This window comes from Aricia agestis, chromosome 4 (assembly GCF_905147365.1).
Source record: "Aricia agestis chromosome 4, ilAriAges1.1, whole genome shotgun sequence".
In the NCBI taxonomy this organism is placed as follows: Eukaryota; Metazoa; Arthropoda; class Insecta; order Lepidoptera; family Lycaenidae; genus Aricia; species Aricia agestis.
Genome location: NC_056409.1, coordinates 6,302,687 through 6,374,775, shown reverse-complemented (window position 1 = coordinate 6,374,775; position 72,089 = coordinate 6,302,687). Strand labels below are relative to the sequence as shown.

The following is a 72,089-nucleotide window of genomic DNA, read 5'->3' as shown; positions in this document are numbered from 1 at the left end:
GGCGCTTGTCAAGATTCGTTGTACTTTTTGAGTAAAGCCATGTTAAAAGTGACATCAGCGCTCATACATTTCATCTATATATTAATAAGTGAGAGAAAAACTTTGTAACCCTTTTTATGAAAAATGGGGAAACGTAGGTGCATGAAATTTCGCACAGTTATAGTTTATATGGTGAAGGAGTGCATCGAGCTAATATTATTTTAAAATTATGCTTTTATCATATATATTTTTAACAAATAAAACGTTACACACACTACGACACTACTACTAGGAAAAATTACAGATTTTTGAGTGACAAGCCTATACATACGAATTATACTCTTTTATTTATGGTTGAAGTCTGTTGACAACAAGTTGACAATTTGAAAATGGATTATTGTATTTTTTTATTTAATTTTAGATACTATTAGACAATGCTTAAACGGCCAGTCTGAGATCAGCTGAGTCCCAGAGACAATAATTGAAAAAAACTATGATGAAGTCAATATTTTTTACAAAATATTGGTCGTAATGTCGTTGCAAGTAAGGTCGAATTTCGACCATTGGGCGATCTCTAGTACTGTTAACATCACATCACGTTACATTATAGCATGATTATACGTCCGTCCGGCTGTCCGTCCATCCGTCCGTCTGTCTGTTCGCGGTTTTTCTCAGAGACTAAGGTAGGACTAAGGTACCTCCCCTACACATCAAACGGGGATTTTTTTTTTTAAATAATGCTCTTGTCCCTGATTATTAAGTTAAGGGATTTAAGTTCTTAATACAATTTATACACTTATACAGTCTTATGTCTAACCATTTATCTTCTATTTATATTTTCTGTTCTGTCATCGTTACCTGCTCCGCCGTCCAAGGGTGAGCAGTATGAAGAAGGGTTTAAACTACTACTGTGAGCGTAAGTCTAAGGTGTACTGTCTAGACAAGACATTCGTAACCTTTCTAAGCGCAAATAAATGTTTCCACATAGACGAAAAAAACTACGTCGGTAACGCCGGCCTTGTACGTTGACTACATTATTTCAAAAAGTACAGTTGCTAGGGGCTGGGCGCCATATAACTTTTTTACCTACCCACTAAGAGCTATCTAATGGTAAGTATATATTTTATCTCTGTTGAGACTTATACCAAAATGCTCATGATCCATTTAGGGGAGATTTCACCAAAGAAATGGAACGCATTCAAAGCACTCTGAACCGGTTCAAAACGTATAAACGCGATTATAACATTGTAATGCATTTCACCAGCATAAACTGAACGCGTTCACAGCAAATCCGAGTTTTATCTTTTGAACGCCCAAAGTCCGAAGTTTAACGTTATAAAACCCGTTCAAGCTCTGTCATGGCGGAACGAAAAACATAGACAAAAGAAATGTCAAGATGACAGTTTTGACACATGCGTTTGTTAGTTTATGTATTGTTTCTTGCTATTTCGTAGTTAAATTAACGTGAAAAGGCTTTAAAATGACGAAAACATGTAAAATAATCGCGTGACGTTACGTAAACTTAGATTTAATAATCGCGATCAAAAGAAGTTTGTGAAATCCAATCGAAACAAAACGAGATTTACGTCGCAGCATGAACGCGTTCAATGGGAACTAAGTTTTATAAAACTAAGTTTTATGTGTGTTTGGTGAAATCCCGCCTTAGATGCATATTCAGTAGGTCTGAGAATCGGCTACTGGTTACTTTTTATATTGATAAGTGCATTTGTTGAATAAATAATAGTAAATTATTACAAATCGATATTGACGGCGACCGTTGTTTGTGCGACGGGATAGCGATGGACGTTGCCATAGTGCCATACTTATTTAGTCACTTCAATAAAATAATATGGGTGAAATACTTTATATGGCAAAACAACGTTTGCCGGGACAGCTATATTATAGCAATTATACAATTTTCTCTATTGTGAAACTCCATTGTAGTAAAACGTATAAGTAATATTGAAATTGAGTCTGAAAAGTAGATTTTACTTAAATTGTTTATCTATCGCCTATCAAGATAAAACATCAATTTGTAAATAAAGCACATAAAATTTAAAAACATTTCGGCAGGTTAGAATTAAACGGAGTAATTTGGGATGAAAACTATTATGTTACGTTGAAATTTCACTCTATTTGAATTTAAATATAAAAAACTATCGGACGAGCAAATGGACATAAATTGCCTTTTTCTGTTCGTTTACATTCGCAACAGTAGCGTAAAATATTTCACAAAATATTTCAGTAAAATGTTACAAACGGTCTTACCACAAAAGATATTTAATTTACGTCTATTGCACAGTTGTTTTGAGACCTTTATGTACTGAATTTTTTCTAATAAACTGTTCAACAGGTGTTTAAATCCTTTGTAGTAAGACCTTTTATACACATCAAGACTCAAGTATATTAGAGCTCATAATAATAATATCATACTTACATGAATTTATGTATTTATCGCACGGAATCCTTAATTTTTTTCTTAATATAAACCATACCTTTTCCTTTCCCGAGACTCAAAATACATCCATACATAATTTCATTAAAATCGCGTTAAACGAGAAAAACGAGGACAAAAGAAGAACAAACAAACACATTTCCGCCTTTAAATACTAAAGTCTGCATATAAATATTGACTCCCAAATTCAATTCAAGCAAGTCCGATATTACAAACATAACTTTGAGGAAACCTCTCAAAATACGCAGATAGAGCCTTTGGAAGTTCTGGGAAAACTGTATCTGCATGAACGTGACTTGTATGGACTTGGAAAGTTTCGTGTGCTGTTGGGCACGACCCGTCTCCAGCACTGCTCCGGCTTCACGAACTTACAAGACCTTAGCTATATAAGCTGTTGGCTTACAGACTTCGGAAACTACTCGGAATTTTCCAAGACATTCTAAAAGTTTTTCGTCTCTTACCACCTGCGCGCAAGTTTAAGAATTGCTTTTGAACGTTTACAAGTTGATGAGAAATTGTTTAAACTAGTTATAGTGGTCACGTCTTACAAAGATAAACTAGGTAAGAAATTCAAAACCTTTGTTAATTTAACATGTTCTTTTTCTTTCATAATATTCTTACAGACTTATTAATCTACGTAAGTTATGGACTTGTGAAAACCATACAAAATGAAATTAATATCAGCAATTATTTCCATAATTACCTCATTCAATTTGTGACCCTAATCTAATGGCTAATGCCCAGTCCGTGTGACCCGAGAATGGTGGTCGCATGATTGTTTTCTGTGAAAATCACGCAAAAACTACTAAATTCATTTGGACCTTTCCCTCGCTAACGACCGAAACGACCTGAAACGAGGGTATTGGATACAGTTACAGTCTGCAGATTAGAATAGCTGTGCGCTGGGTTTGTTTTTATCGGAAAATGTAGATAACGTAAGAGAAATGTACCTAGTACGTCAATGTTATCCGCTAGTAATGGAAATATTTACACAACGAAAAACTAACATTCTGGCTTTTAGATGGAGATATAAGTTATATACTATAACATACATTATATACATTATTCCTAGGCAGATGTCAGACCTAAGTAATTTGGTAGCGTTAAGTCTGTTCTGAGGTTAAGTCAAACCCAAAGACTGATCACAGCTATCATTGAATTGACATAAGCCGACCACATGACGTAGGAACTGCCTAGGAATCAATTTCCTCGATGGTACATAATTCTTAAATGTAGATAACATATGACTAGATTCTCACTTAAATAAATATAGAACCACAACCATCATTCACAATTAATATTACAAACTATTTTAATAATCGGCCAAGTGCGAGTCGGACTCGTGCACGAAGGGTTCCGTACCGTTATAGAGAAAAATAGGCCAAAATTGTGTTTTTGTATGGGAGCCTTCCTTAATTTTTTATTTTATTTTAATAATAATAATTATTATTAATCATTAAAGTACACATATAATTAAGGACTTTGTAAAAATTTCAAGTGTGTACCTGTTGCCATTATTGATTACGAGCAAAAAAGACCAAAAAAATCACATTTGTTCTAAGGGAGCCCCCTTTAAATACTTATTTTATTTTGTTTTAGTATTTGTTGTTATAGCGGCAGAAATACACAATCTGTGAAAATTTCAGATGGCTAACTATAGCCGTTCTTGAGATACAGCCTGGAGACAGTCAGACAGACGGACAGAGAGACGGACAGACATCGAAGTCTCAGTAATAGGGTCCTGTAACCTGTTTAATGTTTTTACCCTTTGGGTACGGAACCCTAAAAACGATATAGAACACGTCATAACCTAAATTGCAACCTTAGAAAAGAAATTAGAAAACTAAACTGTACTTACACAATCTACTGTAAAATAGAAAAGAAGAGCGGAAATTTCTTACCAGTAAAGAGTCCAAGTAGAAGGTATTTTCAAGACTCTTTAGTGGCAAATTCTATTAGCTGCAGTCTCGCTATTGGAAGAATGTTCACCTTAACGACCGGTCATTAAAGTAACTGCGACCTAAATTTTACTTTCAAAATGCGATCACTTACCAACTTTGTTCCTTGTAAATTATTCTTGGCAACTATTAAGGCAATCTGTATAGCGAGGCATCACAAGCTTATAACTTGCTCTTCAGAGAGTCACTGAGTGCATATTACAAGAGTACTCTTTGTGCAGACATGTGCGAGTAGTTTTAGATTAGTTTTCTTGTAAATATAGTAATTTATTAATTTCGTCGTCTTTAGTTATTGTGTAAGTTTTATAATATAAGTTTTATAATAATCTTGATACTATCATCGCACACATGCTTTTTAGCTGTAATTTAACTACGTTTTCAGCCATTGCAGTCGTAGTTAAATTACAGCGGGCGTCAAAAGTGGCTGCAAATGGTTCGTGTAATATGATAATATCACACACGGTGCTGCTCGCCAGTTCTGTTTTACTTGAACTTGGCTTGACACGCTACTGCGTGTCTAGATAGCCATCAAACATTTTTATTTATTTCATAATCTGAGCACACAGCTGAAATAAAAGTGTCGAATTTTCCCAATGAAAAAATATTCAATGAGTTTCTAAAATACTAGAGTAGCAATGTCTTACAAAAGATTCTCAGAAATGCGTAACCACTTTTTTGTTCAAAAGACAATGTCAATTCATATATTCGTTATGTCATTATGTATGTGAGATATGCCTGCAGGCATCTTCGAAGTGGCAACGCGTTGCTACCGTAAACTTCCAATCTAGTTACGTTAGTAACATAGAATATCATTGAAAATATTTGATTCGGAGTGGCATGACGTGACGTGAATACGATTTTATGCGTAATTCTCTGACAGCGGACGCAGAGCATTCAATAACGTGAAATCTGAACAATTTTGTATCGGAATTTCACAGTTGCATGCATAATTGTCTCATTCTAGGTTCCAGAATATTCTGTTCGTGGTTTATTATGTGGAGAGCTGTGTAGGGTTGTATTTTACATCGTTTACAAATAATGCGTGGATTTGTTATTCAAGTTTCGTAACTGAGCTCAATTGATATCGACGCGATATAAGCAGTATGTTAAAAACACTTTATAATGTTAGAAACACTTTATAATCTGTATCTATGGTAGAAGTTAGAACTTTGAACAGTATCTGTAGTAGATATAAATTATTGTTATTTATTATTTACGAGTAACTCCTATTCAGATTCCTAACGTATGATTAGGTAGGTACTGACTTTTAAATAGAAGTACTTACTTAACGTGTTGCAAAAAAAATGCCAATTATGCAACCAAAGATGCCCATGTCTTTTTACTGTTGTTTGCAAAACCTTAACGAAGTAAAGCTCCAAGGTCTTTATAATTTCTAATTTTTAGGGTTCCTTACCCAAAGGATAAAAACGGGACCCTAATACAAGACTTCGATGTCTGTCCGTCTGTCCGTATTATATCTGTCTGTCTGTCTGTGTGTCTCCAGGCTGTAACTTAAGAACCGCTATAGCTAGACTTCTGAAATTTTCACAGATTGTGTATATAGGGCAATTGCTTCCCATTTCCAGACATCGCTAAATTTTGGATTTTGTTTGACTTTGAGGTGGTCTGGCAGGTTCTTAAAATAATAATTTAGCTTTCTGCTTCTCTCTCTCTGCTTTGTTTTTGAACAAACAAAACGCTACTTTTGGGCGTGATTGGCTCTACAATGTGACTGACACTACAAAAATATTTTGTAGAGTTTAGGTGTTATAAAAAAAGATGTCAAATTTTGAATGCCGGCATCATTTGAGTAACGCCGTCACGTAGGAAAGTTTCTAATTTTATTGATGTAAAAGTAATTTTACTGTAGTCAAAGACAAAAGTAATGTTTTTTATGTGACCGACACTACAACTCGACACTGTTATCTTACAAGCCTATTATATCTTTATAAAAATGAATTTTCTCGAATCTCAAAAACTATATCGGTATTTAAGTGTTTGAACAATCAGTGGGTAACAAAATATGACAAGAATTTAAAATACATAACGTGAAAACTAAGTCAGAACTTAAGCACACAAAACCACACTCAGCCGAGCTCACGACATCATCTCATAAATGGCAGCTTTGCTAAAAAAGTAATTCTTAGAAATTGTTGCTTCTATAAAATCTTAATAGTACCATAATATTGTGACTATAATTAAGTATTTTTAATACCAAAATCAGGTATTTATTTTCTTAGTTTATGGTAGACTTTTACATGGAACTGCCCTATATGTTGCCGCTATAACAACAAATACTAAAACAAAATAAATATACAACAAACGTGATTTCTTTTGCTCGATATCAATGACTGTAACACATAGGAACTTCAAGTATTCACGAAATACTCAGTTGTATTTTTACTATTATTAAAGTACAAATACTTACAACTGAGTATTTCGTGAATATATTATATACTTGTAATAAAATTTAAAAAAATAAATAATTAAGGGAGGCTCCGATACAAAAAACACAATTTTCAGCCTATTTTTGTTTTGCTATATTGTGGTACGGAACCCTTGGCCGATTTTTACATAAAAATGTTGCAATGAAAGTCGCTAATTACTAAGGCCTCGACGTAATTATTCAGTATCACCTTCGCACTTTTCACGGCAGGTTAAACCCGGATTAATGAACGCCTATTAGCTCAAGTCGCGGGCCACGTGAAACGGATTCATTTCATAAATCATTCCAGAATCCTCATTTTTCATTCGCTCCCTATATCATTTAACTTTGAGGTCAATTCTGTTACCGGTAAGGTAAATTGTCTATATTTTGGCGAATTTTTTATGGTGGCTGCTACAAAGAAAAGCGTTTCGTAAAATTCATCAAATATCGTTAACTATGGTACTAAGTTTGCAAGTTCTTCAGCCTGCAGGCATTCGTTTATGATAATGCCTGAACGTGTCCATCTTTACTTGAACTACTTAAGAGGATTCCACACCGCCATTTTTCTCATACAAACGCTGTCCCCTGTTTCCTCCCTGGATAATGCTAGTAGAGTTATAATTTTTTTCCTGAATATCTACGGCCACTGATACAATGTCCCTATGTTTTCCTTTTTTTCATAATTTAATTATTAAATAAGATATGAACGTTCAAAAACCCAAAAAAATGGCCAGATTTTCCACTGTGTTCAAACTTCCAGAAAACAGATTTGGATAGATTATACAAAAAAAGCAAAACATAGGAACACAGCTCAAGCCTTTTTTTAATCTTTAATGAAAAAAGTACTTAAATCGGTTAAGTTTTGGAGGAGGAATCAGGGGACAACGAATCGTTGATTTTCTGGATTTTCTGCAGTTGTCTCTATCGCGTTCTGCGGTATAGGCTTGAGGTAAGGGAGACAGCTATAGATATTACACGTACTTTTTTTTCATTTCTCTAGCTGCTGTGGTATCCTCTTAAGAGGGCGACTAACCCCAAAAATCAAACATCGTCCTTCTCTCTTCACACTCACGCCCGTCTTCCATATGCCAGGTGAAAAAGGACGACGCGGATTCATCGCCAAATTAGTTTTTTCTCAATAACTCGATAAATATACATTTTAAAAATCCGCTAGGTCGATCTCTCAATGATAGAATTTTATACAATGTGTTAAAATATTAACTTATTTCAATGCACGGTTATGGCAATAAATTAAAAATTCGTGAGAATTAGATGCATGTTTGTGATTTTTTCTATCGAGAAAATTTTAAGATATGGTGTTTTTGCTCAGATCGAATTCTCGGAAATATAATGTAGTATCTAATTTCAGAAAATGAAACAATTCGGGGCTTATTTTCAAGTATAAAAATGAATTATAAAATCGACACTTAAGGGTTAGTCGCCCCCTTAAGTAACTAAGTATGTCCTTTTTCCAGACTTGCAAAAAATCAACTGGTTAGGATTCCGTTTTAGGGTAGGTAATCAACAAGTCCTCGTTGACTACGGAATCCTAAAACGGAACCCTATAACCAGCAGATTTTTTGTTAAGACTTTATATAATTTAACAATAACATTTCCTACAAATAGAACAATTGATAACATATAGTTCGTGGTGTCAAAAAGTAGTGAGATCTCATGTAGAGCCAAGTCTTTAAGCTTACATACCTACTTAACCCTAAATCTAATAACCTTAATTTTAGTAAAAGCGCGGCAAAATACTTGCCGCCGGTTTGTATCGTCGGGTTTGCCGCCGAAGCTGGCACCATATTGTGTGGATACGGCATAACACTTTTCTCCTGACTTCCTAACCTTTTCTAGCCCATCTCTTCAAGACCTACGTTTAATCATATCCGAATAATGAACACTATAGCACGGAGCACGGAGCACGTAGCTGGTGTGACACAGAAAAGCTTTCCGCCATGATTGATGGAGCCCACCATCAGTCTTCATTGTCCCCGGCTGGGATTATGAGGGAAAACGGAATTAATCGCCCCGTATTAAGTTTCGTATAAATGAGCCGATGTCAAATTGTCTTATCCATTGTGCGTGATTTAGCGCCTTCTAGATTTTTACGTACTTGGTAATGAAATATTATAATTTTATCTAAAAAAAAACCGGCCAAGTGCGAGTTGGACTCGCCCATGAAGGGTTCCGCAGCAGCAATAACGTTTATTTCTATGAAAATAAAAGGTTTTTGATTTATTTTTATTAAATTTCAGTTGATTTAATGAAAGTTAAATTAAGGTTTACCATTTATGACGTTTAAAAAAAACTACTTACTAGATCTCGTTCAAACCAATTTTCGTTGGTAGTTTTTATAGTCATGTACATCATATATTTTTTTTTAGAATTATCATGTCCCCACTTTAGAAGTTAGATTAGAGGGGACACCCATTTTACTACTTTGGAAGAGTCTCTCTCGCAAACTATTCAGGTTAGAAAAAAAATGATATGAGAAACCTCAATATGATTTTTAAAGACCTATCCATAGATACCCCACACGCATAGGTTAGATGAAAAAAAATTTTTTTGTTTCAGTTGTACCTATGGGGACCCCTAAAATTTTTATTATTTTTTTCATTTTTGTATCAAAATCTTAATGCGGTTCACAGACTACATCTACTTACCAAGTTTCAATTTCAGAAAAAAGTGGCTGTGACATACGGACGGACAGACAGACAGACATGAGGAATCTATAAGGGTTCCGTTTTTGCCATTTGGCTACGGAACCCTAAAAAAGAAATATTTTTTTATACCCTTAGTAGGTACTTAATCAAAATGCGGTCAAAATACATTAATTCCCCACTCCATCTGTATGAATTTTATGGGTCTTGTTAACAGGAAGTCTTAGATTTACAAAAGTTTTTGCGGAGTCGAGATAAGGGGGAGTCCGGGAAATCGTTACCACAACTGCCGTCTGTTTTTGCGGGAAACATTTTTTTGCAATCGCGGAAACGTGACGAAACTACCAAAGATTTGAGTCACTGTCTCAGAAGTTTTATTCTGAGTTATTCTAAACTAGCCTTGCTTTGTTAGTGTAAGGAGAATCCGTGATTCCCTTTAAGTCAAGAGAATCAAAGTGCTTTATACTGATGTACTATATAATCTCTGCTTCTAGTTCACGTGGCCTGAGTACCGCTGAGTTTTAGTGGGTTGGCTGCGTCTACTGTCAACCTTTTCAGCCGCAGTAGCTAATCAGACTAACTTACATAATAATATCAGCGAGAAGAATCCCCAATCCTCTGCAGCACGCGGAACGGCATTTCTCGGCAAAAAAAGGCATTCAACAGTAGAGTAACCTATACCACAATTTCGTAATATCGTTCTACTACTATTTCACAGTAAAACGTGCAATAGAGTAAAAAAGGTGTTGAACAAGATCTAGATAAGCAGTTGCGACTGTAAGTATTGACAGTAAGGCTCAATTCACACCGGAATGGCAGAGGCGAGGCGAGCAGTTTCAGTGTTATATTATGATGATAAAAATGAAGATAAAGTTAAAATCATATGATACTGAAACTGTTCGCCTCGCCTCTGCCATTTTGGTGTGAATTGAGCCTTATAGTTTTTTCTAATTCCTCAGACCTCACGCGAATTATACACTATGTAACATAATATTACTATGATCTCTAATTATTATTATTAACTATTTCCATGAACAAGCAATATTCATAAAACTATATTATAGTGATAAAAAGTCGTGGAGCAACAATTCTCATTATTTCCGCCATAACTCGCTAACTCCGACTACGGCCAACGTTTAGCGCGAGCTTATCGCACGGATTTAATAACGCCGCTGGCTTTGTGCAGTTATAGCGCAGTGTAATAAACAGTAGGGCAACGCAGCTGTGACTTACAAGTTCAACCCGCTAAAATGAGACATAAGTTTTACATCTATACTAATTATTACAAACTAGATGACATCCGCAACTCCATTGCGCCAAAAAATATTTATCGCGCGAGAACCGTACATTTTCCCGGGACTCAAAGTATCTCCATGCCAAATTTCAGCAAAATCGATTCAGCGGTTTGAGCGTGAAGAGGTAAGAGACAGACAGACTTTCGTATTTATATTATTATAAAGTATGGATGCACAAGTGTGTCTGTCTCCGTCTCTTACCTCTTCACGCCTAAGCGGGACCCGGGAAAGGACACAGGATACTTTTCATCCCGAAAAATGTACGGTTCCCGCGCGATATACGAATTTTGGCGCAACGCGTCATCTAGTAAGATAAAACGCTGCCAAGTTATCTAAAATTACATCGTGGGCGTTCGAAACTGCCTAATATGAAGTGGGTCTACTGTTTATTATTTATATTGCGTATTTTGTACTTATAATTATTTTAAAAATTACAATTAACAAGGAAACGTAAACGTATACGTTTTTGTAAAAAAAATATTTACTTAATACTTAATAACTTTTCATTGATAAAGCAAAATGGATTTAGTGAATCCAAGTGCATTAGTTAAAGTGACCCCCTCAAAACCCGCAAAAGGTATGCGACAAAATAGATGATGAAATAATAGAAATACTCTTTCTATTACAATTTATTTCTCATTTACACGTCTTAATTTAATCTTAAATGATACTTTTGCCTCCTTTACCTTAATATTATGATTTTAGTTTTGCACATTTTCAGATACATAGATAGCTATTCAGTTACATAGATACAGAATATAAAAATCATAACCCTCCTTTTTGCTTCGCCGTAGTCGGGTAATTACATGTAACAAGTTCGGCTGGATTTATATGCGTCCGCGCGAACGAGCGGTTTAGCCGCTATTCCGCGAGACTACAAGCAATAGTATATTTTAAGGGGGCGGCTAACCCAAAATTGATGATTTTATAATTCATTTTTATGCTTGATAATAAGGCCCGAATTGTTTCATTTTCTAAACATAGATAGGTACTACATTATATTTCCAAGAATTTGATCTGAGCGAAAACACGATACCATAAAATTTTCTCGATAAAAAAAAATCACAAAGATGCATCTAATTTTCACGAATTTTTCATATAATATTGCCGTAACCGTGCATTAAACTAAGTAAATATTACATGTTATATAAAATTCTATCATTGAGACACTGACCTGGCAGATTTTTAAAATGTTGTATATTTATCGAGTTATTGAGAAAAAACTAACTTGGCGATGAATCCGCGTCGTCCTTCTGGCATATGAAAGACGGGCGTGAGTGTAAAGAGAGAAGGACTATATTTGATTTTTTGGGTTAGTCGCCCTCCTATTTGTATGCGCGGTCGCGCTGTCTTTTACGTACTATTGCTAGTGAACTCGCGGTGTAGCCGCCGACCGCTCATTCGAGCGGACGCGTATATATCCAGCCTCACATTCATTCATTAAAAATATAATACAAACAGATCATTGGATATACCACAACCATGAAAAAAGTTAAGAGTGTTTTAACAAATCTCTATTTACTACGATATAAACCAAAATGCAATTCTATTTTTGTTGCTTAACATAAATAATACTTGTCATTGGCAAAATTTATTTGCCTTTAACCTTTCCTTTTCATTTTAAATGATTAATAAAAAGTACAAAACAGATTATACAAACTATCTCTCTCTTTTCAAGTTTTAGTCATGATAATATTGATAATGATAACTATTATAAAACCATACAGAGCAATTCTTATATAGGAATAATAATACTAACTTATCCATGTCGCTGTCCTTATCTGTCAAAAAGCTTATCCATCGCATAAGAAAAAGACAGCGACATCGACGGGTTAGTTATTCTTATTCATCGTTTATTAATAAGGCCGACTAAGTACAGTACCTATATTCCTTCTCCGAATATAATATTATGTCTACAAAAATACATTCACTATTCACTTACACAAGACCTACTCACTAATAGTACAGTCAGATAACACTTTTACTTGTTATGTATCAGATATTTAATAAATAACTACTTATATGCCTAATGATTTTTGTAAAAACTGATGTAACTCATACAGTAAGAAAAGAACTAACAAAACTTCATCCCAAACTGTGCCCGATCCTACTATTTCAATCCAAAATAACTACAGTTTCGATACGATTTATATGCAGTCTTTGTTAATAAACGTCAAATATGTCAATGTCAAACTGACGTAAGGCGCGTTTTGATTGGTCAAAACTTCACAAATCAGTGGTTGACGTTTGATTGACATTCTCAAAATATTATTTTTGATATTGGATTTGATTATTTTGATTTGAAGGGAAAAGAAGTTCGATAGCATCCGAACTAAATCGAAGCTGCTGTTGGACTGAAATAGTACAATCAGATACAGTAGTAAACGTTTCACTATCGTACACAGTCTATCTCGCTCACGTCATCTATCTCTCTCAGGCACGGTCGGCGCGACCGTTGTGCAGTTCTCAGATGTTGTGCATGTCGTACAATATCTGTGCGACCGTTCTCGAAGCTTCGACAGTGCTGAGCGCTATCGAGGAGAGGTGCGCTTCGTACGGCCGTAGAATTCTGCGAAGATAAATAATATGTTATATTATTACTAGCTGTCCCGGCAAACGTTTTTTTGCCATATAAAGTAGATATTTCACCCGTATTATTTTATTGGAGTGACTAAATAAGTATGTCACCATGGCAACGTCGATCGCTATCCTGTCGCACAAACAATGGTCGCCGTCAGTCTCGAGTTGTAATAATTTACTATTATTTATTCAACAAATGCACTATATAAAAAGTACCCAGTAGCCGATTCTCAGACCCACTGAATATGCATATAAAATTAGTTTAAAATCAGTAAAGCCGTTTCGGAGGAGTACGGTGACCAACATTGTGACACGAGAATTTTTTTATAAGATTTTATTGTGAAACCGTAAAGGTGAGACCGACCACTAAGCGACACTGTGCTGCAGTAGAGCGACACGACATTTTCCAGCAAAATATTCTTCATATGAAATATCAATTTGAAATGTCATTACTAAACGACACTACGCTGCAGCGCCTGCAGCGGGCGACGCCACACTTTCTTCGTATGAAATCGTATGACTTAAACCACATACTAAGCGACAGTTCAGTTACGCGACACTTTACGTCAGCAGCAACAGGAACGTGAAGTATCGCTACGCTGCAGTATTGTGTCGCCTAGTGTGATCTTGCCTTTACTATAAGAAAAACCAGCCTAAAATAAATTATTTAAAAGCTTTAGACGCGATTGTATAAAATTCAGTGCAATTCATTTAAGCAATCAATACTTGGGGGTGAGCCAAAATCTTTTCGTTTTCGCTTTGTTATAGAATCGCCGATGAAAATGTATGGAATTGACATAAGAGTTCGTTAATATGACGTTGACGTTCGCCTCGTTAATGTCAATTCCATACATATTGAGTGGCGAAAAAGTTTCGGCTAAATGGCCAGGTCTCTTAATCTCGCGAAAACGTGTAGTTATGTCGTTTTCACAAGCAGGCTATAGGCCCTGCACGATATATTATGCGCTGGAAATATTTAGTTTTGTTTCGTGTTTGAGTGAAAAAGACACACAGGCAAGTCGATCAAACGCGATTTCTTTGTCATCCTGACATTACACATATTGCTATCAAATATATGAAAGAATATAAAAATAAACATACCTTCTTCCAGTATTTGAGTAGATAACAATATTCCTCAATATAAGGGCGGCTGTAAGTCGTATGCTCTTCGTGACTGGACCCTCGTTTTCATCCTGTGAACATAATCAGAATATAGACACATATTTTAATAAGGTCATTCATACATTCACACACACGCACACGCACACAGAAACAAACACACAGGCAGATCCTATTTAAAAGCTAGATAATATAATGAATAATACGAACAGTTCTTTAAAGTTGATCGCAAAAAAAACAAGAAAAAGCACTCCGAGCGCCGACATCACTTGTTCAAACGCGCAATTGCAAACAAAAAATCGCAAAGCAAATACGTCACTAAAAATGGCGACATGCATACCGGGCCTTCGTTGCAAAAAAATATACTTAGTTTGCAAAAAAAAATAACATGACCAAAATGAACGAAAAAAAATGCAAAATATAAAACTGAAAAAAATGAGCAAGGCCCGATATAAGCGATCATGTGAGTCTCACCATCTGCTCCGGCGTGCGACTGAATTCGGCCCTGTGCTGCGCGCACACAAACACACATTAGTGACGTCACTGTGCGGTGACGCGATGACGTATTAGTCACGATTACGCGCACACAAGAATCTTTTGATGCTTGGATGACATTGACCGAAGAATAAAGCACGATTTATGAGATCAGAAGCAATTTATGAAAATAGCGGCGCGACCGCCAAATTAAATAAATCGTTGCATACAATTGCTTGTGATCTCGTTGTAAAGCGGCCGGGCCTACGATGAATAATGAGTCTAAAGCGGGTATAAATAGTCAGTACTTAAGATGCGACCCGGTCTTAAGACGCGGTTCGGCTCTGTGATTGGTCCAAATTTTGACAGCCAACCAATCACAGAGCCTGAGCCGTGTCTTGAGACCGAGATGCATCTTGAGTACTATTTATACCGGCCTAAGAGCCCAAAAGATCCTTGTATGCATATATAGATGCGTGAAGCAGAAAAATAAATAATATATTAGTTTAACCACAAAGACATAATAAAATAATTTTAATGTTATTATTATGAGTAATTTATCGATATAAAAAGCCAATTTAGCTAACGTTTGTTAGATATAATATTTAAAATAATGGAGAAAATAAATTTAATGCACACGATAGTATTCCAAAATATTTTCTTTTGGTTAAAACAATTAAAAACTGTCGGTCTTACAGCAAAAGATTTAAACACCCGTTGAACAGTTGATTAGAGAAAAATTCAGTACAAAATGGTCTCAAAACAACTGTTCAACAGATGTTTAATCTTTTGTGGTAAAACCGTATTTTTTTAAGACTGAAAACTAAAAGAAAGAGGGTATAATTTTTGCCAATTTTCAGCAAAACCAGTGTGATCTTTTTATACTTCGTTGAAGACTTATTATTATCTATCTGCAACAGGTAGTGTTAAGAGCGAAGACATAAATTTTCCCGTTGCGTTGCGACGTTTTACATAAATTGAGCAGCAACGCAACTACGAGGCATATGATGCATTATTCCAACGCAACAAAGTGGCTTAGCTCTATCCTTTATTTCAGTAATTCCTTAGATAAACACTATAGATGAAATTGATACATAGCCAGATGGCGGACTTAGTACGTTATTTCCACATTCAACTACGTTATTTATCCAATGTTATTGTCAACAAACATAATTCGGCTGAAATTGACATATACCCGACCAAATGACGTTGCTCCACTGTCACAATTTCTCTGATGTTGTCATGCTTGTTTCAATGAACGCGCTATACACTTACCATCAGTTCTCTAGGGTTAAAGGTCTCTGTGGCGTGTTTATTGAGGGCAGCTAGGGCGGCGTTGGGCGGATATCCCACGGATACCGGCTTGTTGCCGTCCGCCTCCAGCGCCGCGTGTTTGCGCAGGTTGTACAGCGACTTGAGAGCCTGAAACGTACACAATTATTTTTAGTTAATGTGATCACGCACCTATTTTAAAAAGGCGAAAGTTTGTGAAGTCGATCTAGTACGGGATGCTTTCTGAGGGTTTCGTCGAATACCTTCTCCGTATATGGCAGATATGAGATGACTGCTGAGAGGATGCAACACTTGATCGGGCGTTTTCTGCTATATTGTATCGATGTAGTTTAGGAAAGCATCGCCTTTTTCGTTTATCGGATGGAACATATTTTTTAGCTTCCCGGTAGTGAATAGACTCAGGACTCACCCTATAGTAGAAAACTGTAGTTCTACAAACTCATCGTCATTATTAAGATACTCATCATTTATAAACACTATCAGGTACCTAGCAACAATAAAAAGTATACTAATTAATTTCATTGAATACGGTACTTTATAAATCACGATAATAATATAAATTCGGAAATTTTCATGTCACTTTCATTATTATAACCCTATTCCCTCTTAAAAGGGGAGGAAGGGGAGGGTAGGGAAGGGAATAAGCGAAACACAGCGCGAGCGCTGTTTCACGCCGGTTTTCTGTGAGAACGTGGTATTTCTCCGGTCGAGCCGGCCCATTCGTGCCGAAGGATGGCTCTCCCACGTCATGGATAAAATCCCAAATAAAATATATCACTGAAAAAATTGCTATTAAAATTAAAGATGGAATTCGTAATAAGTGTCCCAATTTCAGGAAATTGGATCCCTCGAGCGATCCCTGTACAATTTTTATTTTATGGAACTCGAGAAATATTTTACTTATTACTGGGTAGGTCACCCAGGAGCATGTTAGGAATAAGTCGAGGAAGGTTCCGTAGCTATTTTAAGATATAAGTGAATCCAAATTTGTTGTTAATGACTTGGCAACTAGGCGGAGCTCTATAGGCAGAGTAGACAGAATGATAGAGTATGCCGACGTAGAACTGATGTTGAAATTTTTAAATTTGACGTATTATGACGAAAATCGTCGCTAGGGTTGTTAACTTGTTACCTACGAATTTAAAACTATGACATATTCGATGGACGTGTTCCTCTTTGGTCGCATTGTTGTTTGTGTTTTGGCACATGCGATTAAAATTGTCAGAATCCAATTTTGAAATCTTTATTTTAAATATTTAAAAATAAATTATATCAGCCAGCGCGAGGCACACTCCGTTCATAATCCTAGTGAAACCCGACGAATTTGATAGATATTGAAACCTGTCCGTCTCTTTGAAGTCGAACTACAGCATAGCTAGCACAAGCACGTAGACAAACGAAAGAAACTAAATTTTGACAGTTTTACCGGAAAAACATCGGAGTAAAAGTTTCTTTCGTATCTCGATATCTTTCGCTTTTGAAAATCTATATGTCAAGCATGACGATCCGCTTTTGACATTTAGTTTCTTGATTCTGCTTTTATTTTTATTATGGCATTTGGCTATAAAACCATGGCCAGTGTCGAAAAAATGGCGGCAAATTCAAAAAATCGATGTATAGCAACCCTGTCTATAGCCGGAATTATAGTTTTGATCTACAAACTACGAATAATAAAGTTCCTTAGTTTTTATTGTTCGTATTTCGTAGATCAAAACTATAATTCCGGCTATAGACAAGGTTGCTACACATCGATTTTTTTGAATTTGCCGTCATTTACTCGACGCTGGCCATGGTTTTATAGCCGAGGTGCCATAATTAAAAAAAAAGAACCAAGAAACTAAATATCAAAAAAATAATAATTGCCGTTGCTTTAATGGTTGCTATGGAAAGAGTTTCTTGTCTTTGTCCACTGAAACTCAAGTCGATGGGTGGGGCCATGCTCGGGAATAAGATATGTAGACGTGGGAAAGAAACTGCCATTACTTTCTTCCGAAGAATCGACTGGGAAACCCCGTGCTAGCTACGCTGGTCGTTATGTCTATTGTGCTATAGGCCCCTATCGTGTCAAAACTCAAAACCTTCCCGATGTCACGAATACAACACCCTCTTTTTGCCTACTTATATTCAAGTCAGTCTACACAAAATATGCACTGTTATTGGCAACAAACTATGGGATTATAGCGATATATAAAGGAGGAATCTTCTTTTAATAAAAAGAAGATCGTCACTGTAGCACTGCGTATCTCAGGGCAGTGACGGCCTTACCCATTGCGAGGGCCCAGGCGGAAGGTCTTTGCGAGGCCCTTAGTCTTCCAAAAAAACACATTGCAGGGCCCCTGCAAGAGCGAGGCCCCGGACGATTGCCCTGTTCGCCACCCGCTAGGGAAGCCATTGTCTCAGGGAGTACAAGTATGCCAGCTCACCTGCGCGGTACAGTGCTTGTCGGACAGGTGGTTGAGCAGCGCGAAGGTCTTACGCGGCACGCGGTCGCAGTCCAGCCACTGGCAGGGCGCCTCGCCGCCCGCCAAGCCCGGGCAGTGCGTGCGCGCCGCGTGCGAGAACACCTCCGCCGGGCTCGCCAACACCCTGTACATACACGACAGGTATAATACAGTGTGTACAAATATTGCCTTAATGTCAACAAGGCTCGGTATGAATATAATACCGTAGACGGTGGGAGGGGGGAGGGGTACGACGAAGTGTGACAAGGATAAGGAAGGGTCCTAAGTTTTGTGACGTCAGATTCTAATTTAATTTTATAGCGAAATTTAAAATATTGAGGTGGTATTAATTTTTAAATGCAAATTTGTGACATGATACTAGGGATAAAATAGGGGTCTCACAAATGTGACCACCTGTGACAAGGGGGGTCTAAAAATCATGATAATCATGTGAATGTCTCTATTACTTTATATATAGATGGTTTCTATTGAGCTCATAATTGTCTTAATTCACTTCGGTTTCTAACCTCAGTAAATTACTTTGCAATTTGCATCAAATACTTTTCAGAGGCTTACACGTAAACATAGGTTTAAGAGAAGAGTTACTGCAAATTATGTCCTACAAATTATAATGTGATAAGATATTTTATTGACTTACTTGCCACAACCCCTCCAGTGACATATCCAGGGGTTGTCGTCGATGCCCATCGGCAGCGGCGGCGGCGGGGGCGTCGAAGAGGGCTTCGGCGTTGGAGGTTTCGCCTGGTAACACACCACATATATCATTGTAATTGAATATTGTTTCCTAGTATTTATGTGCACGATGGAAAAGACTGGTCTCCACAACACAGGGAATCCTAGTGTGGAGATCAGAGTTTGTGTAAGATTAGCGTGTAAGTTTATTTAAGCGAAATAAAGATTTTTTTAAATTAATTTATTAAAGGTCGTTTTCAACATCAAGGTCATTAAACGACCACCTTAAGTACCAATAATTTTAGTTCAAATACATTTATACATATTAATCAATTTCAAATATTTTAAAGTACAATTACAACCTTTTCCATTCAAACACTCTTTTAAATTATCAGGAAGATTACTTAATTTCTTTTGTAAATTAAATTCTACACATTCAATGAGTAAATAAGAAACTGATAATTCGTTTAGTATTATTATATCAAAAAGTGCTCGTAACTATAGTCGCTAACTAACCTAAATACAAGGATACACAAAATAAAATATTAGTCTATACAAAAGTTTAGACTTTAGAACAATAAAACGTCATCATTTAAGGCACCGCGATCGGTTTAATGAGTGCGTGCGCGTTTGATGTCGTCCCTGTGTACGGATAGGCGATGAGCACGCACTCATCCATATCATTTGCGAAGCGTTTTTTTTTAATCTAGAAAAGAAAGGACTTTATCGTAGAATGATAATGCCGTCCTAAGCTAATTTGCGAAGCGTTTATATGAAGATTTTCCACTTTTCTATAACGTATAATGTGTCTTAACATTTAACAATATATAATTGTTTAGACTCAGTATAGAATAATTTATCAATCACCTCAGGCACTGGTTGCGTGCTCACGATTTCCTTGTCGCCGATCTTGGTGTTACCCACCATGACGGGCTGCCGAGTGACCACCTGTCTCATCACCGGCTGTGCCTTCTGAAATTATATTTTAAAATGAGTATACAAATCTAGAACAAAACTTACACAGCGGATTCACGTACTATGTCGTTCTTTTGTATAAAATGACTAGCTATTTGACCGAGCTTTGCTCGGTATTCGGAGAAAATGACATTTTCTAAAAATGATTCCTAGCTAGATCGATTTATCGCCCCCTAAACCCCCTATATACTAAATTTCATGAAAATCGTTGGAGATTACAATTATGCATATTGCTCGTTTAAAGATATAAGATATATTCAATTTCAATGTATCAGACAAAAAGTATCTGTGAATAAAATATCCACTGTCAAAATACTTTTAGTAAGAGCATAATATTACTTAATTAAAATAAGCGATAGAGTTTTTTTATGTAATGTTACTTACAGCGGTTACGGTTTTGCTGTCGCTAGTCGTAGTGGTCGGTCCCGATATCGACACAGTATTCACCTGACTTCTAGGTGCTTGAACAACCCGCTGAACTGTCGGTTTCATGGCTGTATTCACAATGATTTGCTGGTTGTTCGAAACCGCGATAATCTGCTGGTTGCCCTGCAACAGCTGCTGGTTGCCTTGTATGATCTGTTGGTTGGTTCCGACAATTTGGTTGCCGACTATGTTGCTCCCGGTTGCTATGAGCGCGGGCGGTTGTTTTTGCGTGACGACGATCTGTTGCGGTTGCCCCGCTAATTGCGCCTTGTGCGGTTGCGGTTGCGGCGTTATGATCGGTTGTTGACTCGGAGCCATCTGCGGCGTATTCTAAAGGAAAACCAAACGGTACAAAAATTGAAATAATATACAACATCAATGTTTAAATTAATGATTTTATTACTTTACGGATGACATGCCCACATCACGACACCAATTTTAAGCTAGTACAAGGACATAGGTTACATATACAGCATAGGCAATATATAAACATATTACATAGTGATTTTAGGATATCCGCCACTCAGAAACAGACCACAACATAAAGGATAACAATAATTATATTCTACTAACACTGACACTCTCCAACAAAAAATATAGACAACAACTACGTTTAATAATGTTAAGTATTTTTTATAAATTTTAAGTTTGCTTTTTCTAATTATTTTTTGAGTTTTTGTTAAGTACATAAAATATACATTTATACCAAAATACTTTTTTCTTAAGGAAACTGAATACAGAACTATAATAATATATAGAATACACTTCAAACTACTAAATACAAGCTAAGCCAGTTACTAAAACCCCCTATCACCTTATTCATTAAAATATTAACTCCACTCTTACGTGAATCCATATTGCTGTCTCTATCTGATATCTTGAAAAGGACACTTGACAGATAATGGCAGCTACATAGACCAACGAAGGTATGGAGAAATATTTATAGTAATAACGACACACATATTTACTTAACATATTTAATATTTCTAAATAATTAAACATGACGTACACATAATTTAGACTTGCAAGAGAGCGCAGAAGAGGCACGTAGATTATTCAATGACTATACTTGTCTCTTTTACTCGAGCACATTTTCTATCTCGTTTCTACACTACCCAATAGGAGCTGTAGCGATATTTTGCACGAGTGAAAGAGACAAGTTCTTACTTTCTGTTTTTCACATACTCCGCGACCAAACTTTCAGCTCCTAATAACACAAACTACGACGGTCCATGCTCAAACTACAAGCGTAAATGTGCTTGAACCTGTGTGATGGTGGATTTGACCACGGCAATCGCCTGCGAGGTGTTCACTAATGTGGGCTGGCTTACTATCACTCTCTGTGTCGACTGTATCACGCCAGTGTTCTGTGTACGGTGAAACACACATCTCAATCACTGATTAAATATACCAATTGGTCGCCTTAAGGAATAAGGGCGTTCACTGCGTTGAGCGTGTGCCCGCCACGGCTGCCCGTCGTGGGCGCCCGCGCCGTGCGCTCGCCATAGTAATCGTGCGACGGCTGACCCGCTCAACGTGCGACGGCTGACACGATTACTATGGCGGGCGCCCTCGACGGGCACACGCTCAACGCAGCGAACGCCCTAATAGTTTTATGTTCCAAACTACATGTTTTAATGTAGTTAGCCTGTTCCACCAATCATAGCCACCTTAATAAAATATTTGCACAGATATTCCAGATCATCTGTCTACGTTTGTCAATGACAATTTGTCTGACAAAGATAAGCAGATCTTGGTCATACAGAGTCGATATATTTTTATTAGCAAGGAACTCAGAACAGGAAAAAAGGAAGTATGTGTTTTTTCTTGCTTGCGCTAGTCTTTTTTTTAGTTAAATATCGTATCTCTTGACTAACACTTGGATAAAACCGAAACTGTCGCAAGAGTGCCTCGAGCGAGGTATATTTTAATTTTAACACTTTGAATATTCCTTGCATTGTAAATACTTACGTCTTTCAACAAGTTATAGGCAATTTAAAAAGAAACAGAGAAAACATAGAGCAAAAGCAAGCAATATTATAACACTGTATTTGCAAGCAATTGGCCTAGTGTTATTATGGAATTTTGAAACGGGAAGGACAGATTAAAATTAATTTTATGCAAGTTGTTTCTTACAGTTTTTGTTTTTCTTTGCCGCCCGCAGTATTTAGCTAATAATAATTATACTCGTAAGAATAAAGTCTACAGAAATAAATTATTCAATCAGAACAAGACTATACAAAAGGGTTATAAAGGATTATTCTAACATCGATTAATATTTATAATACCTTTTTATCTACCATCCGACCCTGGGTTTATAATTCCAGGGATCGTCAGACGCATGAACAGAAAAAATAATGTCATTATTTTTGTATTGTTAAAAGCCTAATCTACGGTAAATTAAGATGGAAAGGTGCATTATTTAAATAAGCGAAACTACAAAATGATCATTAGTGAGGGTGATTAGATATTTAATTTGTGAATTTGATCATTAATGCAAAACTAATTTCTGCTCGAAATGAGAAACATCAAAACTTATTCTTAATTCTTATTAATTTTAACATAGCTTTAAGGGCGTTCGCTGCGTTGAGCGTGTGCCCGCCGCGGCTGCCCGTCGTGGGCGCCCGCGCCGTGCGCTCGCCATAGTAATCGTGCGACGGCTGACCCGCTCAACGCAGCGCTGCTCTATGGGATGACATGAAACAAGCATGCCTCGCGGGAGGCCGCGCCGGGCGAACGCTTAAACGCAGCGAACGCCCTAAGGGGATCAAATTCAGAAATATTTGATTAAATGAAATAGCCCAACTGTTAGATAACATCTAGCACCTTAAGCAACAAAAAATAAAATTGATATACAATATCTAAGAAGTTATTAGACCATCCCCAAATATTTTTGCTTTCCACCTTAAAAATAAGAATTAGCCTAGTTGTATGATATTTCAATGATTTTATGATAGTAAATTTACTTTAATATTGTATATCAATGAAACAAATATCTATAGAGCGTTACGAAATGTTAATATGGATCAACCCAAGATTATAGTACCTCGTCTTTGGCATTTAGTACTATTAGCTCCTACGTATGCAGGCTCAGAGCTATTTAGGCCTTAAGCATTAATCTAAAACTATGTCTTTAGGCCGAAGCTTTTTATAACCTGTATAATTTGTTGCTGAGTGACTGCCTCCGCTATAAGACTGTGGAGAGTCGCCTCGTCTAGGCCACCTGGGTTGTTCACCTTGAGTACCAAATCAATTTAGTACATTGTGACTGTAGTGAAGTTAAACAAGAGTTGCATTGCACATTGTAAATAATTTCACAAGTTGCACTGCGCGATCTCATTAACTTCACACTGGACTATTAGATTCGTAACGTACAACAACGAAATCGCAGCTAACTTCACACTGTACTCCGCTTAGTAACACTACAGTGAAGGTCATCGAATATCTACGCAGTGCATTTTAACTTCAATTATATTTAATTATATCAGATTCAAGTATTTTAACATAGAATTAAGTAAAATTTAAATCTTACGATTGTATTATAAAAGTTACTACAATAATACCTTAGCCGTTTTAATTAAACCACGAGAGAAAACAAGTAAATAAACATACCGTTAAAGTGAGGGGGCCACAGCCAGTGTTCTGTACTATGATGTGAATAGTTTTCTGCATCAGATTCCCTTGTAGGTTTTGGGCCAAATAGTTGAGTCCACCTGAAAACAAGTAAATTAATATAATGTTATACGATGTTTCACTTGAAATTAGTAAGTATTAAGAACATTATGATATTCTAATTTATTAGTACGATATTTTACCTTGGGCGGTTCCCGGTGTCGCAATAATTTGCTGCACGAACTGTGTAGGTTGAGTTGACACTGGTTTTTCTGAGAACAAAAACGGTAAATATAAACGCTTGATACACTTATGTGTGAGAACGTTAAATATGTATTATATACAGTGTGTAACAAAAATAAGTGATAATACTTTAGGGTATGTACGTGTTCCTTGTAGAGAGTTCATTTCGAGTTCAAATATTATCACCTATTTTTGTTAAACCCTGTATATTGTATATGTACATACATTTAAAAACTTACAAAAGAAAATTAACACTAGAAGGGCCGGGCTTATGCTATACCTTCAAAGACCGCAGCGGTCAATTTGACGGTACTAGAGATTAAGTCAGAATTCTTATGAAATTATTGCATATTTTACATAAAAATATATTTATATAAAATTATTTTTTATTAACGGTAAACAATTTCAGCACTAAACTGAGTAACATTTCTAGCAAGTAATAGTTTTTTTTAACTCTTTTGTACATTTTCCACACAGAGATTTTTTATAGATAGAGCTGTTTTCACATATATTTTTTTACAATTACATACTATTGATTTAACATTACTGTCTCTTATTGATTGTAGTGCATAGTTCACTTGTTTTAGAATTAGTTTCTTGTCTTTGAATCGCATTTGAAGTGTTTTTTTTTTTTCACATACTCTGCACCTACTTTGCTTAATAGTTCAAGGATAAAATCATAACGAAATTTTTTATTCATATGACTTTTTGATACAGAATTCACGAGTTTATAGCTGCTAAATCAAGTATATTGCAAAAAAACGTGAACAGGCTAGGCCAGGAAGTATATTTTGCTGGCAACGACGTCCTACTCTATTAGCGTCTGGAGGAATACGAGTCCATTCTGTGCCGTCACTTGCTACTTGTAACATACCGACTTCCGGTACTGAAGATGTCCTAGCTGATCGTCCACCGCATGCTGTTCACAAGCCGCCAATGGATCTATCAGATTACAGATACCATTCGCGCAAAGGCGCGTCCTTTGCGCGAATTTACAAGAATATCTTCATTTGTAGCAGATAAATCTATTTTGAAGTCTTCTGATGAAGAAGTGACCAGTTATGGCTGAAATTCTGCATCACGGTTTTTACTAGCACTGCCTGTTTTATCATCATTACTTTCATCAACCGACACATCTTCTTGTATATCCATAAATCACAACAGTTCTTGTTCTATTTGAGAACTTCTGAGGCGGAAACGCATTTTTTTATGACTGCTCGAAATCAATATTTACTATAAAATATAAACAAGCTAGGCAGTAACAACTTACTCAGAATTCAATTCAACATAAACAAAAACAAATATACGGTACCCAGTTTAATTTGCAGAGATCGTTGTTCACTATTCTCGGTGCCTCTATATAATATACAGTATGCCGTCACATTGACGGTCTTAGTAGGTATTTGTGATCGAATCTCTTAAACAACATATAGTTAATTTTTTAAAAATATAAATCTAGCCTAACAATAGCAAATTAGGAAAAGTCATAAAATATGAAAAGAAACAAAAAAATAGTTTGTGAAATATTTAGGAATGAAATTGCCTTGCGGTTAAATTGACTGCCTTGGTCTTTCTAGTGTTAACACTTTTATAAAAAACAGCATCAACCTTTTTGGATGACGCTTATTTCATGAAAATGAGATAAATACCATATTTTATTTTCAATTAACTTTAAACCATGAAAGCTTAAACCTGCTGAGCCGTGTCGCGCAACGGCAAAAATATTACTAACAAGCGTCCATTTACCTTGCAGTATAATCTGTCCGGCCTGCGAGGCGATGATGTTCTGCACGTCCATGGGCTGCACCTGCAACATCGGCTGCTGCACCGCCAGCGACTGCTGCACCTGTTGACATAATTATTTTAAAGGGACAGAAAGGGGACCTACATAATTTGGAGGGGTCAAGCCCATCTAGACAGATCAGTACAGTGCTCCAAAAGTGATAATGCGCATAGGAATTTTCGTCATTGTTCGGCAAAGATCGTTTTTCCCGAGCGTCGGAAGAAACCTTTTATTGCGCATGTCCAAATAATGTAATGCCATTGCAACGCCAACTGTTTACGACCTGACCGTAACCAAATATAAGCAACTTGTTGGTGGCGTTGACGTGGCATGACATGATTTGGACATGCGCAAAAAAAGGTGTTGTGGGGCATGCGCCAAAAAAAGAGACAATTAACGAACCGGCGACAGCTACCGAGTACCGACTATACGATATTTACTTCTATTTCCTTTGAACAAGGTGCAAAATGCAAGTGCATTGTTTGGGGCTCTTACGTTTCATAGATTCGGATGTTTTCGTGATTACGACAATTAGCGAAGATTTGTATGCGCATTATTAATTTGGGAGTACTGTACTGACATTGATGTGACATAACCCCACGATGAAACCTAGGTCCACTGTCTGCCAATGAATTTTCTCTGATGGCACATAATAATATGTAACGCGATTTAAAATTATGTTTTTCTGAACTTGCAACTTTTCGTTATCTCGAATGGTTTCGGATTTTTTCTGTACGACATTTTATTCAAAGACTAAAAGCTCTACTGCACTGTGCACATATTAATGACATTTTGAGAGAAGAGAAAAATCAAGGACTCACCTGCATCGTAGGTGCTTGTACTTGCAGAGTTGGTTGCTGAACTTGCATTGACGGCTGTTGCACCTAAAATTTGTGTTTGTTTAAATGTTGTTTTTATTAAGTTTGGGTCACGTCGTACGGTTTAAACTTGAGACTTGTTATTATAAGCCTGTCCCACAAATGGGCACAGGCCTCCCCCAAGGTCTTCCACTTCAATAGTTCTAGCGCCAAGTGCCAACCTAGCCAACCTGCCTTGTAGGTCAACTGGCCATCTTTTTCGAGGCCGACCACGGCGGCGTGTAATAACTACATACCAGAAGACGGCTTCTGGTATAAAGTTAATTGCACTATAGTTACATATTTTATTAAATTTACCTGCAGTATCGGCTCTTGAATGATCATAGACCCTTCAGAAGGTCCTGCCACCAAAACTGATGGCTGTATTATATCCACTGGCTCTTGCTTTGGTGGTAGCTGTAACGTTAATAAATATATCTAAGTTTGATTGTGTTTTGGAAGATACAGTTATTGAATAATAAAGAAAAAAAATCGGCCAAGTGCAAGTCGGACTAGCGCACGAAGGGTTCCGTACCGTTATATAGCGAAAATAAGGAAAAAAATAAGTTTTTGTATGAGAGCTCCCCTTAATTATTTATTTTATTGTAATTTTATTATTTAATATTAAAGTACAAATGTAATTGAGGATTTCGTGAAAATTTCAAGTGTCTATTATGTTGACATTATGGATTACGAGCCAAAAAGACCAAAAAAATAACGTTTGTTGCATGGAAGCCCCTTAAATATTAAATTTATTGTTGTTACAGCGGCACCAGAAATAAGTAATCTGTGAAAATTTCAGAAGTCTAGCTATATTCTTGAGTTACAGCCTGGAGACAGACAGACGGACAGACATCGAAGTCTCAGTAATAGGGTCCCGTTTTTACCCTTTGGGTACGGGACCCTAAAAACGGAATTGGAATGTAAGTTACTTACAGTCCGTCAAAAAAGTGAAGAAATTAAAAAGTGGCAACATCGTACTGTCATCCCTTTTTTCTTAGATTGATGTTGCCACTTTTTAATTTCTTCACTTTCTTGACAGTCTATACATTACGAATAAGATATCACTTACCTTTGGAATAAGAGTCTATAAACGAAACATAGGTTAGTATAATCAGATATTGATAAGATGTGAACAAATAGTTAAATAGTGATGCTACAGTTACTAATGGAATATTTGTTATATTGAAAGTTAAAATAGATTAATAACAATTTAGTAGTAGTGTGTACAACACTACTGCAAGTAGTGGTACACACTACTACTAAATTTTGAACTTTCAAGTGCAGACTTGTATAATAAATAGTTCAATACAAGGTATATACGAGTATAATAGATATAATATAAGTAAAATGAGTTAAGCACCTTAGAACCCATAGATCCAGCGAGAAGAATAGTCCGTGGTCGCTTCAACACATGAAAGAGATTGTTAGTAATGTTAACACTGATGAAAGTTAGCAATGGTGAGTTAGTAAGAAACGAGTGAATAAGCAGTGCGTAACGTATATTTGGCGAAACTAAATTACCAACTCTTCCGCTCTTATAAATGCGCCAGTCTAGGGCCGGTATAAATAGTCAGTACTCAAGATGCATCTCGGTCTCAAGAAACGGCAGGCTCTGTGATTGGTTGGCTGTCAAAATTTGGACAAATCACAGAGCCGAATCGCGTCTTGAGACCGAGATTCATCTTGAGTACTGACTGACTAATTTGTAACGGTACTGACTGACTGATTTGTAACGGCCTAGGTTTTTATTTTTTCTCAAAATATTGCCTTTTCTCTTTTACAAATACGAAGAAAGACAGAGATAACATTTAATGCACCTTTAAATTTAACCCACACTGGCGCAAGTGGGTCGCTTTGTGACACCTTAAATTATTTACTATTATAAATCAGTCTAGGGATTAGCTGCATATATATAAAGAAAACTTGTAAATATATTTCCAGCGCTCAAATAGGCCTTCGCCATTATTACAAAGAAAAAAACAACCAATTTCGTTAAACAGGTTAGCAAATGTGATAAGCAATAGACAAGAATAAGTATTATAAGTAAAAAATTTAAGCATTATAAGTAAACTATACTCACTAGGTCATCTTCGTCTTCCAAAGCGGACGCCGCTAGGGCCGCATACAAATTCGCCGCAGTTTTGGACACACTCTCTTGTGGACCGCTCTATAACATACAAATAATCTTACTTATAAAAAGTTACACATAAATTATGCATAATTTTTTGTCCTTATCCATTAATCGGCTTTTACAACGTATCAGAAAAGGACGTAACATTGTTTAGCAGTATTTCTATTTTTAAAGGGTTTTTTTTTGGTAACAGAATTTTATATGTATATAATAATAGAAGCAGCTAATTGTTTTCTATACTATGTATATATAGAAAGCAATTAGCTGCTTCTAATCAAAAATATCCAATCATAATTTTAATTCATACCTTAAGCATAGCCTTATGGAGGATATACTAGAAACATCAAAAATATTTGTACAGTGGCACATCAAAATATACAAAATACTACATCGAGCTTCAGAACCAATTATAATTGTTTTATTATAACCTGAAATTAGCATGTATGTTCCGACTTATATGGCACATTTCATTTTGATCTAAATGAAAAGAAATCAAGCTTGACCAAAAATAATGTGTGCATATTAATGGATAGGATTATAGCTGATCGTGTTAAAGCTTCGTCTTCTTCATCTAAACAACATCTAAATCAAAATGAATTTAAAGGAAGTAGTCATTACTAAGCAATAATTAAAACCTCACAATTTATAAATATTAAAACTTACGTCAGACTTTTCCTCCGTTTTCTGCTTTTTGGAAGGCGGTTCCGTATACGAATGGTCTGTGACAACGGTATCAACTATTTCCTTTTCACTTTTCACGTTCTGTATTATACAACCCATTTGCCCCTGCGTAATCTGGCCTTGGGCGATTTGACCTTGAACAATCTGTCCCTGAGTGATCTGACCTTGGGCCAGTTGGGCTTGCATCGCCTGCTGTATAACCCCTTGAATCTGGTCCGTTTTCAGTTGTATAATCTGGCCTTGCTCATTCTTGACGTGTATCACTTGGCCTTGGTCGTTCTTGATTTGGAAGAACGGGCCCTGCGCGGACTCGGCGTTAATTTGCAGGACAGGGTTGCTCTCGGACTTGACTTGGACGATTTGGCCCGTCTCCGTGATTTGTATGGTGGGCGCATTCATTTGCGGGCCCATCTGTACAACTTGCACCGGAGGGTTAGATTTCTTCTCAAGCAGATCGGCTAGCATTTTGTTCTGAGCTGCCTTCTGAAATATACGAATATAGCATTTTGGATACTGTAATATATTTATTATACAAAATCAAGGAAATGCAAATTTAACTTACAATTGTTAGTTGTGCTTGTTCGTCGATTTGGATTTGTACGGGCTCGTCCTTGATTCCTAAAGAGTAAATAAAATTTTGTGCATTAGAAATGTTAGAAAAATATCAAAAATATATTTGCAATCAAAAAAACACTTTACCTGAATCTTCACCAGTACTTATAATAACCTGAAATCAAAATAAATACATCGTTAAATTTACAATTTATATTTATATTAAAAATATAGTAGAATGACGATAGAATATAATATTATTACCTTATTTTCAGTAGCAGCGACTCCTCCAGGTATGATGGTAGTACACTTGATAAGCGCCTCTGGGTCTAACTCCATGTTCTGGCGATATAAGATTTTTATATTGAGAATAGCGACTAAAATCTACAGTTAACTGCGAGTAAGAATTAACTGTATAACTAGTTGCTGCCCGCAACTCCGTTGCGCTGAAATTCATTTATAGCGCGGGAACTGTATTTTTTTCTGAATAAAAGTATCCTATATTCTTTCCCGGGTCGGTGCATCTTCGTACCAAACTTCATCAAAATTGGTTCATCTGCTTAAGCGTAAAAAGGTAACAGACAGACAGACAGACACACTTCGGCATTTACAATATTATTATTGATATGAATTTTACATAGTGTAGAACTTTCGTTGGACTTCATGAAATAACAAGTTTTTTAAAGATTTTGTTGTAGTTCTATAAAAACGTTAGTAACAAAAAATATATATCTTAAACTTACCCCAGTTGGATTCGCTTGTACGAGTACGGTGCCTGGAGTAGGCACTCTCTGCTGACTCTGTTGTCTCTGGGCCACCTATACAGCAATACACTATTGACTTACATATTATCAACATGATATAAGCTAAAGTGCGGCCAAGGATCACGTTATAATACGTGCGAATTTCATAAAAAAAAAAGAAACAGTAATAGCTCATTATACGAGAGCGAAAGAGACAGCCATAAGTCAATTGCGAAATTAGAAGTGGTTCGAGACCGCACTTTATTTTGAATCTACGTATTTGTTTATTAATTAATCCCTTGTGATACAGAAAGTTATATAAAAGGTTTGCGATGACTTTGAAAGTCAATTTCATAGGTTATTTAAAGTATATTTCGAAAATCCCTCGAAAATTGCTATTCGACTTTTAAGCATGCGTATTTTTCTTATCAATGATCAAAATTTGACCAATTTCTTGGATTCAAATTGAGAATCAATTTTCAATTTTTTCATGCCCTCAATAAGCTATGCATGCCACTAATGTTATAAATTATGATGTTAGTTTTATTAGGGACATGCTTTCTACTTTGCTTACTACGTTGTATTAAGTAAATAATGTTTTTACATGCAAAATGTTAATATTAACTCCATGTTCGTAAACATCAAAACGTCTTTACCAATTTCTTTGCAATGTCCATAATAATTTGTCTATAATCTATAAAAATAAATAAACAAAACAATTATATATAAAAAAAAAACCGTGTGCGTTTCTTTGCACGTAGAACTAAAATCATCATGTGGTCTAAAATAAAATGGTAAACTAAAATCATTCCTGGGAAACCAAACATCTATATTCTTAAATATGCATGTTCTAAAGTTACTGCTTCATAATTAAGGATAAAAATAACTGAGCAAATATATTAATATTTAATTCAAACGTTATACTCAATAACTTTATAAAGTGACTGGAACAACTATCAAAACTAACTTTGTTTACACTTTAAGATTGTTTTACTCCATTTCTAAGAATCAATCAGCTAGCTGTAGGTAAGTGTTAGTAGTGTTAGTGGGCACTTACTTGCGGTGCGGGGGCGGGGCTTACTTTGGTGGCGAGCAGGTGTTTGATCAGCGAGGAATTGTGACTATCGCCCGAGTGACTTGCTACCGGCTGGAAACGGAAAAATAATATAGACCTGTGACGTCATAACTCTAAACATAATAGGCTACTTGACCTATATTCAATTTCATTGAACAAATGCATATTTCTAGTAGAACTTGGCCTACCGTATTTCACCCTTATCATCAAATAAAAGCTTATGATTGATAAATAAAGTCGATTTGAAAATATGATTTTATGAAAATAGGATTTGTACTGACGAAAACGCTTTTGCGGTACTTCCGATTTGGATGTGACGACATCAGACTCGTAATTTAATATCTTTTATTTATCGCGCTCGTTATATGTAAGTTTATTTGTATATAAATAATAACACGACGTGTTATTATTTAGACGACCTCTGTGGCTCAGTGGTGAGCGCGTTGGTAGCTCAAGCCGGGGGTCGCGGGTTCGAATCCCGCCGACGGAACAAAAAGTTTTCGAAGTTCCTGGGTCATGGATGTGTATTAAATATGTGTATCATATAATAAAAATCTTAAATATATTATGAATAGTATAAAAGTATTAAATATATTTCCGTTGTCTGGTACCCGTAACACAAGTCCTTCAGGTACTTACCACGGGGCCAGACTGACGTGGTGTGAAGCGTCCATAGATATTATTATTATTATTATAACAATAAGCCTATAAAGATTTGTAAAATATATTTTCTTGAATAATTCAAATAAAACATCAGTTTTATATATTGTAGACGGGAAATGAAACGGCCAAAACTATTCTCGAAAAGTTTTTAACATTACAAATGATTTCTAATTTCTTATTTAATTCTTTTATAATTTTGGGCACTTTAGACTCGTATATTTAGCACATAAAAAATGTTCAATAAAAAAAGTTTAAACTACAAAACGTATGACGTCACAGTATGGCGGACAGTGTTTTCGGCGCCATTTATAAGGTATATTTTTCAATCAACATTTTTATGGGTTTCTACTATGTAAAATATTAAAATATTAGTTTTTTTTTGTGAAAATGAATGATTAAGAAGCGATTAGCATGAAGAAAAAAGTAGGTCAAGTAGCCTATTTTGGACCTATATACGCTTACATACTAATTCTACTCCATGACATGTTTTATGCCACATTTGCACTGACCTCTATTATACAAGTACGCTGGACTTATGATACCCTTTGAAATGACAGCTATTTTTGTGCCTATTTGAAGCTGAATCAGCGCCCCCAATGCGGGGGAAGAGAACTAAATCTGACGTAAAAATGACGTTTGAAAATCGCCATATTGGCGCTGATAGCAGTAGTGAGAGTACTTGGAACTAATACTAGTAATGACAATCAATAACGATTAAGCGGCCATTTGCAAGTTCAGTCAGATTTAGTTCTCTTCCCCCGCATTGGGGGCGCTGATTCCACTTCAAATAGGCACAAAAAGCAGGTGGGTATCATAAGTCCAGCGTACTTGTATAATGGAGGTCAGTGCACATTTGCCAGTTGCCAGCTGCCACATTGCTTTGTTACGTCGTCACTCATTAGTAAGCGACTACAGTGACAGAATAAGTAAAAGACATTTGCAATAAATTATTTAAAAAATAAAAATAAGACTTAAATTAAGGTGCGTCGTCGCAACTGAGCTTGTTTATGTGGCATATAATTAGTTATTCGGGTCCAACGACGCAACGACAGCAACATATTAGAAAAAAATCATTACGTACTTACTGCCGCACTCAGAGTGGAACATTACTTCAATGTAATTAATTTAAAAATTTGGCATACGCCTCATAAGTCATACATTATCTGTCAAACTCTTCATGAAATTGAAGGTTAATCATAATTATAGTTTGTGCGTTTGCGTGACACATTATACTTGACAATAGTAGGTAAGTTACCTAACAAAAATTAATCGATAATTTAAAAATATCGAATCACTTAGTAAAGGAATCGCAATCGAAATTATCGATTTCGTACTGACATTTCAGTGGTGCCGGCGATTTAAGATGGATGGAAGTTTATCGATTTGATTTCGATTCAACAGAGTCAATCTCTATTGACATAAGTTCCGTTTCATGCATTTGACATTTTTCAAATGTTTTCGTAACAATAATTTTATACTTCTATTTCACATTAATATAATTTTATATTAATAAGTTAGCATTTAGCAACTTTTCATTTTTATTCATTTACAATTATAGGAAACATTTGTTTTTGTAGATGGAATATAATTTAAATAGAATAAAATTTAAGGATATATCCTATTTCACAGTTAATTTTTATAATTTCATATTAATAAGTCCGTATTTAGCAACATTTCATTTTTATTCATTTACAATTATAGGAAACATTTGTTTTTGTAGATGGAATATAATTTATTACATTTTGATTTTTTTATTTTCTTGTAAAAAAAACCCCGTAGCAAGGAATATGAAAACTGTCACCCATATCATCTTGTAACGCACAAACTATAATTGTATCTGAGTATGGCTGTTAGAAAAAGTAATTACGTAAAAAAATAGTTAGAAAATCTTACCTGTGGAGACTGTATGACGGCTGGTTTAGTTTCGACCACCGTCGGTTTGTTAGTCAGTTGTGCTTTCAGAATCGGTGATGACGGTCCTATAACAAATAAATTGCAATGTAGTTGTTATTACTATTAAATTCTATAGACTAGTAAACAAACAGAAAATAGGTAGACAAAATAAAACCGATGCTTATAATATTAGGAAGACGTGAAATGTTTAAAAAGTGTACATTCATTCCAATTTTGAATATATTTTAAACTAGATGGCACCCGCAACTCCGTTGCTTCAAAACTGGTTTATCGCGCGAGAACCGGTTACCGGTACATGTTTCCGGGATAAATAGTATCCTATGTCCTTTCCCGGTACTCAAAGTATCTCCATATAGAGATACTTTGAGTACCGGGTAAACAGCAAAACCGGTTCAGCGGTTTGGGCGTGAAGAGGTAACAGACAGACAGATATACAGACAGACACACTTTCGTATTTATAATATTAATATGGACTTTGAATTAACAAAAGACATAAGAAATCAACATAACATTATAGTCTACTTAAACGCATACCTGCGGGCTGGCTGGGTCTGGACTGCACGGCCCTGGCTCGTATCCCGATGTACACCTGCTGCGTCTCGCCCGACGACGTCGACACCGTGTTCGGACCGACAGTACCGCCGAATACGGTCCTGGAATACCGTTGTTGTTACACAATAGGGTATTTTTTTAAATATTCAAGCATACCTATTACCTAGTCTTTGTGGATTCGTGATTCTCAAGAGTATGTTTAATATGTTTGTTGTTTTATATAAAAAGGTTATATAAAACAACAAACAGATAATAATAATAATTTTATTTTATTCTCTGACCACAATAATAATATTTATATTACATTTATATCATAACAATAAAATAAGATAAGCAAGTTAGATAGATAAGATAGATCCTTTAGATCAGGTATACTCAACCTACCGCCCGCTAGGACTTGATCATTGGCCCGCGTGAAGTTAACTATTATAAAACAAAGTATTATTATTATTATGAAATTCACGATTTCACGCCTACCAGCAAAAAAGTGCAAAGTCGTCGTGAAAGTCGTGAAAATATGTTCACTTTTAAATCGCGAATTTTAAAGAACGTTATCTTTTAACATTAAAAAATTTTGTTTGCGGCCCGCGACACCAATTCCAAAACGTATTTGTGGCCCATACAAAAAAAAAGTTGAGTACCACTGCTTTGGATAATTTAACACGCACGCAAAATATGCACGCTCAATTCTATACGTCGCTAGCGCCTAGCATACTTCTGAGTACGAATTATATTATGAACTCTATGAATTCGTAAACCTCACCTGACTAATCTGGGGAAGTGTGCTGGCGCTATAACCCCCTTGCGGCCCATCTTGGCGCAGCAGGCGAGGTATTGACGGTAGACGTCGGCGGCGTCGCTCGCGCCGTTCTCGGACGCGGGGAGCGGCTCGTACGCGGAACGCAGCCACGCTATAGCGAAATGCTCGTTCTCCTATGTAGTTTAATAAAAATTGTATTTTGTAAGTAAAAATATTTACAGAAATCAACAGCAAAAGTTCGGTTAAGAAGTACTTTCCAACTATTACGCCGTTAGGTCACCAACGCCGCAAACCGAGAAACAGCGGCTAACAGAATAACTGCCCACCCGTCACACGACAGTGATTATGTTGCATCTCGTTCTAATCTTTTTTCGCAGACATTTTGCGGTTTGCTGTGTCTCTCTTACAACTTTTATCACATCAGTACTGTCTCTCTTACTCACAGATATATTTCTATCCAATTCGTTTTCATTACAACAACGACATAGATAAGAAATCAGTCTAAGGGTCCTTACAGACGAACGGTACTTGTAGATAGCAGTCAACGGCAGCAGTCAACACGTCTTGTCGACTGCTGTAGACACGTGCAATCGAAGAAAAGGGAAGCCTAAGAGTTAAAAGAAACAAGTAGCGTATTTTTAGGTACCTATTTCATTTTTATTATTAGCTACGTATTTCAAACGGACTTTAGCAACATTACCTGTACGGTTCGCTGTTGCAAATGCGACTGTTGCAGTGATGACACTGGAGTGGATGGTGTCGATGACTGCTCCGGTTTACTCGCCTGGTTGGTCTATAACACAAAAAAAATTATCAGCATAACAATGACAAACGCTACAGCATTTCATAATATTTTTGCTGCCGGTATTTCACGCTGGGTTAGTTTCTTTACTGTTGATACATAGATAATATAATTGGGTCCATAATCCATATACATATACACCTTTTTTCCCCCCTGCGATCAACCCTTAGGGGCATTAGGTTAATAAGCAGATATGATAAATGAAAGTTTTACAATTCAGTTTATTACAATTTACCATTACTTATAACTTCATATTATTACCTGATGCTGTACAGCGTGCGACGGGTCCGGCGTATGGACGGCGGCGTGCGTGGGCGCAGGCGCGGCGGCGGGCGCGACGTTCACGCTCGGTCCGCTCACCGTCTCGACCACGCGCATTAATATACAGGCACGGGGTCCGTAGCTTTGGGCCTGGATATTAGTAGTTAATGTTCTAAACAATGGGCAGAAATACTTCACTACTTATAGTTTTAAATTATCTAATATAACATAGACTAATATTTTGACAAACATTAAGACAAAAACCAAAAAAAACGTGATTCGGAAATTATTGCAATGATACAATTTTCGAATGGAGAGAAAGTCAATTTAAATTACTATAAAACGCCATCGCTGACCTAAATAGGCCACACTATACACTTACTTACCTCAACAGTGACGAGTGAGACAAGTGTGCGACCGCCTCGCTGGCGCGGTCGCCGAGCGACGTGAGAGCGTACACGCACTCTAGCGTGCACACGAGCGCCATGCTGTCGCGCAGCGTCAGGAGGGCACATACATCGCTACACACCTACTTACCTCAACAGTGACGAGTGAGACAAGTGTGTGCACCAGCCCGGGCACCTTAGCGACTGCCTCACTGGCGCGGTCACCGAGCGACGTGAGAGCGTACACGCACTCTAGCGTGCACACGAGCACCATTATGTCGCGCAGTGTCAGTAGCGCACATACATCGTTGTACACCTAAAAAATATATATTTTGATTTCAGCAAAGAAGTCGCATAGAACAGAAAAGTAAGTATCCGGTAATTGCCAGTACAGTTATATTATAGGCACTGCCATTTATGTTCAATGAAAAGTTTTTTGTCAACCGTTTTCTACTTTTTAAGAGTATATATAACACTCATATATGATATAAAGTAGAAACAAACAATGTGGCACTTTTAATTATTACCTTAGCCTCAAGTGCTTTGAGTAACGCATCTTCATTGGCTTCGTTTTGAGCAAGCTTGTTGAGTAGCTCTAGCGCAGCCAACACACGCGCTCGGTCGGGAGAAGAGAGGGCTGTCTGAATTGTCGACAAAACATGTCTGGATATGAGGCATGTGGCTGGATCCTGTAAATATTGTTTATTCATTACCACTTCAATACTCCCAATAATTGTGACTAACCATCAAATAAACAAAGGTATTAAATTACGCTCGTCTGTAAAATATAAAGAAATGACCACCTAAATGGGAAACATAATAATATTTCAGTTGAGTTTAGGGTACTTTATTATAAAGTATTGTACCTTATTTCAGGGCATTGTACTTTGTACTTTACGAAAATAATAAACTACGCAAAAATACTTTTTTTCAAACTAGATGACCGATGAACCTCGTATCACCTATCTCTCGAGTTTTAAAGAAACTAACAAAGTACAGAATTCATTTTTATTCATACAGATAATTTTATTAATTGTACTTTATTTTATACTGTGTACTGTTTTTTTTTTCTCACCTAAAGTAGCCAATGTACTTTGTTTGCAAAAAATAAAGGTGCCAACCATAGTTTAAGGCTTGAGATGTATGGATATAAATGTGTTACCTTTATGATTTCCAAATGAATGTGTGGTTGTCCTACATTGACATTAAAAGTATTGTGAGACTTCGGGTCGAAGGAGTAACCCACTCTAAACGTAATTTTAATATTTCATTATTAAGATCTCTCACTGTAAATGATTTACATGTCACATATCCCGGTTATCACAGGTTGTTTACTGATGGGTCTAGAAATGATGAGGGTGTTGGTGCCGCATTCATTGATGTACAAAGGTATGTTTCATCAAAATTAAAACTTGGAGGAAATATTTCTATCATGAGAGCTGAACTTATTGAAATTCTGGAAGCACTTCGTTATGCTCAGAATAATGGTTTATGTCGGGTTGTTATTTTATCAGATTCAATGTCTGCACTTCAGCACTTTATTCGTTGCGTCTCGGGAGCTAGAGGAGTACCTATTGCATATGATATTCTTAAAATATTAAATGACTTCAATGAAACATCTTGCATTAGACTGCAATGGATACCCTCCCATATAGGTTTATTAGGCAACGAGATGGCTGACCAACTGGCAAAAGAGGCTATCTGTGATGGTCGGGATGTGTCTTCTCATATACAGCCATACTACACAGAATTTTTTCATGTAGCTAAGCAAATTTGTATTGATAGCTGGAGGAAATTGTTTATTGACTGTTCTTCCTCCAAGGGTATTTGGTATAGAACATTAAATTGTGAACCTTGTCTGAGGCCATGGTTTGAGGGCACTAATATTACCAGGACCACCTTGGTTACCGCTATGAGGATGCGATCAGGACACGTTCCACTCAACAAGTTTAATCACATGATAGGAAAGAGGGCATCCCCTCTTTGTGTTCACTGTGGGGTTGCAGAGGACTTAATGCAATTGTTGGTGGATTGTGGACGGAATCATGGTCTCAGGGGCCAGTTGTTTTCAGGAGGTTTGTTTGGGGGGGAAATTAATATTATTTTGGCGTCGCCTCTTTCGCAACAGGCCCGCACTTTAATAATATTTTATTTATTGTCAATGAAGGGTCGCATAGTTTAATTTTTAATAATTTTGAATAATACTATGAGGCTGGCATAGATGCCAAGTGCATTTTTAAGCCTCGTTAAAAATTTGAAGGAAAAAAAAACCTTTATGATTAATTCTGCAGACACATTTCCAAGCGTGTCCAGTCCACTTTGTCGCAGCGAGCCTACCCAACAGTTGGCACAGAGTAATAAAAACCTAAAACAATACAAAAAAATAAAAAATTAATATGTATTGCATTGACCAGTCACCACTTAAATATTTTATACAAAGAAGTAATAGGCAATCTTAAATACTACGTAGACATCCATATGGAGCACATAATAGTTTAGCAACCAATCATTTTACCTTATAAGAGTAGTATTGCGAGCCAAATGCTGTAGATTCTCCTCATGGAACGACAGGGAACGGACAATGGAGGCAATCTGCAGAACTCTTTGTGTGTACACACAGCTCGCGCCTCCGGGCAACTCAGGGGCGAATAGCTGGTCCTCTTCTGAGGGTTCTGTTACCCAATCTTCTAGACCTACCTCCTAAAAATTGTTACTAATATTATAAACTCTGTGTTATAATGGTTATGTTTTATATTGTAACTACAATTTTTAAGAACTCTTGAGTCTTATTGTTTTATTAAAATTTTGTACATCGCGTCATGCAGATAGGCGTGTACTTGTGTGCGGATAAGCGTTCAGCGCGCACGCACACATTCTACCGATCGCGACGCATCTTTATAAATGTGCACTCTTGTGTATTGTAGTCACATTCTATACATTATAAAGTTTGTTTTAAAAGTGTACAACTATTTTGAACCATAATAACATACATATATCTTATATCTTTAAACGAGCAATTCATGTATATATATATAATTGGAATCTCGGAATCGGCTCCAACGATTTTCATGAAATTTAGTATATAGGTGGTTTCGGGGGCGATAAATCGATCTAGCTAGGAATCATTCTCAGAAAATGTCTTTTTATTCGTGTTTTATCGATAATCGATAAACTGAAAAATATGACTCTTCCTGACATCTATTGGCGAATAATAATACTATTATGTGAGCAACTAATTGTTTTAACGACCAGCAGTGTTTGCTATACCGAGCAAAGCTCGGTCATCCAGGTACTACATATTAATATCACAAAAAGCCAAAAATACTTACACCACCCATATCATCCATAATCTTCTCCAAAGCTTCGTCATCCTCACCACCATTCATCAGGCAGTCTGTGAGGGTGTTATGAGCAGCTAGAGCCTGCACCATCAGCTCTGGTTGCTCAATCCCAGGCTGCATGAACTTGGTCTCATCGGCTAGTTCCTTTGCCCCGCCTCCACCTGCTCGCATCTCCCAGAACTCGTGGGGATATCTACCTCGAGCCTCATAGTATGATCTGCCAATTGTGTCTCTAAGACTTGCTGCAATAATTAGTATATTCGATAGTGATTAATTTCTTGTTAAACCAAGTTTTTCAGTTTAGTTTAATGTCTTCATTATTTGGCTTTAGTTTTAACCCATCATGCCCAAGCCGCACCCAGCTATCGCATAACAATTGAAAATCTATTGTGTCTGCAATTCCCATGATAGATGTATTAAAAATGAACTGTTGGCAACTAAAATATCTATTATTTTTACTTACAATGATTGTAGACACCAGCATGTGCCAGTAGAAAGTCCAAAATGTGTGGTGTAGTGCTAAGCGGGAGGCGGTTAGAGTGATCAGCAGCTAGAACCGTGCACACATTAACTGCAAAATCTTGTTCATTTGGCATCGGAGAGAGCAGTGATAGTGTCAGTCTTTCTGATGGACCCCCGCCACGGTTAACAGGTCGGAGAGCTTCACCTGATGCTAAAATACAACAAAGTAGACTATTAACACAAACATTGTTTGTCAACATAATTGGTAGATAAATTATACAATATTTTCAATAGACAAACATTAATTGCACAAAACAATTTTTTTGTGGGTGGTCTTACTACTTACAGCAGTTCTTGTTAACTACATCAATGATTATGTTCATTTTTTTCTATAAGAATTAATACAATAAATACATTATTTACTAAAGCATTATTTATTTTATTTTTGGTTATTAATTAGAATGAATATTATTAATTTAAAATATTTTTTTAATTTTTCTGAAATTTTATTAAGTTGCTCATCTTTATTAACAACTAACTAGCTATTTGACCGAGCTTTGCTCTGTATTCGATAAAAAACGAATAAAATGACATTTTCTAAAAATGATTCCTCGCTAGATCGATTTATCACCCCCGAAACCCCCTATATACTAAATTACATGAAAATCGTTGGAGCCAATTCCAAGATTTCAATTATATATATACAAGAATTGCTCGTTTAAAGATATAAGATAAGATAACTAACCAGAAATATATGTGCCCCCACCAAATGATATTCGAGGCATTCCACCACCTCTAGTCCTTCTTGGGTCCTCGTCTATATCCATGTCATCATCTCTTCCAGGAGGCCCTTTAGCTCTTTCATACCTTAACAAAAAATGATCATTTAACTTTTTAAATATTTTAATATTAATAAATAATATTTTAATAATAAAAAAAATTCAAAATATTTAACTTGATGTATTTTTAATTTTAGAAAAGATAATATAACTAAGGGCCTGTCTCACCACTTCCTGATAAAGTGCCGGATAGGCTATCCACAACTTTTTGACAGATTCTCACTATCTATCAGGAAGTGGTGAAACAGGTCCTAAATATTTCTTACTTTTCAAGATACATGGAATATATTTTTCTTAGCAATGTTGATCCATTCACACATGGATGTGGTAAGCGTAGCTGCCGTAGAAAAGATTCCCATGTGTCCATAGCATTTACCTACATGGAGATAATGTCAGTATATTATTTTTACAATTAAAACTTTAACCCATCAATCCCCAAGCGGCACCCGGGTGTCGCATAACAATTGAAAATCTATTCTGTTTGCGATTCCCACGGTCGAGGTATTAATATAACAGTTCTAAATGCACCAAATTCTAAATATACAATTCTAAATGTACCAAAATATATTGTTGACAGCCAGAACCTATAAAAAATTAATAAATACTAGCAAAGTTCAACCAATCAAATGCTCTTTTAAATCTTAAAATATTCTATAGAGCTTTACGAGGTACTCATTCCACTTTGGTATTCTTCAAAGATAAACTGAAATGATAGTGATTATTATTGATGGATCATGAGTTGAGTCTCACCTTTCCAAGTCCACCTCTCTGCTGCACGAGAGAATACAAAAGGTACAAATCTATTTCAATTCCATTGACAACTGGTACTTTGTATGGTATGCTGAAAGAAATGATCACAGTCAAACAGTTATTTAGGTTTATATAGCAACATACTTACGTAAAGCATTTTTGAAGAAATACATACTTTTTGCTTTCGTTGAACTGTTTTAAATCCTTTAGAAATGCTTCTTTGTCACGTAAATAGTCTTTTGACTTGGTATTTATTTGAAACTTTGCCATTCTTGCAGGAAGTGTTATGCCGTTGATACTATGATAATTTTAACTATATGACGCTGAAACTAGTGGGAAACCTATACTTAGCTTTTAAAAAAGTTGTAAATTACAAAAGAAACTCTTATTTTTATCAATTTATGTTATAATTTCAACAATGAATTCAATTAATCATATGAAAATTAATGAAACGCCGAAAAGCTTTCAGTTTTTGGTTTCATCTTTGACATTGACAGTTGACACGAACAACAATCCTATGCAACAAGCGTCATTAACATTATGATTCAGGTACTATAGACTGGAGAGAGCTTAAGCGTCAAAAGCGTGTAATGTTATGTCCTACTTTATACTTAGTAGGACATAACAAAGGAGTCGGTCTGCATATTTCATGTAATAAAAGTGTTAATAAAGGTTTTTAATGAACATTTAATGCTAGATATTGTTGAGTTCTGTGGTTCCGCTAAATAATAAACCATAAGAATGGTCAAATAATGCCTCAAACACGTGGATTTAACATTAAATACGTAAGTTTTGAACAACGTTTTTTGGGTTTTTCAATCGGTATTTTTGTCAGCTAAAAAGATAATTTACAAGTTTATTAATCCCTTATTCGTGCTATTTAAGGCATTAGTGCTAAAAATGTCAAATCAATTAATAATTTCGCTATAAAAATTGCATAGCTTTTTACGTGTGTTTACGGATTCTCATCACTTGAACTATAGTTAATCGATATCATGAATTTTTTGACTTTCTTTCCTAAATCATAATGTGCTTCGAAATAATCGACAAATAGAAATATTCAAGAAAATAAACGCACACTACTTGTATTAAAAAAGCACAGAATGGCCACGCGATGACGGGCTAAGACTACATCTATACTATAATACTTTAACTATGGTCATTAGCCCCGCGTTAAAAACGCTGATGTCGGCTGTACACTCTCGCCGAGACACATCACACAGCGAGGCGGCCCAAGTGCGAGAGTGTAAATCCTCGTCTGGCCTATCTCGGACCCTCTCGGTCCGGTGTCAGTATTTTGCGCCCGAATCAAAGGGTCTCGCGAGGAAAGCAAGCGTTACTAGCACTTAGCATTACTGGTGCACTCTCGCGTTTTTCACTACTAGTCGCGCCGCTAGACAGTGCAGAACAGAAAAATAACAATAAAAACGTCATTATCACTTATCAGTCATTATCTGTGAGAAATAAAATGAAATATGAGTATAGGTCTTTGGATTACCATGATCGCTTTCTATGCATGGTGAATGGTGATCAACTGATCATCCACCATCTACGTTATCGCCATTTTTTTATTTTTGTATTTATAATATTGTGTAAATATTTGGTAAATATTTATAACAGCTCATAGCACAGAGAGCTACGGCAGCTGCAACAGAAGCGTTTTCATCCCTCTTCTCTGAGTTCATAACTGCGATTGAACTAAGCGAGAATGTCCATGATCGCACTTGGACAAGGGGCTCTCGCACGAGACTCTCGCCCGACTAACCCGAGAGCTCTCGACGAGAGTTACAGCCGACATAACGCTCAAGACCGTAGTTTTCTGTTTTCCCGTTCCACTAGGATGTGAGCGTCAGTGATACAAATTACAAACCCATAAAGTTAATATACCTAGAGGAATAGAGCAACAACCTCGAGCTGTCAAACGAAACCGAAATTGGTTTTCATCTGTGTGAAAAATATGTGTACACGATACGTGTATACACTTACACAAGCATGATTGAACATGAATTCTATGAGATTAAATTGTCAACGTGCGGCACGTGCCGACTGGACGTCAAAAAAAGAGTGCTGCTGTCATGTATCACACGTCTCTGTTTACCACGCAGTGTTACTGATAGTCCGTCAAGAAAGTGAAGAAATTAAATAGTAGCAACAGCTTATTGACATCCCTTTTTTCTTAGATTGATTTGAAAAAGATGACACTACGATGTTGCCACTTTTTAATTTCTTCACTTTCTTGACAGACTATACGAAAAAATACAACTAGAATGCCCACTTTGACCCATCTTCGTCGAGGGTCGTTTTGAGCGAAAATGATGATGTCATGAGTGACGTCATAGCAGCGATCAAAACGACCGCGGTCGTCAAATGGTCGGCAAAAGGGGACGTTTTGCACGTTTTGGTTTAAAATTAACGTCTTCTGGAACGCAGCCTAGGTAAACTAGTTTTACGATCTGCAGTAACCACTCTAACGGCCGTTCCCAATAATTGATCTATCTCTGGTTTCGCCCTACTAGAAATAGGAATAGCTCACATTAGACATTAGAGACATATTAATTTATGTCAATTGTGAGCTATTCCTATCTGTAGTAGGGCAAAACCAGAGATAGATCAAATATTGGGAACGGCCGTTAACCATACAATTTTTACTGTCGCGACGTCACTGACGCTATAGACGCTCGCTTCGAAAGGTTACCTTTAGCCATAGCTGGGCATTACTGGGCAACTCGTTAATCCGTTATTCTTTAATTAACGAAGTTAACATTTTTTGATTAATGGATTATCTTTTAAGTTAACTTTTAAAAATATTAACGGACTCGTTAACTTCCGTTAATATGCAGAAGTTCGTTAATCGTTAATCCAATGCCTTCTATTTACTGCACGGAAACGCGGCGCGGCGCGAAAACAGGTTCAGACAGTATGAAACGACAAGTGCCGGGCGGGCGGGCAGCGTGGTGCCGCGGCACGGCAGCAGCGAGTGAAACAAAAACAATACCTACTCGATATATTTTCAGGCGCGTGCGAGTGAAAAGAGATTTGTTTCGTTTTATCATTTCATTACTCAGCTCCGGTGCTTTAAAGAGTGAAAAGTGATTTGTTTATAATTGTTAAAAATCATTTGCATGTTGATAAAGAAGAGTGCAGTGTAATTTAGTTAGGTGGACCGTGGAATACAATCATTATAGAAGTATTTTATTTTGTCCCTAACCTGTTAACTTCCAGGAAGCCAATGGGCATTGTCCAAAAAAAATCACATGTACTTTTTATATTTTTTTCGTTAAAATAGGGTATTTTAAGAATATAAATTAAATAATTTTGAAATTCATTGGCTAGTTTTTTCTCAATAAATTTTTAAAGTTTCGCTCTGACGTCATCATCGGCCGCCAATTGACCTCTGCATATGTTTTAAATTTCCTTTCAATCTTATTTATAATGGCTGGTTCGTCAAATGCAAGTTCTCATTATGTGAAAGCTGATACGGGAAGCTTACCAAAAGTTCGAAACGTAATGTTGGTCGAATTTATTGCTAATTTAACGCCATTGAAGGTCAAACAAAGGTTAAACGTATTTGTTCAAAAATATAAGTAACTAATGGGTATTTTTTTCCTTTATATACAGAAAAACGATCACTGACCTTATTCCTCGAAATGTTTTTGTAATGAGCAAAATTTAAAAAAAATGGACAATCACCATTCTCAAAACGTGAGAAAATATCACCTTCGAAAAAATTACCCAATTATGAGATTTTTACGAAAGTAACACAGTTTGTGTATTCTCAAAACTTCACATTCGACATATTCCGTGCAAAGATCGCTCGAGTCGAATGAGTAGGACCGGTTATTTCTACGATGGCGGAATTCGTACACCAATTTACGCTCTTATTGGTGGATGGACGTTCGATTGGAAACCGGTTTCTGCACGATACAATTTGTTGCTGTGAGTTGTGTATTCTCAGAACTTCACACTAGAAATGTTTCGTGTAAAGATCGCTCGAGTCATACGAGTGCTAGGGACCGGTAGATGTCGGGATTCGTACACAAATTCGCCCTCTTGGTGGATATGTACCAAAGAAGTACAAAATTTCGTACTTACTTGTGTTTCTTTTGCGATAACTTACTAAGTTATTATAAGTTAATGTGTTTAAAAGAAACTATTTATAATTTCGTTAAATTAAAATATAGCTGAATTAGACTACATATTTTTATCAGAACTTTTGTCTATTATATTGTATAAGTACCTACTGTTACATACATCTATATATATATATATATATATATATATATATATATATATATATATATATATATATATATATATATATATATATATATTTCCACCCCGGAGTTGATATTGCGTCCTACATGGCGGTTTTTACCGATGATATTGCGTCCGACTGACTTGTTGCATCCTGTATACGGACGCAAGATTGACCATCTCTCAAATTCAGCCAGAAGTAGTGTTAAGGTTAGTACAATGGCTGGGTGAAATATTGGCATGGACGTTGTTTTGTCACCGGAGTGCTTTTCGGCGTATTTCTTAGTTCCGCTATTTGGCGCGCGAATTTTGGAGGTCGCTACTGTGCGCCGTATATCGGTGGCGTATATTCGATAATTTGTTTATGTATAACACGCCGATAATGTGGATTCCTGTATATAATAAAGTTTTTATCAATTCTAATGTGTGATTTAATTACGTCCCACAAAACGACATCGTCCCAGAGGAGACGCGGGGGTGACAGAGGCGAGGGGGCGGAGTTCGCACGCGACATGCAAGGGCATGTTTTTGTTTATATTTTTTGCCGGCCAGCGCGGACGTAATGACGCTTGTGGTATAAATATTGTGTAGTGGGGCGAATATTTGAGAGAGACTAAATTCATGTCTTCAAAGTTGGGTTCACAACGCCTTCGTAAATTTGATGTAACATTACACATTTCAATGTCTAATTAACTTACAAAAATGCTGCTAAAACTATTTGAAAGTAGAGTTAATATTTCAAAAGTTATTATAAAAAAAAGTACCACATTATGAAATTTTTGCGTGTCGTTTCGATACTGCCGCTCACAATTTATTATTTATAAAAAAAAATGAGCTAGAAAGGATTAAAAATTTAATGTTAATTTGAAGATAAAGAAGAAAAGAATCCGATACCAACAAATAACACATCAACTTACATTAAATAACTAAAAATTATATTTTTAAAATGTTCATAAAATTCGCGTCATTATCCTGCGCATTGTTTGTTTTGAATGCCTTGCCGATATACTCAACGTGACGGGTTGAAACCTATTTTGCGATAAAATCTGCTGGCTCACTTTATTTGATCGCAGTGCTTTGGTGTGGATAGAGGTCTTCGTTTTATGCTCTCTCTCTCTTTGAAATACGTTCTACAAAAATTTCCAAATAAGACGTCATTTACATTTCTCGATGTGTGCCAACATTTGTCTGTTTTTCACTACTTTTTTATACCAAGTTATAAAGGCCCGCAACATTTCTAAGTTCTTAATAATTTTCTTTATATCAATACTTAATTATAAACGAATTTAGTGAATTCCTCATTTTCCTGAACGTCTTTTTCCTGAATAGCCCTAAAAACATAATGACGATCATTCAGAATAATGATCAAATCTGTAACTGTATTTCAGGAAAACAGGAACAAATATATCGAATCGATGCAATGTCGATATTACAATTAGGTAGTTATTTGACACATTTTTGAAAAATAGTAGTAGAATAGTAAGAAAAGTAGTAAAAATGTTATCTACACTTCAATATTATAAAGCAGGAGAGGTTGTTTGTTTGTTTGAACGCGTTAATCTCAGGAACTACTAGTCCGATTTGAAAAATTCTTTCAGTGTTAGATAGCCCATTTATCGAGGAAGGCTATAAGCAATATTTTATCACGCTAAGAATAATAGGAGCGAAGATATAGAAGAATAGAGGAAAATGTGGAAAAAACGGAGGGAAATTATTTGAAAGGGCTTATTTGAACGCGCTTATCTCAGGAACTACTGGTCCGATTTGAAAAATTCTTTCAGTGTTAGATTGTCGTGTCAATGGTTGTCGTGATTGATGTAGATCGTTTTTTTTTAAATAAGTGATTTTAAAAACTATTTTAAAGACAAAATAAAATGGCCTTGGCCGTCGACCCATTTTGTAATACAAAAAAAATGTTTTAATTGTGGTGCAACGACCAAGAATAATATCAATATTATTACAAATCATTTTGTTCTACCTATGAAACGAAAGAACATAAAATCGCTTTATAAATCTTCATTTTTCTGGTGCAGCATATTTATTTACAAATAAATATGCAATTTACGATCATTATCCTGACGTCCAGTGTCCTGTTTGTACTTGAACTGTTTATATACTTACCTGTCTAAAAGTATTTTGGATCGATTGTATTAACTACTATGTCCCTACCTACATACCTACGTATATGATTTTCTTTGATAAGTACTTACCTATTGTATATTTTAAACAAAAGCCCATCAGTGACTGAGTTTAGACTGCGAATTGGGTTGGGACTAATGTATTTTTAAATATCTATACTTCCTAATATTGTAGAGACGAAATATTTAATCGTTTGCTTATTACTATTTAACTTACGAGTGACTACTGAACCAATTTAAATAATTCTTTCGCTATTAGAAAGCCACGGTAATGAGAAAATAGCCCAAACAAGTGCATCGAAACTCAACGTCAAGTGGTTACCGGGTCATGGGCTAGGCTGTACACTGTACAGTGTTCTGAGATTTTTTTTAAATCTTGACTTGGTGACTTTCTTCATTCATAAATCGACACCCTTGACAAGATTTATAGTAACTGTGATGGCATACTTATAATAATAATAATGTACTTTTATTCAGCTCGATAACATAAAAACCTTAATCTAGACAATTACAACATGCAAATTATTTTATTTTCAATGGTTTTTTATATTAGAATGTTAAGATCACAACCGGCAGCTTAGCTAGGTTACAGTATAACCTGTGTTAAAGCCACCGGACCCTTTCCCAACTACTGATCGCATATCGCTGATTTTACATTTCAGGCAATTAAAATTAGATTACAAATCAAATCAATGTTTAAAATTAATCAAACTTGATACAATAAACGGGGGCGGTGGTTACTCGCGTCCGTAGGAATTACCTTTTACTACCCTACACGTGTCCCCCGGGTGGTGCTAAACGAGTAACAACGCCGAGTCTCAGGCGGCGGAGATGATAACCTGACTCCTAGGCAGTAGTGGCCTTGAGGACTAAATACCCTCAAAAAGTCTAGCGCGGAAAGCAACGGGAAACTACCGCGACTATAATCCCAAGAAAACCACCATGACTAAGAACGCCACCAGAGATAATATGATGTCATGCGACCCGACTAACGCTCGGCGCCAGCTTAGTTCCGGGCCGACTGGTGTGAAATTGGCTACCGGCTGCAGGTCAGTTAACCAGCAGGCTGCTTGCAGAAAATCTGCTACTGTTGGAAACATAACATCTTACTCTAGCAAACTAATACCCAAGGGAAGGGCAATAACAATAGGAACCTGGAATGTCCGTGGACTTTTAAGGCCAGGAAAAACCGAAGTTGTTGAAGCGGAGATGGAGCGCTATAATCTGGCTATACTAGGATTGAGTGAGACCCATGTCAAAGATAACGGATACCACATCACACCTGAAGGAAATATGGTAATCTACTCTGACAGGCAAGACAATAGTTTTAGTGGTGTGGGCTTCATAGTTGCTAGCTGGCTACGAGACAAGGTATTGGGGTATAATACCATCAACAATAGAATTATATCCTTAAAAATTTCAGCCCATCCACACCCAATTAACTTTGTACAGGTCTATGCGCCGACCACTGTAGCCACCGAAGAAGAGATGGAGGAATTTTACCACGAGCTAGAATTAACCTGCAAAGCGTTACCAAAGAAGGAATGTACTATCATCCTGGGAGACTTTAATGCTAAGATAGGGCACACTGATAATGATCAACACCTAAGGAATGTTATTGGGGTATACGGCTTAGGAGCCCGCAACAGTCGAGGTGAGATGTTGTTAGAGTTTTGCATTGAAAAAGGACTATTCGTAACTAACACGGCATATAAACAACATCCAAGACGCTTATGGACATGGCGATCGCCAACAGGTCATAAAAATCAGATTGACTTCATATTAATCAGCAGCAGATGGAAGTCATGCATAACTCTCTCAAAGACTTTTCCGGGTGCAGATTGTGGCAGCGACCATCAGCTGTTAATAGCTCAATACAGAGTCCGCCTCAAAGTAGTTTCAAAGCCATCCAAAAATATTCTTCTAACACAAGAAGCGAAAGCTTTTGAGGACACACTACAAACTTGACTGGACAGTGAAACGTATTGCCCATTTGACTCAGCCAATACATCATGGAATCAGCTTAAGGCCGCATTAGAAGAGACAACTAGAACAATCACAAATGGACGGAAAGTAAAACACCCTAGATCTGAGTGGATGACCACTTGGGAGGCAATCGCACAAAGAAAGGCTCTAAAGACTGGAGGAATTCGTTCAAAGGAAGAACAACAGCGATACTCTGAACTTGACTCACTAGTACAGCGTCTCTGTAGACATGACAAGAATGCATATATCAATTCCATATGTAGAGATATACAAACACACTCTGATACCCTACATCCAAGAGACATGTTCCAAAAGGTGAAAATTCTCACACGGGAACGAAAATCAAAATCTTGGAACATAGAAGATGAAAAGGGTAACCTGATTTTAGACAAGAAACAAGTGATGACAAGATGGAGGAACTACTGCCAAGACCTGTACAAATATGACGCTGATGAACCTGACACTAGATTAGATTTTACAGATAAAGAACCCGACATCGTTCTCCATGAAGTAGAAGCAGCTATAAATAAGCTCAAAACAAAAGCTTGCGGTGGAGATGGTATACAGGCACAAGTGCTTAAGAGCTTGGGTAAGTCTGGAATCAGAGTAATGCATTCAATATGTCTTAAAGTATGGAGAACAGGACAGTGGCCAGACGATTGGACAGAATCTCTCGTGATACCACTACATAAGAAAGGGTCGACTAAAAAGTGTGGAAATTATCGGACCATCTCACTAATTTCACACGCCAGTAAGATTCTTCTCCATGTTATAAACAACAGATTGGCACACTATATAACTAGACAGATATCCAAAGAGCAGGCGGGATTCGTAAAGGGCAGGGGTACCCGAGAACAAATCCTAAACATCCGTCAGCTGATAGAAAAGAGCAGAGAATTCAATGTCCCAATAGTACTCTGTTTTGTGGATTACGCTAAGGCCTTTGACTGCATCGTCTGGTCCAAAATGCTGGAGGTGATGAGAGAGTTGGACGTCCCCGATCATCTCATATTTTTGGTACAAAACCTCTATCTGGAAGGTCGATCAAGGGTGCGATTAGACAATGATCTGTCAGAGCCGTTTGCTACAGAGCGTGGTGTCAGACAGGGTTGCATCCTCTCTGCTGTTCAACCTCGTAGGCTAATATGTAATGCGTCGAGTGTTGGAAGATTGGGAGGATGGTATTAAAATTAACGGATACCTTCTCAACAACCTAAGGTTCGCTGACGACACCACGCTTATAAGTACTTGCGAAGTGAAACTTGCTGAACTTCTAGCGCGGCTCGAAAAGATTAGTCGAGACTTTGGCCTCCAAATCAATCGCAATAAAACCAAACTGATGTACGTCGATAAGCTGAACCAAATACAAAAGACATCCTTACTACAAGATCTCCAACCCGTAGAGGAGTTTGTCTACCTGGGATCGTTGATTAGCAACAATGGTAACTGCGAGAGGGAGGTTGTCCGACGGGCTCAGATGGCTAAATCTGCGGTTGGGCGCTTAGAAAAGATATGGAAGAATAAAAACATCTATCGTAGCACAAAAATAACACTAATGCGTTCCCTAATCTTTTCAATATTTTTATATGCCTAAAGCACGTACTCGAGCTAAGATTGACGCTTTTGAAATGTGGCGTAAAATGCTCGGCATCCCTTGGACCGCACACCGGACCAACACGTCTATACTTCAGCAACTCAAAATTACCACCCGCCTGTCCACGCTTTGTCTACAACGATCACTTGACTTTTTTGGCCACATAGCCCGCCGGGAGCCTAATAATCTTGAGACTCTCATACTAGCTGGGCAATTAGAGGGGAAAAGAGGCAGAGTGGCTACACGATGGACAGACGCGATTGTCAAGGCTGCTGACTGCACGTTCCAGGAGGCATTTCATCAGGCCAAAAATAGAGACAAGTGGAGAGCCCTATCCCAAAAAGCAAATTTTGGTGGTCACGTCCCTCAGCCATGAGGATACGACTAGGAAGAAGAAGATACAATAAACAATACAAAAAACGATCGAAACGATCTACATCAATCACGACAACCATGATTGACTATGACTATCACAGCACAGAACGCAACGTCGCGTCGTGTTTGTTTACGCGCGCGCATTAACCAACTACTTACGAAAAAATTTATTATTATTGTGAACTTGTATTATAATCAAATACCGTCCTCTTTTTGTACAAAACAAATAAACAGAAATAATAGGTACTATTATAGATAATAACCATAATTTAAATTTACAAACAAAGTATATATATTGTTGTGTAATTTTGACAAAATGCTCGGCATCCCTTGGACCGCACACCGGACCAACACGTCTATACTTCAGCAACTCAAAATTACCACCCGCCTGTCCACGCTTTGTCTACAACGATCACTTGACTTTTTTGGCCACATAGCCCGCCGGGAGCCTAATAATCTTGAGACTCTCATACTAGCTGGGCAATTAGAGGGGAAAAGAGGCAGAGTGGCTACACGATGGACAGACGCGATTGTCAAGGCTGCTGACTGCACGTTCCAGGAGGCATTTCATCAGGCCAAAAATAGAGACAAGTGGAGAGCCCTATCCCAAAAAGCAAATTTTGGTGGTCACGTCCCTCAGCCATGAGGATACGACTAGGAAGAAGAAGATACAATAAACAATACAAAAAACGATCGAAACGATCTACATCAATCACGACAACCATGATTGACTATGACTATCACAGCACAGAACGCAACGTCGCGTCGTGTTTGTTTACGCGCGCGCATTAACCAACTACTTACGAAAAAATTTATTATTATTGTGAACTTGTATTATAATCAAATACCGTCCTCTTTTTGTACAAAACAAATAAACAGAAATAATAGGTACTATTATAGATAATAACCATAATTTAAATTTACAAACAAAGTATATATATTGTTGTGTAATTTTTGTGTAGTTGTGTAATTTTTTAAGATTTTGGACTGTTTTATCTTATTTTTGATAGGTACGTTAATAATTTTTTAAACGTTTTTATTTTTCTTTTCGACGCCTAAAGGGCCTTTTTTTGAGACTTTGTACTGATAGGTATGTCTGATATGTGATTCTTCAGGTTAATATTTTTCTAAGCATTTTTGTTTTATTTTTTTAACGCCTAAACGGCTAATAACGAATTTCAATTTGTTAAATTTTATCAACTTGTCACGTGGGCAGAGCCACGATTGAAAACTAGTATTGCTTACATACGCAAGTTAACTATAGTCAATGTCACAGTAAATTAGCCTCTCAACTGGTCGTTCTTAAAATTGTTAATTTCTTAAATTACTTTTATGTTCCTATTTCGGTGTATTTGATTTGTCAGACACTTTGATTATTATGACTATGGGTTTATTATTATACCTACTTGATTTTAAACAATAAAACTTAAAAATACCTACTACCGAAACAATTGTTTTATTTTGTGTTCATACTTAAGTTCAGAAGAAACACGCTCACATAAATAAAATGATCATATCTATCATAATTATCCTTAATATTTTTTAGTTAGCCTAGCGGACCTACCTAATTATAATTTAAAATTTAATTAATCTATGTAATATAGGGATAACTTGTTTTTAATGTCTGTTATGTACTCCAAGTTATAGAAATAAGTATTTTATTTTAATCGACTTCATAAAGAGGGATGATTCTCTATTTATACATACATATCGTCACTCCTGTCCCTCATTGGGGTAGACAGAGACCACATCACGCAATGAATTTATTGGGATCTATTATATAGGTACCTATGTATGTATCGATATAACATATAAGGTTAGGAGGAAGCAACAAACTCAACAGTTTATGGCGTACATACAAAAATAATATACGGTACCGATATAATCTCAAATATAGTAAGGAGTCATTTAATTAGTAGAATGCATGGAATTAATACAGTACAATATACGGTATCAATATATCCATACATTTAAATGGATGTAGGAAAAACGATGAAATGCATGTAACGAATACAAAAATATACAATGTGTCACATGATTTCCATCGAGAACGGAAGCAAAAAACCAGCGAGAATTATTTAAAATTGAATATCTAATTTTCGTACCTAAACAAAATTCCTCGTCGAGAATAGAATTCACATGACAGCAATGTAACTATATTCGCACGAATAACATTTAAAAAGTCATTGGAAATGGTAGACGCCATAGGGTTCGACTTTGAAAAGACGCAACAAGTCTTCGGCGATTTAAATATATATATATATATATATATATATATATATATATATATATATATATATATATATATATATATATATATATATATATATATATATATATATATATATATATATATATATAGATTTCCAATTGTTTTCCATTCCAAAACAAATTTTCGAGTTTTAGTTACGCTAAAACTCTTACTTTACGCCTCCGAAATGGTTTTACTGATTTTTACCAAAACCGCCAGCGGCCACGACCGGCCACGGGCGGCCGTAGACTTCACTATATTGTATTACAGTAATGAATTTACTAATAATTATAATAAACTCTATTTCTATATATTTTCTATATAGCCTATAGCCTTCCTCGATAAATGGGCTATCTAACACTGAAATATTTTTCAAATAGGACTAGTAGTTCCTGAGATTAGCGCGTTCAAACAAACAAACAAACTCTTCCCAATTATAATATTAGTATAGATGTGTATTCTGTGTGTGTGTAATCTTGAGTTTGTAAGCCCATCATCGCATGGCCATTTTGTGCTTATTTTCATACAAGTAGTGTGCGTGCATTTGTGCGTGTATTTTCTTGAATATTTCTATTTGTCGACCATTTCGAAGCACATTCTAATCCAGAAAAGAAAGTCATTAAGTTTATGATATCGATAAACTATAGTTCAAGTAATGTTCAAGTTACGTTCAAGTAATCAAACTTACGAGTATGCAATTTTTGTAGCTAAATTATTACTTGATGTGACATTTTTAGCACTAATGCCATATATAGCATGAATAAGGATTATTAAACTTGTAAATTATCTTTTTAGCTTACAAAAATACCGATTGAAAAGCCCAAAAACGTTGTTCAAAACATACGTATTCCATGTCAAATCCAGGTGTTTGAGGCATTCTTTGGCCGTTCTTAAGATTTATTATGTAGCGGAACCACAAAACTCAACAATATCCAGTATAAAATGTTCACTAAAAACCTTTATTAACACTTTTATTACATGAAATATGCAGACCGTCTATCTCAATGGTTTAATGTAATAAAAAAATGCAATATATTATGTGTATTTTTACTTTTTATACTTTAAAACTACAGTAAATAAAGTTGGCAGTATTTGGGCATTTTTTACTACAGGCTTTGTCAGGATTTGGCAGTTTTTTGACCAAAGTATGGCAGGATCTGTAATTTAAATATTGTCACATTGTTGTATTTTGTATTATTATTGTATTTTTTTTGGAGCAAAGGACTCGTTTCCAGCTCCCAATAAATTAAAAAAAATATATAATTATATGATTGGTCACCCTGCATTGACATTATACTAACAAAAACATTGCACATGCTGTTTGTAGGTTATGTAGTGAATTTTTAAATAAAATTTATTGAATTGGCCTTTTAATTCCTTTGAATATATTATAATTAAAAATGGTAAAGAAAAAAATTGACAATAGGATAAGAGTGATGATTGAAAATGGAGTTAAACTTGGACATAGAACGATGTTTCTACTTGTCGGAGACAAAAGTAGGGATCAGGTGTGTTATATTTTAGATAAACCATATTAATAACTTTATAATTGATATTAATGTTATCACTCTTTTGAAGGTACCCATTCTATATGACATGCTGGTAAAATCTACAGTTAAAGCTAGGCCAACAGTGCTATGGTGCTACAAAAATAAGGATGAAGCTATCAGCAAGTAAGTACTATTATTTCTTAATATCCTCATGCTTGTCGTCACTGTATTAATAATACCTATCTTTTTAGTCATGGCCGTAAAAGAGCTAAAAAAATTGCAGCCGGGAAATTGGAGGTGTCCGAGGAATCCCTCTTTGATTCCTTCCGAGTCGCTACAACTATTCATGGTCGTTATTATTCCGAGAGTCATGCTATGCTCGGACAAACGTATGGAGTGTGTGTGCTTCAGGTAATTTTTTTCTCTTGATTTTTTAATAACCATGTTGTAAAGCCTAACTTAAAATATATTGTTTTATGTCTTCATGATTACATTATTTTTTAGGATTTTGAGGCACTGACACCCAATCTTATGGCTCGGACAATAGAAACCGTAGAAGGAGGTGGTTTAATAATATTCTTGTTAAAAACCATGGACTCATTACGTCAGCTTCACTCTATTACTATGGATGTCCATTCAAGGTATTACTTACATTTTATTACTTTTTAAAATTAATTTCAGCTAAGTATCTAATTTTAAATTATTTTAAATTTACCTTTGTTTTTGAAGTCAACCAAGTTAGATTTAATAATTTATAGAAAAATTGTTATTTTATTAAAGATCAAACTAACCTGCATAAGCATTAGACAATTATACAAAAAGTTTGTACAGTTTGCATCTGATACATACAATTCAAGAAATACAGATATTTAAATAAATTTTAAGAAAAATCTACAATCTATTGTTAGTTTGAAACTGTTGTTAATATTTTAATGATATTAAAATGTATGCTTCCAGGTTCAAAACTGAAGCCTATGATACAGTGGTAAATCGTTTTAATGAACGGTTTCTGTTATCGCTAGCAGATAATCCTAGATGTTTAGTTGTTGATGACTCCTTAACAGTTCTGCCAATCTCTTCAAAAACAGCTCAAGTTGAACCTGTTAATGCAATACCAGAGGTATTTACTTTTTATCCTCTTTTATAAAAATACAAAAAAAGAATATGATATGGTTACTAATTTAACTGCCAGTATACTATTTTAGTAATTTAGTCTTAAAAATATTGGTCCATTGTTTTATTCAAATTAATTATTTTGTTTTATTTTTTTAGAAAATCAACCCTAAATTAACAGAGTTAATATCTTCACTGTCGGACACACCACCTGCTGGACCTCTAGTTGCTTTATGTCGGACCTACGATCAGGCTACAGCTTTAGTATCACTCATAAATACACTTGCTGATAAACAATCCAGGTAATTTTTATTATGACTAGCCCTCTCAGTTATGACTTTAAGCTCATTGTCATGAGAAATTTCCATTATGCCAAACAAAAACAACCAAGCCTTGCAATATAAATTGCTGTGTTAATTTTTAGGGTTCCATACCTAAAGGGTAAAAACTGGACCCTATTACTGAGACTCAATAACCGCTATAGCTAGGCTTCTAAAATTTTCACAGATTGTGTATTTCTGTTGCCGCTATGACAACAAATACTAAAAACAAAATAAAATAAATATTTAAGGGGGGCTCCCATACAACAAACATTATTTTTTTGGCCTTTTTTGCTCATAATCAATAATGGCAACAGCTAGGCACTTGAAATTTTTAGAAAGGCCTTAGCTATTATGTTATGTCTATTTTAATAATTAACTAGCTATTTCACCGAGCTTTGCTCGGTATTCGATAAAACACAAATAAATTGACATTTTCTAAAAATGATTCCTAGCTAGATCGATTTATCGTCCCCGAAATTTTCCCCTATTAACTAAATTTCATGAAAATCGCTGGAGCCGATTCCGAGATTCCAATTACAAATATATGTGTAGCAGTACCTACATTCGTTCGCCGATTGAAACAAAGAAAACAACGCGCTCTGAAAAGAACGCCTTTGTATACATTCGTTATAGAAGATGAAACCCAGAAGAAAATCGTTCTGCAAAGAACGTACGTTCGCAATAACGAGAGAAACGTTCCGTGTAATAATACCGGACATGAACTGGCCTTGAAAAAGGCATTTTTCTAATAAGAATTCTTCGCAACACTATTTATACTCGGGCGATGCCAGCGCCGCGAGCCTCGGCGCGGCCAGATTCCCGCGCAGCAATCTTAAAACTTTGTAAATATTTCTTACTCGATTTTTTTCTCTTTCTCAATTTGTGAATATTTTGTATCCCTTTCTGTATGTCCTTTTCTAATGTTGTTATCCAATCAAAATTAATCTTTTCAGTTTCTGTACAGTTTTGTAATAATAATAATTATGTAAAATTTTGTATTTAAGCAGCACAAATCTCCCAATAAAGCACTTCAGTTCACCACAGTAAATCGAGTTTTACTCTTTACTCCTCCGACCTCTAGTGATCTCTTAGAGAGACCAACCGGTCCTCTAAATATGTATATACAAGAATTGCTCGTTTAAAGATATAAGATAATAATATTTAAATAAAATAAAAATGTAAGAGGACAATTTTTGGCCTATTTTTCGTCTATAACGGTATGGAGTTAAATATAAGATACCCTTTGTGTGTGTGTCCGACTCGCACTTGGCAGATTTTTTTTTATTTATGAGTTTTTATTTAAGTGCACTATGTGCATACATAATATAATAATGCCTACTTTGACGACCTCTGTGGCTCAGTTGGTGGGCTGTTGGTAGCTCAAGCCAGGGTTCGCGGGTTCGAATCCCGCCGACGGAACAAAGAGTTTTCAAAGTTCCTGGGTCATGGATGTGTATTAAATATGTGTGTTATATAATAAAAATCATAAATATATGTATAGTATAAAAGTATTAAATATATTTCCGTTGTCTGGTACCCGTAACACAAGTCCTTCAGGTACTTAGCACGGGGCCAGACTGACGTGGTGTGAAGCGTCCATAGATATTGTTATTATTATTTGCAGCGAGTCCATTCTATACCTAATGACTTTGTGATTTTGTTCTAGACCACCTCATTGCTTAACTGCAGCAAGAGGTAGAGGCAAATCGGCGTGTCTCGGGCTATCTGTCGCCGCTGCTGTGGCTCTTGGCTATGTCAACATATACGTAACATCACCGCACCCAGAGAACTTGATCACCCTATTCGAGTTTGTCCTAAAGGGCCTGGATGCTTGCTTATACCAAGAACACATTGACTACAATATTGTGAGGTCTACCAATCCAGATTTCAAAAAGGCTATTGTGAGAATTAATATCTCAAGAAACTCAAGACAGACTGTGCAAGTAAGTTGTTAACTTTTTAGGTTTAGTGTAACTTAGCTGGTAACACAACATGAAAACTAAGTATATTGAATTGTAATTTATTGTATGTTACAAGGGCTAGAGAAATGAAAAAAAAGTACGTGTAATATCTATAGCTGTCTCCCTTACCTCAAGCCTATACCGCAGAACGCGATAGAGACAACTGCAGAAAATCCAGAAAATCAATGATTCGTTGTCCCCTGATTCCTTCTCCAAAACTTAACCGATTTAAGTACTTTTTTCATTAAAGATTAAAAAAAGGCTTGAGCTGTGTTCCTATGTTTTGCTTTTTTTGTATAATCTAGCCAAATCTGTTTTCTGGACGTTTGAACACAGTGGAAAATCTGGCCATTTTTTTGGGTTTTTGAACGTTCATATCTTATTTAATAATTAAATTATGAAAAAAAAGAAAACATAGGGGCATTGTATTAGTGGCCGTAGATATTCAGGAAAAAAATTATAACTCTACTAGCATTATCCAGGGAGGAAACAGGGGACAACGTTTGTATGGAAAAAAGGGCGGTGTGGAATCCTCTTAAATATCATAAATCAGAACATGTTAGATGTTGACTTGACATTCTATTATAATTTATTTTGAATACTTTTTTAGGGTACCGTACCCAAAGGGTACTAAGACTTCGTTGTCTGTCCGTCTGTCTGTCTCCAGGCTGTATCTCAAGAACCGCTATAGCTAGACTTCTGAAATTTTCACAGATTGCCGCTATAGCAACAAATACTGAAAACAAAATAAAATTAATATTTAAGGGGGGCTCCCATACAACAAACGTGATTTTTTGCCCTTTTTCGCTCTATATCAATAATGGCAAGAGGTATAGGTACTTGAATTTTTCACACTTTCTTTTGTTATATGTGTACTTACATATTTAATGATAATATTAAAATAAAATAAAAATTTAAGGGGAGCTCCAATACAAAAAACACAATTTTTAGCCTATTTTTGCTCTGTATCGGTATGGAACCCTTCGTGCGCGAGTCCGACTCGCACTTGGCCGATTATTCAACTTATATCATTGTATGTATTACTAGACCGGTTCAAAAAAATCGACTATTTTTTTTTTTCAAAACCCGCAGTGAAATATCTTCCTAGTAATGAAAAAAGAAGCCTGTGAAAACGGGAGCTCTTAATATCAATTTTGAAAGGTCGCTCATCATGAATTTCTATTTTACGTTTAAATAACATGGGATTTTTTTTTTTTTTATTTGGAATTTTACAACTCATTTTTGAATTAACATGTCGGGATGAGCGATACATATTTTTGAAGGAAATTGAACGCTCTAAATAAATTGTCTCTTATGTTTTTTCTGTAAGTTCACTCCTTCAAAAGTTATTCGAGTTTAAAATCCAACATGTAATCAATTCAACGTTTTTTCCTTAATTGTGATATAATATTAATACTTATCTTCAAAAAAAAAATATTGTACACTTATTAATTGTATAGTTGATAGCTTTACGTTTAACACGATTATTTTCAGTTGATAAAATTTACGATTTTGATTCTAACTACCAGAACTATGAACAATGAAATGCTACTAACAACAATTGAATACCAATAATCCAACAATGACATTTTAATAAAAAGACGACACTTTAGGAATAATCTTTTTTTATTTATTGAAATGAAAGCATCAAATTTTAGAGTATCATGTTCTAAATACCTACATACATACCACATAACCTCTCCATTTGTGGGCAGTTTACGTCCAATAAAATTTTCATTCATTTCACCAATCAAGTATACATTTTGTTCCATTATTTATAATAAAATGATACAATTATTAATAGCAGAATCATAAAGATCTACTTTATTAACGACGTTAAACTTGATGATTCAATATTTTAAGCCAAATTTTTTTTTTCAATAATAATTATGAAATATTTAAGAAAAATTAAAAAAAAAAACATTGAATTGATTACATGTTGGATTTTAAACTCGAATAACTTTTGAAGGAGTGAATTTACAGAAAAAACATAAGAGACAATTTATTTAGAGCGTTCAATTTCCTTCAAAAATATGTATCGCTCATCCCGACATGTTAATTCAAAAATAAGTTGTAAAATTCCAAATTTAAAAAAAAAATTTCCCATGTTATTTAAACGTAAAATAGAAATTCATGATGAGCGACCTTTCAAAATTGATATTAAGAGCTCCCGTTTTCACAGGCTTCTTTTTTCATTACTAGAAAGATATTTCACTGCGGGTTTTGAAAAAAAAAAATAGTCGATTTTTTTGAACCGGTCTAATGTATTACTGTAAGATTGTTTAGTAGAACCTACCTACAGAATTAAGGAGCATAATTGTTCTTGGCATGCTATTAAATTTTGTGTTCCAATATCTTTCAGTACATGACAGCAGATGACCATGCTCTGCTAGCGGCTGCTGACTTGGTGCTAGTGGATGAAGCGGCCGCCATTCCCTTGACTCACGTAGCAGCTATCGCCAAGAAGGCCCCCCTGGCTCTACTCTCGTCCACCGTCTCCGGCTACGAGGGTACCGGCAGAGCGCTCTCCCTCAAACTGTTCGCTGAACTGCAGACGGAGTATAATGCTCCTGCGCCGGTAGGTTAATTAAGAGCACATAATTGAAGTGCCAAAATCCATGGATAACTTGTTAAAAAATAAAGTGCTTACTTTGCATATCATCATCCCATACTAGCTAATTTTTTATTTCGTTTCGATAGGAGGATAATAATTTTGTATACTTACTTAATAAAATTAAATATAAACTTTATTTTAAAAGTTGCAAATTTAAGGTTCGTATAAATAGTCAGTACTTAAGATGCGACCCGGTCTCAAGACGCGACTGGGCTCTGTGATTGGTCCAAATTTTGACAGCCAACCAATCACAGAGCCTGAACCGTGTCTTGAGACCGAGATGCATCTTGAGTACTGACTATATTTTATACGGGCCTAAATGAACCACGACTTTCAGTTACTCTAATTACAGACACATAACTGTTTGCTTACACTGTGCTTTAAACACGTTGGCGGTTAAAACCATCTTGCAAAATTAAAAGGCCTTACTCTCTGATACTATTAAGTATTAAGCCATTTTCTTGTAAAGTTCTATGTTATTTTCAGATAAAACTCGAGGAGCCCATCCGTTATCGCGCCAACGATCCAGTGGAGCGCTGGCTGAACACACTTCTGTGTTTAGAGTCCCCCGCTCCCGCTCTAGGCGTGGGCGCTCCGCCACCTGCCGCCTGTGAGCTGTTAAGGGTTAACAGAGACGCGTTATTCTGTTACCACCGAGCGGCCGAGGCGTTCCTACACAGATTAGTGGCGATTTACGTGTCTAGTCATTATAAAGTGAGTTTTGTTATTATTTATTCATATTTGACTTTAAACACATGAAAAAATTACAGTACAGATAGTTCGGCAAAACTGGACGTTGTAATCATCTGATCATTGACCTTAGGGCCGGGATACAAAAACACGGCACGACGTCGTACGGCGCCGTGTCGTTTGAACCCACGACGCGCGTCGTAATAAACCACGGCACGGCGCCGTAGGGCGTCGTACGACGTCGCATCTTAGAAACTCATCTTGAATTTCTACGTGAGTTTCTACGGCACGACGTCGTACGACGCCGTTGTGCGCCGTGCCGTGGTTTTTTAAGACGCGCGTCGTGGGTTCCCACGACACGGCGCCGTACGACGTCGTGCCGTGTTTTTGTGTCCCGGCCCTTACACCTTACACCCGTGAGCATGCACTCAGGTCTCAGCCCTCGGCCTACCTATGACGTACTAGTGCATTCCATTTTATGCCAAGAGATTACAAATCAATTGAATGACTGATCTACGCTATTTGATATGTCAAGTCAGTCGTAAGCTATATTAGTCGTGATTCGTGATTCGCCTGAGCTTGACATAACGCGGCCAAATTACGTCCATCTATGAATCCACTTCTCGAATAGGAGTTTATTAGCATGACATAATTGAAACTAAAATGCACTACCGAAATAACATACCCATGTACGCGACACTAAAATCTTACGAGTACTCACAACGCGCTCAAAGAAGTTTAGGGCTCCCACATAAAACTAATTCGCATCGCATCACATCGTAATGTCATTTGATTATGAATTTTGTCGCAGATATTTGCGATTCGAATTCGCAGTTACGAGTGCCCTTAACAAAAAACGATTTGTTATTCCCCATAGAACAGTCCAAACGACCTGCAACTCCTGGCGGACGCGCCCGCACACAGTCTGTTCGTGTTGTTGGCTCCGACGCCGCCGCGCTCCACCTCGCTGCCCGAAGTGCTGTGTGTCATACAGATGTGCTTCGAGGGGAATATCTCTGACAAGTTAGTGAGCATATTTATCTTCTACACTTGGATCCCTTTTATATATAATATGTACTTATGTACTTATATAGGTACCTATGAATATGTACAATGTACATATATCTGTGATAATGCCTACTTTGACGACCTCTGTGGCTCAGTAGGTGGGCTGTTGGTAGCTCAAGCCAGGGTTCGCGGGTTCGAATCCCGCCGACGGAACAAAAAGTTTTTCAAAAGTTCCTGGATCTTGGATGTGTATTAAATATTTGTATCATATAATAAAAATCTTAAATATATGTATAGTATAAAAGTATTAAATATATTTCCGTTGTCTGGTACCTGTAACTGTAACACTAGTCCTTCAGGTACTTAGCACGGGGCCAGACTGACGTGATGTGAAGCGTCCATAGATATAGATATAGATATAAAGATATAAAGATATAAATCTACATGACTAGAACTTTCAACGTCACAGTGTTTACTGCAAAATAATCTTTAAGTCTGAGTTTTGTTACACCATTCTAAATAGTTTTTATTTAAAAATTTAAATAGTAGTTTTTATTTCAAATTTATATCTTAAAACAAAAAGACTTACTGCAGAAAAAGCTTAACTTTATATATGGTTTAAATTTTTATTTGCAGGTCAGTGAAGGACAGTCTGGGTCGCGGTCGCAAGGCAGCTGGCGACCTCATACCGTGGAACATCTGCGAGCAGTTCGGCGACAAGGACTTCCCCAAACTCGCCGGCGCCAGAGTCGTGAGGATCGCCACACACCCCTCATATCAACGGGTGAGATAATCCTATAGTACATAATATTCTTAAATCTATAGATACTAAAAACGCCTCTGTGGTCTAGTGGTATAGAGCGCGGCTCTTGACTCGGAGGTCATGGGTTTGATTCCCGCGTTGGAAACATGTTATTTCCAAGTTTGGTTAGGACAATGCAGGCTGATCACCTGATTGTCTGACAAGTAAGATGATCCATGCGTCGGATGGGCATGTAAAAAGTCGGTCCTGCGCCTGATCTCTCGCCGGTCGTGTCGGTCGTCCGTCCCACTGGGTTATGAGAGTAAAGGAATAGAGAGTGCTCTTGTGTACTGCGCACACACTTGGACACTATAAATTACTCCTGCGTAGCTGGCCTGGTTTCAATGAAACCGGCCACCGTCACCGAAACCGGTGTGGGAGCTATTATTATTATACTAAAAAAATCAAATTTACTAAAAAAAACCCTTCGATCGTGGAAAAACGAGACACAATAGAATTTCTATTGTGTACAATAGAATTTCTATTGTGTCTCGGTCACCGGTGACCGTATGGGGCTTGATGAAATAAAACTTGTTTTATAGAACCCGTCTATAATAAGAATAATATTGATGCTTCATAAGTTGAAATCAGGTGACAGTTATTATTACGGTAAATCATAGATAGAATAAAAACGTAACATTTTTAATTTTGCCTTCTATAGGAAACTGAAATTTGATGTTTCATATTTTATCTAATACGTACAACCGTTTTGCGAAATCTGATATGAAACAAAGAAAGTAAAAAAGTTATCTCTCAATAGAATATTGTTTCTATAGTATTACTACAATTATTACATTATGTAATATACAGATGGGCTACGGCAAGCGCGCCCTACAGCACTTAGTGTCGTACTATGCCGGTGAGATACCCTGTCTGGAGCAGGCTCACAGTGAAGACGATGAAGAGAACAGAACAAACAAGAAGACCGGGTCATTACATACAGAGAGCATTGTGCCAAGGTAACATTATTTACTTAAGCTAAAATATGACCTAGACTCTAGAATAATAATTATTATACAGCATACGATATCTATGCTATTACAATAATTTATTGAATTGAATTTCACAAAGGAATTCCATGTCGGTTCTGTTGCTCACTTTTTAAATTGAATCATATAAAAATCTTAAATCATTACTGCTAGCTGAACTAATTAACTGGCTTTGATGAGTCATGAAATCAATTTTCAGAACAAAACCTCCGACTCTCCTGCGAAGACTGACAGAAGTGAGTCCCGAACATCTGGACTACATCGGCACAAGTTTCGGTCTAACAGAAGAATTGCTCAAGTTTTGGAAATCGCAGAAATTTATGCCAGTGTATCTCAGGTAATATGATACAAAAAACCGGAAATCATTTAATAGATTTTTGTAGTATGTATTGGGTTTCAGCCTTCATCATTATAGGGTCTTGCGTACAGCATATATCAGCCATAGAGTATAATTATGTTTTAAAAATGAGAAATATTTATGTGTCTGCTAGATGTTTCTCACAGCTTTGTTTCCACTGAAATCGGTTTATTGTACCGTAATGGTAAATTGTTCCAGCATAATTTTTTTTTAATTTTTTTAAATGAAATAAGTTGGCAAACGGGCAAACGGGTCATCTGATGGAAAGCAACTTCCGTCGCCCATGGACACCCGCAACATCAGAAGAGCTGCAGGTGCGTTGCCGGCCTTTTAAGAGGGAATAGGGTAATAGGGGAAGGTAGGGAAGGGAAGCGAATAGGGGAGGGTAGGGAAGGGAATAGGGTAGGGGATAAAAATTATCCTATATTCTACCCCTCGATCTATTTTCAATTTCATCAAAATCGTTTATCACCTTCCATTTCAGTCAAAAAGCGAACGAGCTAACCGGCGAACACTCGTGTATAATGGTGCGGGCGCTCGGCGAGGCGGCGTGGCCGGCGCACTACGGCGCTGACTTCAGACTGCGCCTGGGCAGGTTACTAGCGAGGAGTTTACGACACCTGCCCGCTTCGCTCGCGTTAGCTACGTTGTCGGATCAACATGTCAACAAACCTGGTGAGTACCGATAGTTCATACTTGATCACACTAGTAAGTTATAATTAAACATGACTTCTTTTATATCAAATACTAAAATAGTACCATATACGCTGACCTCCATTATTGTATAATGGAGGTCAGTGACCACATATGACATAGTACTCTTTTATTACATACAAATTACAAACGTCAAACGACTTTTACAGTTTTGACTATCTGATCGCGGTTTGCGTTAGTTCGAACTTCGACGTATCATAACATACTCGTACTATTTTGTAGTGTGATAGCCGATAGGAATAGGGCTGCATCGAACAAGAAATTAAGTTGGATTGTTACATTAAAATATTAGCATCTGGGTATTGGTCACCACACAACACTGTCACAATGCATGAGCCAACTCAGATAATGTGTAAGTCTTCTGTAAGACTTCAGTCTCGAAATCTAGCGGCGAACGGCTATATTTTATATATTCGATGTATAAAATAAAGATTTCGAGACTGGAGCTTAATAGTGTTTTATAGTTGTGCCGTTTGCAGTTTTATAGTGGACCAATGAATAATGATACACAAAAACATAAGACAATCTAATGTAATTAACATAATATATCTGTTCTAGATCTAACAAAACAGCAGATCGGTCAGCTCCTGTCCGCGCACGATCAGGCCCGCCTGGAGTCATACTGCCGGCAGCAGGCGGACTACCGCCTGGTCACAGACCTCCTCGCGCCGCTAGCACACCTGGTCTTCCACACTAAATCCAAACTGAAGCTGGATGCTGTGCAACAGGTAGGTTAATTATTAATTTACCCATAAGTTTCTAGAGTTTGTGATTTCTAGTTTTATAGGTTTAATCTTCCATATGCCATTAACGTAAATTAATTATATGAACTATCAGTGTTGTATTGGTATGTTTATTTACTTTGGATAGGCTATAAAAAACATTATATATTATTAAAGCACAGATATAGTATAGAGAAGATCCAGGGGAAAGCGTACTGTTGTCGCAGCAAATGATTGCGGTTTTTTTTGCGTGCTCGAAGTTACTGACAATGTTTGAATCCCAAAAACGGATTTATCATTTCTTTCCCTGAGATTAAAACGTTATTGTGTTTAGTTTATTTTGTAGATACTGGCTTCACAGATTTGCAGTATGTGATGGTGAACCATTTGCCTCAATATTTAATTATATATGGCATCATTTACAGGTAATATTCGTCGCAATGGGTTTCCAAATGAAGGATGTCGATGACATAGCAGGCGAGTTAGGTCTACCCGGCTCACAGATACTCGCCAAGTTCTACGAAGCTTGCAAGAAGATCAACAACATCATTAACACTATACTAGAGAATACCGTAGCCAAGGAGATGGGAATAGATGAGAAGACAGCAGATGTGACGAGCGAACCTGTGAAGCAGAGTTTACATGAGGAGTTGAATAAGGCTGCTAAGGTAAGTTCTTCAGTTTTTATCTCCCTTACCAACAAACAACGTTGGGCAATGAATATTGAATATTATGCTGTTGTAATTTAACACACAAGAAGAAATCACTGTATAGCCTATTCATTGTTTAACACTTACTAGTTAAATAATATAGTAACCTCTACTAAAGTCTGATCGTGAAGTACGTAGGATATTGAGCTGTGGAATTTTTCACGTCCACGAATATATTGCTGCTTCGAACAATATATTCGTGGACGAGAAATGCAATACGAGCTTTGGTACACGTGGGAGAGCCATGTTTCGGCACGAATCTGCCGGCTCGACCGGAGAAATACCACGTTCTCACAGAAAACCGGCGTGAAACAGCGCTTGCGCTGTGTTTCGCCGAGTGAGTGAGTTTACCGGAGGCCCAATCCCCTATCCTATTCCCTTCTCTACCCTCCCCTATTCCCTTCCCTTCTCTTCCCTACCCTATTACTCTATTCTGTCTTAAAAAGCCGGCAACGCACCTGCAGCTCTTCTGATGCAGCGAGTGTCCATGGGCGACGGAAGATGCTTTCCATCAGGTGACCCGTTTGCTCGTTTGCCCCCTTATTTCATAAAAAAAAGGTTCTCTTCCCAATAGTAACAACGTACTTCACACTCCACGCATAACACATCCACAGGAGTTGGAGCGCAAACAGCGCAAGGAGTTGTCGCGGCTGATGGGCGAGGACCTCAGCCAGTACCGCATCAAGGGCAGCGACCTCGAGTGGGGACAGGCGCTATCCGACACCAAGCAGGCGCAAATCGTCTCCGTCAAGAGGTAGATCCATACTAATATTATAAACTACTGGTCCGCCCCGTGTCCGCCCGTGGTACATACATAGCCAGTCAGATAGACGCTGAACCGATTTAGCTGAAATTTGGTATGGAGATACTTTGTGTTCTGGGATAGGACATATAATACTATTTATCCCGCAAAAATGTACGGTTCCCGCGCCCGAAAACGAATTAAACATTAAAAAAGGACATAGGATATCGCAAAAATGTACGATTTCCGCGCGATAAACGCGAAGACGAATTAAACATTAAAAAATCTGATTATTAATAATTATGTCTGTTGATTACATTAGTACGCTTAAACGATTCAATCGATTTAAATAAAGCTTGGCATGAAAATACTTCGAGAGACGGGAAAGCTAAACAACAAAAGAGATAGCATGGTTCAAACCTTTATTAAATTTGGATTTACCGAAACCGAGCCAGGTGCGAGTGGCTTCTACGATATCATCAGGATAACAGTTTTTAATTAAGTTTAAGTTGCGAAAATGCCGATGATGAGATGAATTCGAAAGAAATTGAGGAACAAACCAACAAAATTTCTCGCATGACAATAAAATAAGAAAATATATACCTTTAGTTAGGTACGAACTCTAATGTGAAAAAGTAAGCTTTTTCTTTTACTTACCTTACCTAAATCTTGTCTAATAAAAGGTTTTTATTTTATTTTCAGTGGCGAGAAACGTCTCGGAGAAGATATGAAGGAGATCGATGAACTCATAGACGAGCGGGCTAACAAAAAGAAGAAGAAGAAAAAACATGTCAGAAATTAAAAATTCTGTAAGCAGATAAATTTTGTTTTATACACCTTCTACACCATTGCGTTTCATCTGTTCGTAATGTTAGGCATAGTAATTTGAAAGTGTGTTAAGATTTCGGGGCTTCGAATCGGTCATCTATCTTGCATTACAAAAGAGTTTGTTTTAATGCCAAAATATTGTCAGGATCGTGAGAAAAAAAAACAACCAATTCAATAATAATTTCTATAATTATTGTAATATAAAAAAGTGTTGGTAGTTATCAACCCTTGGAATAGACAATAGATATTTCCTCTTAAACATAACAAATATGCGCGCGCGCGGCGGCCGCGGCGCCATACAAAAATACTCATTTGTCGAACCTGCGCGCGCGCCGCCGCGCCCCCCATACCCTATACTTTACCATTTATTACAATATAATGTGATCTAAGAAAAATAATATTTTCGTCTAACGCCCGACGGACGTGTGGTAAACAATTCACTATCATTAGTTTGTCCCGTTATTTAGACATACACACGCTACTAAAATAATGAATGGTGGCCGACGCAGGCGCGGCGCTGACTTACTCTAAGCGCGTTGCGGACGACACGTCTTGCAAAGCCTTCTACCGAACTCACGCCCTCGCACCACATAACTACGGAAATCGCCTTAAAACGTGAACCACATTCTTAAAGCTAAGTTAAATTTAGAAGCTTTTAGACACGCGTACGAGAGCTAAAGCGCTTGCTTTATTGACGTAGTACAGTAATTGAGAAGGAATTGCATTGAAGACATGATTCGAGTCTCTTGGCACTTTATCTTATGCTAGGTTCTATAATTATGCGTTAATATAACGAAAACGCTTCACAGGTTGACTCGCCTTTCTCATTATCGCTTCAGTTTCTAATAGACCCTAGTTTACACGAAATTGAAGTCGATGTTTACAGTTTTAGAAAATAGATGGCGCTTTTAGACATTGTATTTCAGTATTGCCTCAAAGGTGTGATTTTTTTTGAGTTTTGTAGATTGTATTTTACTTTTTTCTTATGTTGTGATGCTAATGAGAATTAAGTAAGAGGTATAGACGAATCAACCTCTCAGTTGGAACCAGCGTGCACTAGAACTTAGAAGTTTATATTAAATACTAATACGGTTTAGGTTAGGTTACATTTGCGTTTTTTTCGTCAGGGCTTTTACATTTTTTTTTCGACTATATCATGTTACGTTACATGTAATTCTAGTGCACGCTAACTCCTAGTTTTCAACATGTAACAATAGCATTTGTTCTGGCGTTTGTCA

General features: G+C 36.6%; 2 protein-coding genes across 2 annotated transcripts; one reads left to right on the top strand and one right to left on the bottom strand.

The window, feature by feature from the left end:
* Positions 1-13,062: 13,062 nt before the first annotated feature.
* LOC121726209 (AT-rich interactive domain-containing protein 2) lies at positions 13,063-43,635 on the bottom strand. The gene is made up of 38 exons (XM_042113445.1): positions 43,365-43,635; positions 43,190-43,280; positions 42,706-42,815; positions 42,346-42,467; positions 41,602-41,811; positions 41,127-41,380; positions 40,313-40,497; positions 40,069-40,162; positions 38,325-38,486; positions 37,949-38,113; positions 37,412-37,561; positions 37,049-37,141; positions 36,352-36,521; positions 35,571-35,689; positions 35,016-35,101; positions 32,442-32,531; positions 31,385-31,459; positions 30,906-30,983; positions 30,789-30,816; positions 30,652-30,707; positions 30,072-30,572; positions 29,358-29,444; positions 28,638-28,679; positions 27,593-27,691; positions 27,239-27,301; positions 26,381-26,480; positions 24,595-24,663; positions 24,392-24,492; positions 23,935-24,015; positions 22,045-22,146; positions 20,747-21,109; positions 20,246-20,350; positions 19,344-19,447; positions 18,668-18,830; positions 16,227-16,373; positions 14,952-14,987; positions 14,460-14,551; positions 13,063-13,347 (listed from the first exon to the last, which is right to left on the bottom strand). Exons 1-38 carry the CDS (start codon positions 43,457-43,459, stop codon positions 13,245-13,247), a joined length of 4,791 nt encoding a protein of 1,596 aa, XP_041969379.1. The 5' UTR covers positions 43,460-43,635; the 3' UTR covers positions 13,063-13,244.
* Positions 43,636-57,093: 13,458 nt separating this feature from the next.
* On the top strand, positions 57,094-70,841 carry LOC121726276 (RNA cytidine acetyltransferase). The gene is made up of 18 exons (XM_042113553.1): positions 57,094-57,295; positions 57,366-57,460; positions 57,529-57,688; positions 57,782-57,918; positions 58,235-58,397; positions 58,550-58,692; positions 60,380-60,656; positions 63,037-63,252; positions 63,775-64,002; positions 64,856-65,001; positions 65,623-65,770; positions 66,599-66,747; positions 66,977-67,114; positions 67,620-67,810; positions 68,408-68,577; positions 68,997-69,239; positions 69,896-70,035; positions 70,726-70,841. Exons 1-18 carry the CDS (start codon positions 57,188-57,190, stop codon positions 70,823-70,825), a joined length of 2,952 nt encoding a protein of 983 aa, XP_041969487.1. The 5' UTR covers positions 57,094-57,187; the 3' UTR covers positions 70,826-70,841.
* The last annotated feature ends 1,248 nt before the right edge of the window (positions 70,842-72,089 follow it).

Coding starts and splice junctions, on each gene's coding strand:
- LOC121726276 (XM_042113553.1), top strand. CDS start 57,188: ATGGTAAAGAAAAAAATTGACAATAGGATAAGAGTGATGATTGAAAAT. Junction 57,461..57,528: donor AAGGATGAAGCTATCAGCAA/GTAAGTACTATT, acceptor CTATCTTTTTAG/TCATGGCCGTAAAAGAGCTA. Junction 67,811..68,407: donor TCAACATGTCAACAAACCTG/GTGAGTACCGAT, acceptor TATCTGTTCTAG/ATCTAACAAAACAGCAGATC.
- LOC121726209 (XM_042113445.1), bottom strand. CDS start 43,459: ATGGCAAAGTTTCAAATAAATACCAAGTCAAAAGACTATTTACGTGAC. Junction 43,281..43,364: donor CAGTTCAACGAAAGCAAAAA/GTATGTATTTCT, acceptor CATTTCTTTCAG/CATACCATACAAAGTACCAG. Junction 24,016..24,391: donor GTGGCCCCCTCACTTTAACG/GTATGTTTATTT, acceptor TTGGTACTCAAG/GTGAACAACCCAGGTGGCCT.